This window comes from Triticum urartu, chromosome 2, assembly GCF_003073215.2.
Source record: "Triticum urartu cultivar G1812 chromosome 2, Tu2.1, whole genome shotgun sequence".
Classification (NCBI taxonomy): Eukaryota; Viridiplantae; Streptophyta; class Magnoliopsida; order Poales; family Poaceae; genus Triticum; species Triticum urartu.
The window spans coordinates 107,727,205-107,799,293 of record NC_053023.1 but is presented as its reverse complement, the minus strand read 5'-3'; positions in this window follow the sequence as shown (position 1 = coordinate 107,799,293).

Genomic DNA, 72,089 nt, shown 5'->3' with positions numbered 1-72,089 from the left:
TAGGAGATTGATATGATAAAGATAGACCCGGGGGCCATAGGTTTCACTAGTGGATTCTCTCGAGAGCATAAGTATTCTACGGTGGGTGAACAAATTACTGTTGAGCAATTGACAGAATTGAGCATAGTTATGAGAATATCTAGGTATGATCATGTTTATAGGCATCACGTCTGAGACAAGTAGACCGACTCCTGCCTGCATCTACTACTATTACTCCACTCATCGACCGCTATCCAGCATGCATCTTGAGTATTAAGTTAAAAAAAGAGTAACGCCTTAAGCAAGATGACATGATGTAGAGGGATAGACTCATGCAATATGAAGAAAACCCCATCTTGTTATCCTCGATGGCAACAATACAATACGTGCCTTGTTGCCCTTACTGTCACCGGGAAAGGACACCGCAAGATTGAACCCAAAGATAAGCACTTCTCCCATTGCAAGAAAGATCAATCTAGTAGGCCAAACCAAACTGATAATTCGAAGAGACTTGCAAAGATAACCAATCATACATAAAAGAATTCAGAGAAGATTCAAATATTATTCATAGATAGACTTGATCATAAACCCACAATTCATCGGTCTCAACAAACACACCGCAAAAAGAAGATTACATCGAATAGATCTCCACAAGAGAGGGGGAGAACATTGTATTGAGATCCAAAAAGAGAGAAGAAGCCATCTAGCTACTAACTATGGACCCGTAGGTTTGAAGTAAACTACTCACACTTCATCGGAGAAGCTATGGTGTTGATGTAGAAGCCCTCCGTGATCGATGCCCCCTCCGGCGGAGCTCCAGAATAGGCCCCAGGATGGGATCTCATGTATACAGAAAGTTGCGGCGGTGGAATTAGGGTTTTGGATCCGTATATGATCGTTTGGGGGTACGTGGGTATATATAGGAGGAAGAAGTACGTCGGTGGAGCAATAGGGGGCCCACGAGAGTGGAGGGCGCGCCTGGGGGGTAGGCGCGCCCCCTACCTCGTGGCCTCCTATTACGTGGCTTGACGTAGGGTCCAAGTCTCCTGAGTTGTATTCGATGAGAAAATCACGTTCCCGAAGGTTTCATTCCATTTGGACTCCGTTTGATATTCCTTTTCTTCGAAACCCTAAACAGGCAAAAAACAGCAATTCTGGGCTGGGCCTCTGGTTAATAGGTTAGTCCCCAAAATAATATAGAAGTGGATAATAAAGCCCAATAATGTCCAAAACAGTAGATAATATAGCATGGAGCAATCAAAAATTATAGATACGTTGGAGACGTAACAACGCCCACCATCTGCCACGTATCCATCACCAAAACGCTCGTCGACGGCGGCGCCGGCCTCAATGTGCTCTCCATCGAGGCCTTCAGCCTCCTTCACGTACCGCTCAAGCGGCTCCGCCCTAGCAGGCCTTTCTCGGGGGTCGGTGGAGGCTCTGCCCGCTCCCTGGGGCAGATCCGCCTCCCCGTGACCTTCGGCACACGCGACAACTACCGCACCGAGCTCATCGACTTCGACATCGCCCACATCGGCCTCCCGTACAACGCCATCCTCAGGTACCCAGCTCTAGCCCAGTTCATGGCAGTGACCCATCCGACTTACAACCTCATGAAGATGCCGGGGAGCGAGGGTGTCCTCACTATCAAGGGGGATGCCAAGGAAGCCTTGATGACGCTCAAGCTCACCCTCAAGACCGCCGCAGCAGCGCAGCCCTCCGACTGGGACACCTCCAAGGCCAAGGGAGTCGCACCAACCAAGAAGAAGCAGTTTTTCACTCAGGACAACGCAGAAACCAAGCGAGTGCTGGTCGAGGAGGACGGGTCCTCAGGGGCGACCTTTACCATAGGCGCCAACCTCGAGCCTGAACACGAGGAGGCGTTGGTGAGGTTCTTGCGCACAAATAAGGAAGTGTTCACCTGGGAGCCCGATCAGCTGGTGGATGTCCCAGGAGAGGTGATAGAGCACCACCTGAAGGTGTGCCCCAACGTACGCCCCGTGAAGCAGAAGGCGAGGCGGCAGTCCACGGAGAAGCAAGCTTTCATCGCCCAAGAAACCCGCAAGCTAGAGGTTGTGGGTGTCATTCGCGAGGTTCGGTACCCAGAGTGGCTGGCGAACCCCATCGTCGTCCCCAAGAAAGGCGGGAAGCAGCGGATGTGTGTTGACTTCACCAACCTCAACAAGGCCTGCCCCAAGATCCGTTCCCGCTTCCGCGCATCGACCAGATCGTCGACTCCACTGCCGAGTGCGACTTGCTGTGCTTCCTAGATGCATTCTCAGCATATCACCAGATCAAGATGGCGGTAGAAGATGTGGAGAAGACAGCCTTCCTAACCCCGCGTGGGGTGTACTGCTACACTTGCATGCCTTTCGGACTACGCCACACAAGTGCAACCTTCCCAGTGGCTCATGCACATCGCCTTGGGTCGGCAGCTCGGGAGGAACGCTGAAGCCTACGTCGATGACATCGTGGTGAAGTGTCGGGAGGCAAGGACCTTGATCCATGACCTGGAGGAGACCTTTGAAAGCCTCCGCCAGGTGGACTTGCGGCTCAACCCGAAGAAGTGTGTGTTTGGCGTCCCTTCCGGCAAACTACCGGGCTTCCTTGTGTCCCACAGGGGGATCAAGGCCAACCGAGAGAACGTCAAGGCCATTGAAGACATGAGTCCACCACAAACCCTCAAGGAAATACAGAAGCTTGCTGGACAGGTGACTGCATTGGGACGCTTTATTTCCAAGCTGGGAGAGCGAGCCCTACCCTTCTTCAGGTTGATGAAGAAGAAGGGCCCGTTCGAGTGGACCCCGGAGGCAGACTGAGCATTTCAAGACCTCAAGAGATACCTGACTAGCCCCCCAGTGATGGTGGCGCCGCGGCCTCTCGAGCCCCCAGTGATCTATCTTGCCGCCACTCCCTACTCCGCCAGCGTGGCCCTAGTAGCGGTTCAGGAAGAACACCAAGCCAAGGGCGCGTCGTGCCGAGCCACACCCCCCAGCAGAGGCGACGCGAGGCCGGGAGGGCGCCATAAGGGTCGTCGCCGCAGCAGTAGAAGAGCAAGCTCAGCAAGACGACGCTCTCAAACCCCCAAAGGCCTCGGCAAGCGATCAAGCATTGGGGGCTCCACCACCTCAAGAGGCACCCCAGCTTCCGGAAGACGCAAGCCTCATCAGCACGCCTACCCTCGTCGAGCACCCGGTATGCTTCGTCAGCACGGTGTTACGGGACGCAAGAGCATGGTACCCCATGCCTCAGAAGCTCTTGCTCGCGCTCCTGGTGGCCTCACGAAAGTTGTGGCACTACTTTCAAGGCCACCCCATCAAGGTCGTCTCAGCCTACCCATTGGAGAGAGTGCTCAGGATCCCCAACTCTGCTGGAAGGGTCGCTGAGTGGAACATCGAGTTGCAAGCATTCCAGTTGGAGTTCAGCACTACCAGGGTCATCAAGGGAGCCGCGCTCGCTGATTTCGTGGCAGAATGGACAGACGCCCCGGCACTTGAAGTAGGCGAAGACCGGTCCCTCTCGTCGGGAAGCGAGGTGCCCGACGGCTAGGTCATGTATTTTTATGGTGCCTTCACGCGCCAGGGCGCGGGGGCTAGAGCAGTGCTTATCTCGCCCACTCAGGAGAAGCTCTACTACGTCGTGCAGCTCTGCTTCCAGCAGGGCGAGAAGGTCTCCAACAACATTGCAGAATACGAAGGCCTCATAGCCGGCCTGAAGGCTGCAGTGGCACTGGGGATAAAGTGCCTCATCGTCAAGGGTGACTCGCAGCTCCTCGTCAACTTCTCCAACAAGATATACGAGACAAGGGACAAACACATGGAAGCATACCTCGCGGAGGTGCGCAAGATGGAGAAACAATTCCAGGGCCTGGAGTTGCAGCACGTGCCTCGTGGCACCAACAAGGAAGTTGACGACATCGCCAGAAGGGCATCCAAGCGACAGCCCCAGGAGCCTAGCATCTTCGAGGAGCGGATCTTCAAGCCATTAGCAACACTACCGCTTTCAAGAACAGCTCAGCCTCGGGAGGAACTCCCACAGCCGCCTGCCACAGGAGCCCCAGCCTATGGCTCGACCTCGGGAGCGCGCCTACTCTTGGCGCTTGAGCCCCAGGAGGGATGCTGGACCAAGGAATTCAAGGAATACCTGATGCAAGGGATGTTGCCGGAGAAGGAGGAGGACGCGGAGTGCGTGGCCCGACAGGCCACAACATACTGCATCCGGGACGGTGAGTTATACAGGAAGCGACCGAATGACATTTCACTGTGTTGTATCTCCAGGGAGCAGGGGAAAGAGCTGATAGCCGACATACACGGCAGGGACTGTGGGCACCATTCGTCATCGCGAACCCTCGTCGGCAAGGCATTCCGCAGCGGATTCTACTGGCCTACGACACTCAGTGACGCAGCTGAGCTGGTGAAGTCCTGCGAGGCCTGCCAATTCCACGCTAAGCAGATCCATCAGCCAGCTCAGGGCCTCCAGACCATTCCACTCTCGTGGTCGTTTGCAGTGTGGGGGCTAGACATCCTGGGCCCATTCCCTTGGGCACCTGGGGGCTATCGATACCTCTACGTCGCCATCGACAAGTTCACTAAGTGGGCGGAGGTTGAAGTCGTCCACACCATCCTAGCTGGCTCTGCGGTCAAGTTCATCAAGGGCCTCGTGAGCCGTTTTGGGGTCCCCAACCGCATCATCACTGATAATGGCTCGCAGTTCACTAGTAATCTCTTCAAGTCATATTATGCTTACCTTGGAACGCAGATCTGCTACGCTTCGGTAGCGCACCCCAGGAGAAATGGCCAGGCCGAACGTGCCAACACGGAGGTCCTGAAGGGCCTCAAAGACCAGGACCTTCAAGAAGAAGCTCGAGGCTAGTGGCAGGGGCTGGCACGATGAGCTCCAGTCCGTGCTGTGGTCCATCCGCACCACCGCCACCAAGCCAACAGGAGAGACCCTGTTCTTCCTCGTCTACGGAGCGGAAGCAGTCCTCCCTCACGAGGCCAGGCATCGCTCCGCACGGGTCCTGGCATTTGATGAAACACAACAGGACGCCAGGCAGGGGATGGACCTCGTGCTAGAGGAGGAACATCACCGCGAAGCAGCACTATGGACGGCAAGATACCAGCAGGCGCTGCAGCGGTACCACTGTCGCAACGTCCGCTCCAGGATGCTCGAGGTGGGTGACCTCGTCCTGAGGTGGGTCCTCTTCAGGGAAGGGCTGCATAAGCTCTCGCCCATGTGGGAGGGCCCGTTCAAGGTCGTCCATGTCTCCAGGCCTGGCGCCGCACGCTTGGAAACACAGACGGGGTACCCATCCAGAACGCCTAGAACATTCAGCACCTCCGGAAGTTCTACCCCTGAAGGAAGGCCCAACGCCTGTGAAGAAGGCCTATCGCTTGTGAAGAAAGGCCCAGCGCCTGTGAGAAGGCTCGGCGCCTGTGAAGAAAGGCCCAACGCCTGTGAAGAAGGCCCAACGCCTGTGAAGATCACCACCCGTGACACTCTCACGTAATAACGAGTGGGGATGTACACGCCCCGGAGTCTCAGGAGTGCCTCACTTGGGCCTCGAGGGCTCCCTCCCAGGTCTTAGTGGCAGCACTTAGCTCCGCGCTGGTGAGAAGACGTCGAAGACTAGACTAGGTGCCGGACGTGGCTTTTTATTTGCTTTCCGAAGTTGGCTTGCCCCTCTTTAATTGAAATTTTCTTTCTGGTGTCTCTTGTTGGTCTCGCCCTTTCGCTTTCTTCTTTCATTTCTTTGGTCGGCATGTGCTCTCTCTCGCGTTCCTCGCGAGGGGGCTGAACAGGTACCTTCGTGAGCTTCCTTCTTCTGTTTTTCGCGAGGTACCCTCGTTCGAGCCCACAAGCCGGCACACCTCTCTCTCTCAATCCGTGCCCCTCGGGAACCGTGATATGAAGCGCTGGGTCAAGGCCAGCGGCGCCCTCGACCAAGCCTTGGGAGAACGATAAACCTCTTGATGAATTTTTTGCAGTTCCTAAGCGCCTATTAGGTATAGGAAGCTTTGACAGGCACCGAGAAGCAAGCAAGTGCCTCGTGAGGAGGAGGCTACTCCGAACAAGTCAAGCTAAGTTATCCCTACGCAAAACGACAAAGTTGTGACACAGCACAGGAGCAACAAACATAGCATAGTAATTGAGATCATAGTTCGATACACGCCCCTTTGGGCCCATTCTAGTTTCTTTTTGATGCAGGAATGAATGGAAGAACAAAATAAAAGCGGCGTCTGCCCCTATAGCGGTTCACAGGGGCAGGCTCCCAACGTCCTCCTGAGCTCAGCCGGACCCCTCCTCATGCTTCACGGAGGCGCGGTGATGAGACGACCCACTGCCGCACTCAAAGCGGGTGCAGCGGCTGGTCGTAACCGCCGCTGCTGGGGCTGTCGCTGGAGGAAGAGCCGTCGTAGCTAGACTAGACATGGTCGGCCCCAAGGGCGGGTTCGCCCTCGTCCTCTTCGCGACCATCGCCAAGGCCGAGCACCTCCTCACCGTCATTGACCTCGGGGCAGCACCCGGCGCGGCGACCATCTTCCCCAAACACCCTCACGTAGAGGGTCGCGTCACCGTCATACTTGAAGTGGAGGGTGCACCGCCTGCCCAGGCCGCGCGCGCGGGCAAACGTCTTCCAGCCATAGGCAAGGGCTATGTTGCCCGCAATGGAGATCTTGAATGGGGGTGGCAGCTCATCAGCGAAGAAACACGGGAGCTGAACCCAGTTGCCGGCCGGGTTCTCTGACCAGGTGACGAACTCCGGCAGCACCTCCGCTGAGTGGAAGCACGGCCAGGGAGGCCGCGCGACCACGACATGTCTCCCTTCATCGACAGGACCGCCGCGACTGGAACGGCCCCTGCCACGCGAAGCGGCACTGCCACGGCTGCGTGGGGCCGCGGTAGGGGTCGCGGAGTGCTTGCGGGGACGACTGCGTCCACGCTTGGGCGCCGGAGAGCCGGGCCCCTCGTGAGGGGCCTTCCCTTTCTCCGCGGCGGAGAACCTCTTCGACGGTGCCATTGCTGTTGCAACTGGCGATGGAGTAAAGAGCAAGAAGCAAGCGGAATGGGAAGAGATGGGCGACGGGGGCTCCGCCCCCCCATTTATAGCCAAGGGGAGGCCAACCGCCGGCCTCCATGATCTAAGGTAATAATGATGGTTTTTCCTTTCATGCAGCAGGGACTTGTCAAGTCGGGCAGTTGCCGAGGTAGCATGGGGAAGCAGAGACGCCCATGTCCAATCAACCGCCACGCATCGACCAAGGCCGCAGGCTATTGGGACCCGCGGCGCTCCGCACTTGGCCTTTTGCTTCGCCTCGAAGCCAAGCCCGAGCGCGCCTTGGGCCCGGGGGCTACTATCGGCATCCTGGGAATGGGGGTCCCCATACTTGCCTGCCTGCGGCCCATGGCGTGGCTCTGCGAGCGGGCCCGTATGGACCATCTTCGCCAGCAAGGACTCAAGACCCTCGCGAGGCGAACGATAGAAGACCTCCTCAGGAGCGGCCTCACCAGGCTGGCTCGCGAGGGGCGGAGAGATCAGGGCCAGGCAAACCTCACGAGGTTCCGATGACGCGAGCCATGACGATCCAGACCAGGCGGGCGTCAGGCTGGCGCCAGCATGCACAGAGTCCTTGTTTCCTCTTTGGTGCTAAGGAAGCAAGCACAGGCGTGGAGTACCGAGGTGTCAAGCAAAGGTTTCCATATCAGTGCAATGAGACCAAGACCAAAAGGACGACAAGACGGAGGTCGCCGTGGAGCGCAAGACGGCGTCACCACCAGAGCCTTTTGCAGGCGAAGACTGCTTTTGTCAGGATAAGCTATACTCGTTGCCCCCTTTCGAATTGGCCGTTGTTGGCTCCCTTCCCGCTCAATATTTGGGGAGAGGACCAGGGCCTCTATAAATAGGACTAGCCACCACCATAGCCAGGGGGTCAGATCGTCAGGGACCAGAACAACCACAAGTTCACCAAGCACAAGAACACCTCTCCTCAGGAGGCTGTTCTTCCCCTTGTACTATTCATCCTTAGCCCAAGAGGCAATCCACCACACCACACTGGAGTAGGGTATTACACCACAACGGTGGCCTGAACCAGTATAAATCTTGTGTCCTTTGTGTTGTGAGTTCGTCGAGTCAGCCCATAAGATCTTAGTAAAGCTAGGACGTGGATCAGTAGGGGGGAGATCTTCGCGCACACCCCAGTGTTCGAACCTTGAGGGTTTTGCCGGAACCCGTGATCCGACAGTTAGTACATCAAATGTACTATTATTTGAAATCAACATCAAGTGTATTCAAAAAATTGAATTCGAGTTCATATAGTACACATAGTTCATATCTATCTCTATAGTAATCATGTGGTGTGTTGTTAAGGTAATACACGAATGACAGCTGAAGTTGGCAACAATCATGATTGTAGATTCTTATTGAAATAGAGAAATGAATTCAAATTCAGTTCAAATTGCAGCAGTAGTATAGACATTTGGAATGCACTAAAATGTTGGCATGAGTAGGTCACATGCATTATACAGCTAGCAAAAAAATTTAATTGGACATAACATGGATCCATACTCCCTCCTTCCATTTATACAGCCAGCAAAGACTCCCTCCATCTCAACCCGTGCCTTGCTATCCCAAAATTACAACACGCGCGAAAACTCCCACCTCCTGCGAAATCCCGACATGCGAAATGCATGTGATACCCCTGAACCGAAAGAACCACCTAGCTCAAATTGGTGGGGGTACTTTCGTAACTTACCCCACATTTCGGACAAGCGCGTCGCTAAGCCATGGTTGCCCCCTCCCATCGCCTCCTTTTCGCCATTCGAAATCCCAAGCCGTCATAACCTCTCCGCTCTAGTCGGAAACCCCACCCTCCTCCGTCCGCCACCTCATTGCTGCCCAGCCGGAGCCTCTTCCCTGACGACATCGTCCACCGCAATAGGTCGAGGTCCCTCATCTGCCTCCCAGGATGAGGATCCGTCGTCCATCCCGTCGTCCCGCCAGTTCAGCCGCCCCGTCCTCCACCTCCAAGGAGCTGCTCCGACGATCGCCTTGTCTATCGCGGCTGCTCCATCCCCACAGCGCCGCCTTAACCTGCTCCACCGGAACCACAACATCCTCACCGACTCCTCGGACGAAGCCGAGGCCTACTCGGCGCCACCAAAGAGGTTGTACACTCATCGCATAGCACCTTCTCCTTAACTCGACCTACCGGCGCCGACGGTGCTCCATCCCGCACCCCCGTGGAGCGGCTACCTCGAAGCCGGTGTCGCAGGCGACATCTCCACGGCGGCTCTCCCTAGTGTGAGGCCCCTTCGGCGGTGGCAGCCATACCAGTCGGATGTGTTGTTGTTGCTCCGGTTGTCGCTCGGTCGCTCGCGCTGCTGGTGCTGCTGCTACTCGGGCTCTCACTTGCTCCCTGGCCCAGCTGCTGCTGCTCCGGCTCTCACTCGCGCTGCTGCTGCTGCTCTCCCCCTCGCTCATGTTGCTGCTCTGCTCTGATTTAGCTACACTTCAGTCGACTGAATCAACTTTTGGGTCAGTCGATTTTCAGGGGGTGGGTGGTCTCACCGGAGTTAAGGAAGAACCACCCACAGCGGGGAGGGGGCTAGCCGTAGAGGTACCCCACTATCTATCTTAGGATTCTGGGTGGGGTGCTGCTCGCCGGCGGTGGGGGGCGATGGTGGGGCGATGGCGTGGGGATCACGGGAAAAAGGCTTGGCGGGGGGGGGGGAGGGCTAGAGGGCTGGCCAGGGCGGTGGTGGGCCAGCGGTGGGGAGTTATTTTGGGGCGGCAAGGCGGCGGCGGACCGGGGGTGGGGAGTTGTTTTGCGACGGCGAGGCGGCGCGGGGTTCAGCCGGTGGTGGCTGGCGGCTCAGGGAGGTGCAGGTTGAAGATGAACTACAGGCCCTCCCTAAACTATCCCATGTGAAGTGCCTCTCTGCTACCATTGCGTTCAGTTTCGACAATAACATTCAGATTCCACAGTAAATTTCAGTTTCGACAGTTAAGTTCAGAGTCAACAGTTTTTACCACATCTCTTGTAGTCAGTTGGTTTTTGGTGATGTAAATTTTACATCTATCACTTTTTGGTAATGCATTTTACATCATCTATTGGAGATGCTATTAGAATCCCACTTGAGATTAATGATGTCTGTCTTTTGCTGCTTCAGCCTTGACGTCTGACGGCTCACCGGAGCTGCTCCAATGACGGAACGATCCATCACAACAGAGCAGTGGCCTAGACACCGTCTATAGATTCCTCAGATCTTCCTCCACACCTCCGACAGCCACCTCTGCCTAAACTTCTTTAGCGACCAACCCAATGATGCTGAGGTTGACACGGCTACGGCAAAGAGGTTGTACACTTGTCGCATCACTTATTACTCTACATTCATGTCAAGTTCAGAGCCACCCCCGCCTCAACTTCTTCAGCGACCAATCCTATGCATGAAAACAAGACCAAGTGCATTAGTGACAGAATAACATTCTAACTATACACGCTTTCATATGGTTTCACTTTATTTTGGCCATGTTTCTTTGCATTCCTCTACTCCTCCAATTCCCGTGAACCAAACACCCAAGTTGACAGAAATCATGTCTTCACAAATGCTTGGTTTCCCATGTGCATTCATATCCTATTCCGGTGTTTTCCCTCCTATCCCTGCGTTTTTAGAATCATGCAAGCCAAATGAGCCCTTACAAAATTAGTTTAGTTACAAGTAGGTGTCGAAGAAAACTTTGTGTGGTTTGTCCTGCTCCTGCCGCGACATCGTCAACCTCACCTGAGGTGCTCCATCGACAGAAGCATCCACCAAACCAGACATCACGACTCCTGACCGTCTCATTATTTTTGGATCCATCCACTAGTTGTTACCATTACTCTAGATTTCTGCATGCTCTCCTTACATAATCTCACTATATTTTTTTGTATGCATGTCAGATATTGTACACAGTCATGCTGAACATGTAGAGAAAAAGAGAAGAGTTTTGTGTGGAAATACAATTTCATGCAAACATCGCACCATGGTGGGTTCAATGGCAAACCCTCCCCCCTCTCCAGATTGTAATCCAGAGGAAGATATCTGTTCTGAGGCGGATTCAGACGCAGCTGACCACTCCTATTCACCCCCAAGGTGTTTGCTCTAACTTGGCATGATGATGTTAGTCATATCATGCATATGTTGCCTTGCAATGCCTACTTTCGACATTATATATATTATCTGCTTAGTTTAGACATGTTCTGTAATGCCACCTGTTTAGTTTCAATATCATATATGGGAATTATGTAGTCTCATGTCTTTTAGCCAGCCATAATATATGTGAAATGGGCAATGTCATCATATTTAACTAGACATCATATATTTGAATGATATCTAGCCCATCCTTTTCTTCATTAAATTTCCATTTGTCGACAATGTTTCTACATTAAACTACTCTTCCTATGTATCAGCCATTTGAGTGGGTGATGGAAAAATCTGGAGTGAAAGCAAGGCCTTCAGAGAAGACAGTGCTACTTGTCGAAGTAGATCTCTTGCTGGGTCCCGATAGCTCCTCAGAGATGGATTCAGAGACAGATGACCAGTCCTATTCCCCCATCGAGGTGTATGCTCTAACATGGCATGGTTCTACTGCTCATATCATGCATATGGTGTCTTGCATTACATAGTTTAGACATCATATACATAATATTCAACACCATGTTCTTAGTCCAGACATCATATATGTGAATGCCCTCCGCTTAGCATATAAATCACATATGTGAATTAAATCATGCGATCCTGGTTACTTAGATAACATGTATGTGAATTATGTCATGCGATCCTGTTTAGTTAGTCATCATATCTTTGAATTATGTTATGCTATGCTATCCAGTTTAGATAGACATCATATACGTGAAATTATGTCATGCTGTTCATTTTAGTTAAACAATATACATGTCAATTATTTAATGCCCTCTTTTCCCACACTATCTATTGCATCTGTCTCTCATACAATGTCTGTACATTCAGCTATGTTTCCTGTTTATCAGCCCTTTGAATTGGAGTGGGTGATGGCAGTATCTAGCGGAGTAAAAACACAGTCTTCAAATAAAACAGTGCTACCTCTTGGTGGAGATAGCACCCTGGTTATACATGCACGAGAACCAACCCTACCACACATAACCCAGACTCTCCCAGATTTTACCTCTACTGCAATGGACAAAGAACCAGGTTCACCCAATCTAACCCCAAACCTAGCAGATAGTAACCCAGTTCCTATTGACACAACACCATCTCCACCAAGAGCTCCCAAACAAGAGCAGTTAGTAAGGCAGATCCAATGCCCAAAGCGCCAGTACTACCACGGCAAACCCCAACTCCACCAGTTAGTACACCTATTCATGTGGAGGTAGCACAACCAGCCATTCATAGTTTAACATCTATCACATTTGATGTTGTTAAATCCTATGTGTGTATCTTCCCATCATGGAAATATTATACTGAATATGAAGGCAAATGCCAGCTATAGGTGTTTGTCCAGGAGTTATGTGTAAGTAATGTTATTCATGGCAATTACTTTGCTTTGTCCCACACATTCTACTCCATGATGGTTATTATACAAAAAAAATTCCCATTTTCCTCTATAGAGAAGGACCGATTTGGAAACTCAGGATGAGGTAACCTGTGCTAATACCTCTGCTATCTTCAAGAATGTTTGGTGGCAGTATCGGAATTACCTGAAGAAAACGTACTTCACTGGCAAAGAAACTCATCAAATTCCCTTACGTTCTCCTGAGACACATTTACTGGACAATGACTAGGAACGCCTTGTTCTTTACTAGTCCCGAACCAAGAATGTGGTAAGGTCTATGAGCTCATTTTATTTTAAGTACTATATTCTTGTGTCTTGCTGTACTCTGTTCATGTAGAACAAGTGCTTAATCCTGAAGAACAATTGTTCTCATTTAAGATCCAATTGCTATTGTGCATACAGCTTTGCTCTTGTATCACTGTATTTACTCATACAAACTTATTTTTAAATTAAACTATCCAATGGAAACTCCAATGGCACAACAGGTATGTTTACGCATGTTTCTTTAACAGGTTTGCTCTTACAAATAGCTCTGTTGATTTCAATTTCAATTGTGTATACAGTTGACTGATACGTCTCCAACGTATCTATAATTTTTGATTGTTCCATGCTATTATATTATCCATCTAACATGTTTTATATGCATTTATATGGTATTTTATATGATTTTTGGGACTAACCTATTAACCTAGAGCCCAGTGCCAGTTTCTGTTTTTCCTTGTTTTTGAGTTTTACAGAAAAGGAATACCAAACGGAGTCCAATTGATGTGCCAATTTTTTATCAATTTTATGGACCAAAAGAAGCCCCCAGAGTGAAAGAGTTGGGCCAGAAGAGTCCCGGGCCGTCCACGAGGGTGGGTGCGCGCCCTACCCCCCCCCTCCCCCGGCGTGCCGCCCTATCTCGTGGACGACTCGGGGACCCCCTAACTTGTTCCCGATGCCAAAAATTCCTATAAATACAGAAACCTCTAGAAAATAACCTAGATGAGGAGTTCCACCGCCGCAAGCCTCTGTAGCCACTGAAAACCAATCTAGACCCATTCCGGCACCCTGTCGGAGGGGGGAATCCCTCTCTAGTGGCCATCTTCATCATCCCGACACTCTCCATGACAAGGAGGGAGTAGTTCACCCTCGGGGCTGAGGGTATGTACCAGTAGCTATGTGTTTGATCTCTCTCTCGTGTTCTTGATTTGGCACGATCTTGATGTATCGCGAGCTTTGCTATTATAGTTGGATCTTATGATGTTTCTCCCCCTCTACTCTCTTGTAATGGATTGAGTTTTCCCTTTGAAGTTATCTTATCAGATTGAGTCTTTAAGGACTTGAGAACACTTGATGTATGTCTTGCATGTGCTTATATGTGGTGACAATGGGATATTCACGTGATCTACTTGATGTATGTTTTGGTGATCAACTTGCGAGTTCCGTGACCTTGTGAACCTATGCATAGGGGTTGGCACATGTTTTCATCTTGACTCTCCGGTAGAAACTTTGGGGCACTCTTTGAAGTTCTTTGTGTTGGTTGAATAGATGAATCTGAGATTGTGTGATGCATATCATGTAATCATACCCACGGATACTTGAGGTGATATTGGAGTATCTAGGTGAAATCAGGGTTTTGGTTGATTTGTGTCTTAAGGTGTTATTCTAGTAAGAACTCTAGGATAGATTGAACGGAAAGAATAGCTTCGTGTTATTTTACTATGGACTCTTGAATAGATCGATCAGAAAGAATAACTTTGAGGTGGTTTCGTACCCTACAATAATCTCTTCGTTTGTTCTCCTATTAGTAACTTTGGAGTGACTCTTTGTTGCATGTTGAGGGATAACTATATGATCTAGTTATGTTATTATTTTTGAGAGAACTTGCACTAGTGAAAGTATGGACCCTAGGCCTTGTTTCAATGCATTGCAATACCGTCTTTGCTCACTTTTATCATTAGTTACCTTGCTGTTTTTATATTTTCAGATAACAAAAACATATATCTACCATCCATATTGCACTTGCATCACCATCTCTTCGCCGAACTAGTGCACCTATACGATTTACCATTGTATTGGGTGTGTTGGGGACACAAGAGACTCTTTGCTATTTGGTTGCAGGGTTGTTTGAGAGAGACCATCTTCATCCTACGCCTCCCACGGATTGATAAACCTTAGGTCATCCACTTGAGGGAAATTTGCCACTGTCCTACAAACCTCTGCACTTGGAGGCCCAACAACGTCTACAAGAAGAAGGTTGTGTAGTAGACATCATTAACTTCTCATATCATGCACATTACTAGCATCATAGCAGGGCCAATAGTGTTGTTGTACATGTAGACATGTGGTACCCATCTGAAATATTGTTGCGCCGTTTAGTTTCCCACACTTTGTATTCTTTTAGTGCTGCTTTCTCTTGAACTGATATGATTTGAACAGTGTCTCTATTTTGATTTGGCAAGACAATGCAGTGACCATAGGACATAGATATATGTTTGCGTGATGCTTTTATAATGTACTACTTGGCAATAGAAGACTTGGTAGTTTAATCTTGTCCACCTTACTAATGAACTGGTTCACCGAAATGAGTTTCATATACTAGTACATGCTAAACCTGTTATGTGTCTACTTGTTTCTTCTTTTAGAATGCTGACAGAATATTGGGGAAGAGTGCCTTATTAAGCAATGATAACGGAATTAATGCAGATAAGGTTCAGGATTGATACGTCTCCGTTGTATCTATAATTTTGATTGTTCCATGCCAATATTATACAACTTTCATATACTTTTGGCAACTTTTTATACTATTTTTGGGGACTAACATATTGATCCAGTGACCAGTGCCAGTTCCTGTTTGTTGCATGTTTTTTTTCGCAGAAAATCCATATCAAATGGAGTCCAAACGGGATAAAAACTGACAGAGATTTTTTTGGAATATATGTGATTTTTGGGAAGAAGAATCAACGTGAGACGATGCCCGAGGGGGCCATGAGGCAGGGGGGCGCGCCCCAGGGGGTCAGGCGCGCCCTGGGACCTCGTGGCCACCCCGTAAGGCGGTTGGTGCCCTTCTTTCGCCGCAAAAAATCTAATATCCGGATAAAAATCTTGTCCAAATTTCAGCCCAATCGGAGTTACGGATCTCCGGGAATATAAGAAACGGTGAAAGGGCAGAATCTGGGAACGCGGAAACAGAGAGAGACAGAGAGACAGATCCAATCTCGGAGGGGCTCTCGCCCCTCCGCCGCCATGGAGGCCATGGACCAGAGGGGAAACCCATCTCCCATCTAGGGGGAAGGTCAAGGAAGACTAATAAGAAGAAGGGGGGCTCTCTCCCCCTCTCTCCCGGTGGCGCCGGAACGCCGCCGGGGCCATCATCGCGACAACGATCTACACCAACAACTTCACCACCGTCATCACCAACTCTTCCCCCCTCTATGCAACAGTGTAACCCTCTTTTACCCGCTGTAATCTCTACTTAAACATGGTGCTCAATGCTATATATTATTTCCCAATGATGTATGGCTATCCTATGATGTTTGAGTAGATCCGTTTTGTCCTATGGGTTAATTGATGATCGTGATTGGTTTGAGTTGCATGTTTTATTATTGATGCTGTCCTATGGTGCTCTCCGTGTCGCGCAAGCGTGAGGGATCCCTGCTGTAGGGTTTGCAATATGTTCATTATTTGCTTATGGTGGGTGGCGTGAGTGACAGAAGCGCAGGCCCGAGTAAGTAGGTTGTTTGCGTATGGGAGTAAAGAGGACTTGATGCCTTATAATGCTATGGTAGGGTTTTACCTTAATGATCTTTAGTAGTTGCAGATGCTTGCTAGAGTTCCAATCATAAGTGCATATGATCCAAGAAGAGAAAGTATGTTAGCTTATGCATCTCCCTCAAATAAAATTGCAATAATGATTACCGATCTAGTTATCGATTGCCAAGGGACAAATAACTTTCTCGTGACAAAAAGCTCTCTACTAAAACTAACTTAGTTGTGTCTTTATCTAAACAGCCCCTAGCTTTTATTTACATGCTCTTTATTATCTTGCAAACCTATCCTACAACACCTACAAAGTACTTCTAGTTTCATACTTGTTCTAGGTAAGGCGAACGTTAAGCGTGCGTAGAGTTGTATCGGTGGTCAATAGAACTTGAGGGAATATTTGTTCTACCTTTAGCTCCTCGTTGGGTTCGACACTCTTACTTATCAAAAGAGGCTACAATTGATCCCTTATACTTGTGGGTTATCAAGACCTTTTTCTGGCGCCGTTGCCGGGGAGTTATAGCGTGGGGTGAATATTCTCGTGTGTGCTTGTTAGCTTTATCATTAAGTAGTTTTTATTTTGTGCTCTTTTTTTCTATCTTTAGTTATGGGTAGGAAACACAAAATACCAAAAAAAATAGTGGTACCTACTGAACCAATGGTTGAAGAACCACTCAAAATCAATCACACTACTGAAGCTTTTTACTTGGATAATCTTCGATCCCTATGTGCTCGGGCTGAAACCCCAACTAGCTTAGTTGAGGGCAAATCTTTAGATGAGCATGCTTGTTATGTGCGACACCGCATATCAGAAAAAGGGAAACTTTTACTGGATCAAATTCATCATTTGCAGTGCTATGCTTGGAATTTATGTGAAATATATGATTGTACTTATTGTTCTAAAGACCCTAAGAAACACCTTCCTTACCAATGTGGGTTTAGTGATAATGGAATCATATCTTCGTATACTAAGGGTGTTTATAATTACTATGATGTTCAACAAATTGAAGAATTTGTTGTTTTTAGGGGTACTTGTGAAATTGCTTATTTTATTGAAGAGTGTGATACTACTCTCTACAAATCTGAAAATTTGGCCATACTTAAATATTGCTATGATAATTATGCTTCTAATCCTTATATTAAACCATATATTGAGGAATCCTCCGCTGTCCAAGAAGAGACTAATATTTTGCAGGAGTCTATGGAAGAAGAAATTAATGACATTTTGAGCTCATTGGATGAAAAAGATGAGGAGGAGAGCGAAGAACAAAAGGAGGAAGAGCATATTGATCGCCCGTTCCCACCATCTAATGAGAGTAACTCTTTATCCCATACATTGTTTAATTTCCCTTCGAATCTACCGAAGGATGAATGCTATGATGATTGTTATGATCCCGTTGATTCTTTTGAAATATCCCTTTTTGATGATGCTTGCTATGCTTATGGCCAAGATGCCAATATGAATTATGCTTATGGAGATGAACTCGCTATAGTTCCTTATGTTAAACATGAAATTGTTGCTATTGCACCCACGCATGATAGTTATATTATCTTTTTAAATTCTCCCGACTACACTATATCGGAGAAGTTTGCACTTATTAAGGATTATATTGATGGGTTGCCTTTTACCGTTGCAGATGATAATTTTGATGACTATAATATGCATGTGCTTGCTGCTCCTACTTGCAATTATTATGACAGAGGAACTACATCTCCGTCTCTTTATGTTTCCAACACGATAGAATTGCAAGAAACTGCTTATGCTATGTATTGGCATTTACTTGATGTGCATGAATTGTTCTTGTATGACATGCCAATGCCTAGGAAGAGAGTTAGAATTCGTCATTGCTTGATATATATTACTTTGTTCTCACTACTAAATTACAAATCATTGTTGATTCAAATTGTCTTTGATATACCTTGGGATCCAGGTGGATTCATTACTTGAGCACTATATGCCTAGCTTAATGGCTTTGAAGAAAGCGCTGCCAGGGAGACAACCCAGAAGTTTTAGAGAGTCATTTATTTCTGTTGTGTGCTTTTATAAAGTTAAAAAACAAAAATAATGTGCCAAGATTTGCCTTTAGGACGTTTACATTGCTTGTTGGTTTGTGCGGTGCAGAACAGAAACTTTGTCTGTAGTGCGTGATTTTACATTTTTTACTGGAACGTCAAACGGATCTGAAACTTTTTACACTGTCTTTCTATACAAATTTTTTGTTTTTCCTAATTATTTCAGAATTTTTGGAGTATCATAAGTATGGTGAATGTTCAGATTACTACAGAATGTCCTGTTTAAGACAGATTCTGTTTTTGATGCATAGTTTGCTTGTTTTGATGAAACTATAAATTTCTATCAGTGGATTAAGCCATGGAAAAGTTATATTACAGTAGCTACAATGCAAAAATAAAGTATGAATTGGTTTGCAACAGTACTTAGAGTAGTGATTTTCTTTATTATACTAACGGATCTTACCGAGTTTTCTGTTGAGTTTTGTGTGGATGAAGTGTTCGAAGATCGAGGAGGCCTCGATGTGAGTAGAAGGAGGAGAGGCAAGAGCTCAAGATTGGGGATGCCCAAGGCACCCCAAGTAAATATTCAAGGAGACTCAAGCATCTAAGCTTGGGGATGCCCCGGAAGGCATCCCATCTTTCTTCAACAAGTATCGGTATGTTTTCGGATTCATTTCGTTCATGCGATATGTGCAAATCTTGGAGCATCTTTTGCATTTAGTTTTCACTTTTCTTTTATGAACAATGCTGGTATGAGATAGTCCATGTTTGATTTATAGAATGATCTTTGCACTTCACTTATATCTTTTGAGTATGGTTTTATAGAATGCTTCATGTGCTTCACTTATATCATTTGAAGTTTGGATTGCCTGTTTCTCTTCACATAAGAAACTGCCATTTGTAGAATGCTCTTTTGCTTCACTTATATTTGTTAGAGCGTGGGCATATCTTTTGTAGAAAGAATTAAACTCTCTTGCTTCACTTATATCTATTTAGAGAGATGACAGGAATTGGTCATTCACATGGTTAGTCATAAAATCCTACATAAAACTTGTAGATCACTGAATATGATATGTTTGATTACTTGCAATAGTTTTGCGATATAAAGATGGTGATATTAGAGTCATTCTAGTGGATAGTTGTGGATTGTAGAAATACTTGTGTTGAAGTTTGTGATTCCCGTAGTATGCACGTATGGTGAACCGTTATGTGATGAAGTCGGAGCATGATTTATTTATTGATTGTCTTCCTTATGAGTGGCGGTCGGGGACGAGCGATGGTCTTTTCCTACCAATCTATCCCCCTAGGAGCATGCGCGTAGTACTTTGTTTCGATGGCTAATAGACTTTTACAATAAGTATGTGAGTTCTTTATGACTAATGTTGAGTCCATGGATTATACGCACTCTCACCCTTCCATCATTGCTAGCCTCTTCGGTACCGTGCATTGCCCTTTCTCACCTCGAGAATTGGTGCAAACTTCGCCGGTGCATCAAAACCCCATGATACGATACACTCTATCACACATAAGCCTCCTTATATCTTCCTCAAAACAGCCACCATACCTACCTATCATGGCATTTCCATAACCATTCCGAGATATATTGTCATGCAACTTCCATCATCTTCATATATATGACTTGAGCATTCATTATCATATTGCTTTGCATGATTGTAAGATAGCTAGCATGATATTTTCATGGCTTGTCCATTTTTTATATCTTTTCTACGCTAGATCATTGCACATCCTGGTACACCGCCGGAGGCATTCATATAGAGTCATATCTTTGTTCTAGTATTGAGTTGTAAGTAAATAAAAGTGTGATGATCATCATTATTATAACATTGTCCCATGTGAGGTTATCAAAATAAAAGAGGCCAAAGAAGCCCAAATAATAAAAAAGGCCAAAGAATCCCACCAAAAAAAGGAGAAAAAATGAAAAAATACGAGAGAAAAGAGAGAAGGGACAATGTTACTATCCTTTTACCACACTTGTGCTTCAGAGTATCACCATGTTCTTCATGTAGAGAGTCTCTTGAGTTATCACTTTCATATACTGGTGGGAATTTTCATTATAGAACTTGGCTTGTATATTCCAAGGATGGGCTTCCTCAAATGCCCTAGGTCTTCATGAGCAAGCAAGTTGGATGCACACCCACTTAGTTTCAGTTTGAGCTTTCATACACTTATAGCTCTTAGTGCATCCGTTGCATGGCAATCCCAACTCCTCCCATTGACATCAATTGATGGGCATCTCCATAGCCCGTTGATTAGCCGCGTCAATGTGAGACTTTCTCCTTTTTGTCTTCTCCACACAACCTCCACCATCATATTCTATTCCACCTATAGTGCTATGTCCATGGCTCACGCTCATGTATTGCGTGAAAGTTGAAAAGGTTTGAGAACATCAAAAGTATGAAACAATTGCTTGGCTTTTCATCGGGGTTGTGCATGATTTGAATATTTTGTGTGGTGAAGATGGAGCATAGCCAGATCATATGATTTTGTAGGGATAACTTTCTTTGGCCATGTTATTTTGAAAAGACATGATTGCTATATTAGTATGCTTGAAGTACTATTGTCTTAATGTCAAATGATAAACTATTTCTTTGAATCACTCGTGTCTTAATATTCATGCCATGATTAGATTACGTGATGAAGATTATGCTAGGTAGCATTCCACATCAAAAATTATCTTTTTTATCATTTACCTACTCGAGGACGAGCAGGAATTAAGCTTGGGAATGCTGATACGTCTCCGTCGTATCTATAATTGTTTATTGTTCCATGCGAATATTATACAACTTTCATATACTTTTGGCAACTTTTTATACTATTTTTGGGGACTAACATATTGATCCAGTGCCCAGTGTCAGTTCCTGTTTGTTGCATGTTTTTTGTTTCACAGAAAATCCATATCAAACGGAGTCCAAACGGGATAAAAACAGACGGAGATTTTTTTTGGAATATATGTGATTTTTGGGAAGAAGAATCAACGCGAGCCGATGCCCGAGGGGGCCATGAGGCGAGGGGTGCGCCCTAGGGGGTCAGGCGCACCCTGGGCCCTTGCGGCCACCCCGTAAGGCGGTTGGTGCCCTTCTTTCACCGCAAGAAAGCTAATATACGGATAAAAATCATGTCCAAATTTCAGCCCAATCAGAGTTACGGATCTCCGACAATATAAACGGTGAAAGGGCAGAATCTAGGAACGGAGAAACAGAGAGAGACAGAGAGACAGATCCAATCTCGGGGGGGGGCTCTCGCCCCTCCGCCGCCATGGAGGCCATGGACCAGAGGGGAAACCCTTCTCCCATCTAGGGGGAAGGTCAAGGAAGAAGAAGAAGAAGGGGGGCTCTCTCCCCCTCTCTCCCGGTGGCACCGGAACGCCACCGGGGCCATCATCGCGACAACGATCTACACCAACAACTTCACCACCGTCATCACCAACTCTTCCCCCCTCTATGCAGCGGTGTAACTGATACGTCTCCATCGTATCTACTTTTCCAAACACTTTTGCCCTTGTTTTGGACTCTAACTTGCATGATTTGAATGGAACTAACCTGGACTGACGCTGTTTTCAGCAGAATTGCCATGGTGTTATTTTTGTGCAGAAATAAAATTTCTCGGAATGGCCTGAAAATCAACGGAGCATTATTTTTGAATATATAATAAATATTGGAAGGAAGATCCACGTCAGGGGGGCCTCCACCTTTCCACGAGGGTGGGGGCGCGTCTGCCCCCTTGGGCGCGCCCCCTGCCTCGTGGGCCCCCTGACGCTCCACCGACCTCAACCTGGACTCCATATATTCACTTCCGGGGAGAAAAAACGAGGGAGAAGGATTCATCACGTTTTACGATATGGAGCCGCCGCCAAGCCCTAAACTCTCTCAGGAGGGCTGATCTGGAGTCCGTTCGGGGCTCCGGAGAGGGGAATCCGTCACCATCGTCATCATCAACCATCCTCCATCACCCATTTCATGATGTTCACCGCCGTGTGTGAGTAATTCCATCGTAGGCTTGCTGGACGGTGATGGGTTGGATAATATTTATCATGTAATCGAGTTAGTTTTGTTAGGGTTTGATCCCTAGTATCCACTAAGTTCTGAGATTGATGTTGCTATGACTTTGCTATGCTTAATGCTTGTCACTAGGGCCCGAGTGCCATGATTTCAGATCTGAACCTATTATGTTTTCATCAATATATGAGAGTTCTTGATCCTATATTGCAAGTCTATAGTCACCTATTATGTGTTATGATCCGTTAACCCCGAAGTGACAATAATCGGGATACTTACCGGTGATGACCGTAGTTTGAGGAGTTCATGTATTCACTATGTGTTAATGCTTTGTTCCGGTACTCTATTAAAAGGAGGCCTTAATATCCCTTAGTTTCCATTAGGACCCCGCTGCCACGGGAGGGTAGGACAAAAGATGTCATGCAAGTTCTTTTCCATAAGCATGTATGACTATATTCAGAATACATGCCTACATTACATTGATGAACTGGAGATAGTTTTGTGTCACCCTAGGTTATGACTGTTACATGATGAACCGCGTCCGACATAATTCCCTATCACCGATCCATTGCCTACGAGCTTTCCATATATTGTTCTTCACTTATTTACTTTTTCGTTGCTATTATTATCATCACTACAAAACACCAAAAATATTACTTTTGCTACCATTACCTTTTGCTGTCGTTATCACTAATCACTACTATCATACTACTTTGCTACTAAACACTTTGCTGCAGATATTAAGTTTCCAGGTGTGGTTGAATTGACAACTCAGCTGCTAATACTTGAGAATATTCTTTGGCTCCCCTTGTGTCGAATCAATAAATTTGGGTTGAATACTCTACCCTCGAAAACTGTTACGATCCCCTATACTTGTGGGTTATCAAGACTATTTTCTGGCGCCGTTGCCGGGGAGCATAGCTCTATTCTTTGAGTCACTTGGGATTTATATCTGCTTATCATTATGAAGAACTTCGAAGACGTGAAAACAAAAATGTATCCCTCAACTACGAGGGGAGGTAAGGAGCTGCCATCTAGCTCTACACTTGATTCACCTTCTATTCTGAGTAAGCTTGCGACACCTAAACCTGTTTCTGCTATTAATTCTGATATGTCACATGTTATTGATGATGCCACTTCTGCTATGCATGATACTTATGATGAAACTACTTATATGCTTGATACTACTGTGCCACTTGTGAATTTCTTGATGAACAACTTGCTAGGGCTAGAGAGAATGCAATTATTGAAACTGATAATATTGATGAAAGTGATGATGAAGACTCTCCCCTAGATATGAATTACCTGTTGTGCCTGAGGGCTATGTTATGGATGAAGAAAATGCTAGAGATTTTCTTGCTTGCAATGATAGGAGTGATCTTAAGAAACTATTAGCTAAGATGAAACAAAAAACTCTGAATGCTAGAATGAAATATGATCCTGCTTATGCTACTTTACCTATCTTTGTTACTGATAAGGATTATGATTTCTCTATCGATCCTGAGATAATTACTTTAGTAGAATCTGATCCTTTCTATGGTTATGAATCTGAAACTGTTGTGGCACATCTTACTAAATTAAATGATATAGCTACCCTATTCACTAATGATGAGAAAACTCGCTACTATTATATCCTTAAGATATTTCCGTTCTCATTAAAGGGTGGTGCTAAGATATGCTTTAATTCTCTTGACCCTGGTTCTGTGAGTAGTCCCCAGGATATGATTTATTACTTCTCTGCTAAATATTTCCCCGCTCATAAGAAACAAGCTGCTTTAAGGGAAATATATAATTTTGTGCAAATTGAAGAAGATAGTCTCCCACAAGCTTGGGGGAGACTTCTCTAATTACTTAATGCTTTGCCTGATCATCCTCTTAAGAAAAATGAAATACTTGATGTCTTTTATAATGGATTAACCGATGCTTCCAGAGACCACCTGGATAGTTGTGCTAGTTGTGTTTTCAGGGAAAGAACACCAGATGAAGCTGAAATTCTATTGAATAATATGTTGACTAATGAAAATAATTGGACACTTCCTGATCCAATTCCCGATCCAATTCCTGAACCAACTCCTAAGCCAACTCCGAAGAAAAGGGGTATTATATTTCTCAGTCCTGAAGATATGCAAGAGGCAAATAAATCTATGAAAGAAAAAGGTATTAAAGCTGAAGATGTTAAGAATTTACCTCCTATCGAAGAAATACATGGTCTTAATTTACCGCCTGTTGAAGAAATACATGGTCTTAATCCATCACCTATTGAAGAAGTATATGGTCTTGATAACCCGACATAGGTAGTAAAGGTAAATTCTCTCTATAGATACGATAAAGCTGAAATCCCATTTACTAAGTTTGCTAGCCCATGCTTGGATGAGTTTGATGACTTTATGGTTAAACAAGAAAACTTCAGTGCTTATTTTGGTAGAGAATTAAAACGCAATGCTGATATGCTTGAACACTTGGGGTAATTATATGGCTAATGTTAAAGGTGAACTTAAACTTATTAGTAAACATGCTTCTATGGTTACCACTCAAGTAGAACCGGAAGTTGAAATTTCCACCATGCTTGCTAATTATACTTTTAAAGGTGGAATACCTAAAAAACTAGGAGATCCCGGAGTACCAACTATACCATGCTCAATTAAAAGAAACTATGTTAAAACTGCTTTATGTGATCTTGGAGCCGGTGTTAGTGTTATGCCTCTCTCTTTATACCGTAGACTTGATTTGAATAAGTTGACACCTACTGAAATATCTTTGCAAATGGCTGATAAATCAACTGCTATACCTGTCGGTATTTGTGAGGATGTGCCTGTTGTGGTTGCAAACGTTACTATTTTAACGGACTTTGTTATTCTTGATATTCCCGAGGACGATAGTATGTCTATTATTCTTGGAAGACCCTTTTTGAATACTGCAGGGGCTGTTATTGATTGCACCAAAGGCAATGTCACTTTTCATGTTAATGGCAATGAGCATACAGTACACTTTCCGAGGAAACAACCTCAAGTTCATAGTATAAACTCTATTGGAAAAATTCCATCGATTATTTTTGGAGGTTTTGAATTTCCTCTTCCTACTGTCAAGAAGAAATATGATATTCTTATTGTTGGGGACATGAATATCCCCGTTGAGGTAACCTAGTGTTATTCGAAAATTTTCCGGTTCCATGTTACTCGGAATGAGTTTGTTAACAAGACCTGATCAACCTTGTTGGTGGATTCCTTTTGATGAGCATGAGATGGATGAATTTAGAAAACACAACTCTCTGTACTCTCTTTTTACTTTCTGTTATTTATATTAAATAAAGCAAGAATAGTAATTCCTATCTGTTTCCTGAATTATCAATGCAATAAAAAATACCCCGAAAATAAAAGTTCTCCAAATGCCCTGAAACTTAAATATGATTTTTCCTGGAATATTTGAGAATATCTGGCACTGAGAACACAGCATGGGGAGCAAGCACCTGGCCACGAGGGTGGAGGGCGCGCCCCCTGCCTCGTGGGCCCACAATGGCTCCCCTCCACTCATTCCAGCTACCACACACTCCTTCCTCCTCCCACAAACATCACTAACCAGCTCAAACCCGAGTCCAAGCTCATTTTGCTGCCATTTTCGATCTCCTTGCTCAAAGCTCCAGTCAAAAAACTTCTTTGGGGGACTGTTCCTTGAGGAAGAAATATGTTTAGGAAAATGTACCAAGGTGGTCCTTCACAGAAGCAAGGACCCAGGCTCGCAATACGCGATGCTGATGAAGAACTACCAAGGGAAGCTCAAGTGCGGGCTTGTAAATGGCCTTCAGAGGACTTTATGGATCGAGTAGGAATCAAGGAAGAATTTAACGCATATGTGCGTAATGCCGATCTTGAGAGCTTCGAGGCAGATAAGTGCCGCCAATACCACTATCTCACTGATTCCTTTGTGAGGAGGTTTGAATTTTCATCATCACGCAATTCTCAAACTGTCATGTTTGATCTTTATGAAAATTCTTATACTATGGACTTAGAGGATTTTAACACTGCTTGCAAACTTCCACAATGGGGCAGCACTAGTGAGCCTCGCAAATCTGAGTTTAGAGATTTTCTTGCCCGTATAATTGTGGGGGGGGATCTAGAGATATAACCCAAGCTACCATAGGGAGCATCCATTTTTCCTGCTATACATTATTTTGCTCTCTTCATAGGTAGATGCATTAATGGTAAAGATGAAGCATGTCACATGTGTGTTCCTGATCTTAGCGTTCTTAGAAGTGCTGTTTTAGGAGATAAACAATACAACTTGGGGGCTATTGTTGCACGTAGGTTGCATAATAATAGATTTAATGGAGATTTCTTCGGTGGAATTTATGCAACTCGTCTAGCTAATTTTCTTGATATACCCATACGTGGATATGATATTGAGTTGCCTCCTACTTATCTAGATTATGAGGCCATGGTTCGTCATCAGTTTGTTGAGAGGAACGATCAGTTCCTCCAGTACCGACTAATCTTTGACAGACGACGCACCTATCACGTCGCTCTCCCTGCTCCTGCTTTCTTTGACTCTCGGGAAAAAGGGAGATATGTTATAACCAGGGAGGAGGCGGACGCGTATAAGAGGAGGACGGAGACGGCCCGTCTCCAAGAGGCAGCTCACGAGGCAATAGCTGCCGCATCTCAGTACGACCCCAGCTACAACTTTGGATATCCGCCAGGCCAGCCGTAGCCATAGACCAACTTAGGCCAAAATCCTAAGCTTGGGGGAGTACGTATTTCTCACCGACATTACATTGATGTTCACACACTCATTGCTAGTTGTCGGTGCTCATACTTTTTAATTGTATCATCCATGCTAGTTTATTTTCCTTTTTATGCTTTCTTCTTGTGTGTTTAATAAACCTTAAGAAAAACAAAAAAAATAGTTGTAGCTTTTAATTAGTTTACTTTACACGTTTGTAGTAGTAATTAAAAAGAAAACCCAAAAAGACTTCTCGTTCTTCTTTTGCTTGTTGGGAGCTTTCCCCTGTAAACAGTTTTATTTCTTTTCCTTCCTTTGGGGGTCGATAGGAGAAGACCATAATGAAAATGTTAAGTGGCTCTTATATGCATTATTGTTGATCTGACAAAGAGCCCATACTACCTTGTCTTCTCTCTTGAATCGAATGCTTACAAATTCCAGCTTAGTCCAATGCACGTGCACTATTATTATTATCCACACTATTCGGTCGTGCAAGTGAAAGGCAATTATGATGATTATATGATGAACTTATTGAGATGAGAAAAGCTGGTATGAACTCAACCTCTCATGTTTTTGTAAATATGATTAGTTCATCGTTCCTGATTCAGCCTATTATGAATAAACATGTTTGCAATGACAATTAGAGATTATAGTTTCTTATGCCATGCTTAATTAGCTAGGAGCTTATAATAGTTTGCCTTGCATACCAACATGCTATTAAAATGGTTGTGATTGGTATGATAGGGTGGTATCCTCTTTTGAACGATTCGAGTGGCTTGACTTGGCACATGTTCACGCATGTAGTTGAAACAAAATCAACATAGCCTCTACGATATTTATGTTCATGGTGCATTATATCCTACTCATGCTTGCATTCGGTGTTGATTAATTTTAATGCATGTTCATGACTGTTGTCGCTCTCTAGCTAGTTGCTTCCCAGTCTTTTTCTAGCCTTCACCTGTACTAAGAGGGAATACTTCTTGTGCATCCAATTCCATAAACCCCAAAGTTATTCCATATGAGTCCACCATACCTACCTATATACGGTATCTACCTGCGGTTCCAAGTAAATTTGTATGTGCCAAACTCTAAACCTTCAAATAAATATCATGTTTTGTATGCTCGAATAGCTCATGTATCAACTAGGGCTGTCCGTATATTCCATGTTAAGCGGGTTATTCTCAAGAGGAGTGGACTCCGCTCCTCACTCACGAGAAAATGGCTGGTCATCGGGATGCCCAGTCCCACGCTTTATGCAAATCAAATCAAAATAATTGCAAACAAAACTCCCCCGGGAATCTTGTTAGTTGGAGGCACTCATTGTTTCGAGCAAGCCATGGATTGATGCTTGTTGGTGGAGGGGGGTATAAACTTTGACATTCTGTTTGGGAACCGCCTATAATGTGTGTAGCATGGAAGATATCGCCATCTCTTGGTTATTATGTTGACAATGAAAGTATACCGCTCAAAATATTATTCATATATGTTTCAAAAACCGAGCTCTGGCACCTCTACAAATCCCTGCTTCCCTCTGCGAAGGGCCTATCTATTTACTTTTATGTTGAGTCATCACCCTCTTATTAAAAAGCACCAGTTGGAGAGCACCACTGTCATTTGCATCCATTATTGTTAGTTTACATTGAGTATGACTTGACTGGATCTCTTTTACCATGAATTACAATGTCTAGTCAGTCCTTGATATTTAAAAGTGCTATGCATTTATGTTTTGCGGTCTCAGAAAGGGCTAGCGAGATACCATCTTGTTATATCATATCATGACTGTTTTGAGAAAGTGTTGTCATCTGAGATTTATTATTATTGCTCGCTAGTTGATTATGCCATTGATATGAGTAAACATGAGCCCTAAATGTTATTGTGAATATGGTTAGTTCATAATCTTTGCTGAAAACTTGAATGTTGGCTTTACATATTTACAACAACAAGAGCAAACAGAGTTTGTAAAAGTTTTTCTTTATCACTTTCAGTTTATCTACTGAATTGCTTGAGGACAAGCAAAGGTTTAAGCTTGGGGGAGTTGATACGTCTCCGTCGTATCTAATTTTCCAAACACATTTGCCCTTGTTTTGGACTCTAACTTGCATGATTTGAATGGAACTAACCCGGACTGACGTTGTTTTCAGCAGAATTGCCATGGTGTTATTTTTGTGCAGAAATAAAAGTTCTCGAAATGACCTGAAAATCAACGGAGCATTATTTTGGAATATATAATAAATATTGGAAGGAAGATCCACGTCAGGGGGACCTCCACCTGTCCACGAGGGTGGGGGCACACCCCCTGCCTCGTGGGCCCCCTGATGCTCCACCGACCTCAACCTGGACTCCATATATTCACTTTCAAGGACAAAAAAACGAGGGAGAAGGATTCATCGCGTTTTACTATACAAAGCCGCCGCCAAGCCCTAAACTCTCTCGGGAGGGCTGGTCTGGAGTCCGTTCGAGGCTCCGGAGAGGGGAATCCGTCGCCATCATCACCATCAACCATCCTCCATCACCAATTACATGATGCTCACCGCCGTGTGTGAGTAATTCCATCGTAGGCTTGCTGGACGGTGATGGGTTAGATGTTTATCATGTAATCGAGTTATTTTTGGTAGGGTTTGATCCCTAGTATCCACTATGTTCTGAGATTAATGTTGCTATGACTTTGCTATGCTTAATGCTTGTCACTAGGGCCCGATTGCCATGATTTCAGATCTGAACCTATTATGTTTTCATCAATATATGAGAGTTCTTCATCCTATCTTGCAAGTCTATAGTCACCTATTATGTGTTATGATCCGTTCACCCCGAAGTGACAATAATCGGGATACTTACCAGTGATGACCGTTGTTTGAGGAGTTCATGTATTCACTATGTGTTAATGCTTTGTTCCGGTACTCTATTAAAAGGAGGCCTTAATATCCCTTAGTTTCCATTAGGACCCCGCAGCCACGGGAGGGTAGGACAAAAGATGTCATGCAAGTTCTTTTCCATAAGCACGTATGACTATATTCAGAATGCATGCCTACATTACATTGATGGACTGGAGCTAGTTTTGTGTCACCCTAGGTTATGACTGTTACATGATGAACCGCATCCGGCATAATTCTCTATCACCGATCCATTGCCAACGAGCTTTCCATATATTGTTCTTCGCTTATTTACTTTTCCGTTGCTATTGTTATCATCACTACAAAACACCAAAAATATTACTTTTGCTACCGTTACCTTTTGCTATCGTTATCACTACTATCATAGTACTTTGCTACTAAACACTTTGCTGCAGATATTAAGTTTCTAGGTGTGGTTGAATTGACAACTCAGCTGCTAATACTTGAGAATATTCTTTGGCTCCCCTTGTGTCGAATCAATAAATTTGGGTTGAATACTCTACCCTCGAAAACTGTTGCGATCCCCTATACTTGTGGGTTATCAGTAACCCCTCTTTTACCCGTTGTAATCTCTACTTAAACATGGTGCTCAACGCTATATATTATTTCCCAATGATGTATGGCTATCCTATGATGTTTGAGTAGATTCGTTTTGTCCTATGGGTTAATTGATGATCGTGATTGGTTTGAGTTGCATGTTTTATTATTGGTGCTTTCCTATGGTGCTCTCCATGTCGCGCAAGCGTGAGGGATCCCCGCTATAGGGTTTGCAATATGTTCATGATTTGCTTATGGTGGGTGGCGTGAGTGATAGAAGCACAGGCCCGAGTAAGTAGGTTGTTTGCGTATGGGAGTAAAGATGACTTGATGCCTTATAATTCTATGGTTGGGTTTTACCTTAATGACCTTTAGTAGTTGTGTATGCTTGCTAGAGTTCCAATCATAAGTGCATATGATCCAAGAATAGAAAGTATGTTAGCTTATGCCTCTCCCTCAAATAAAATTGCAATAATGATTACCGGTCTAGTTATCGATTGCCTAGGGACAAATAACTTTCTCATGACAAAAAGCTCTCTACTAAAACTAACTTAGTTGTGTCTTTATCCAAACAGCCCCAAGCTTTTATTTACATGTTGTTTATTATCTTGCAAACCTAGCCTACAACACCTACAAAGTACTTCTAGTTTCATACTTGTTCTAGGAAAGGCGAACGTTAAGCATGCATAGAGTTGTATCGGTGGTCGATAGAACTTGTGGGAATATTTGTTCTACCTTTAGCTGCTCGTTGGGTTCGACACTCTTACTTATCGAAAGAGGCTACAATTGATCCCCTATACTTGTGGGTTATCAATGATCATGAGACATCCTTGTTGGTCTCCAACAAAGCTGATAAAACAGCTAAGGAAAACTATCTTGAAGACAGTGAGGCAACCCCAAAGTCCTTTCTTGGTTTACTATTCAAGTTACTGGCCACTACCGCTTGCACAAGCTATTCAAACTCACTGTCTGAATCAGTTCGGTTTCTTGAGTCTGAACTACAAGCTGAAAGATATCGATCAGCTGTGCTGCACAAGAAGTGGAAGGACTACGGAAGTCCCTGGAGCATCCAGATGCATAGTTTCTAGTGCAATAGCAAGCGTTGGAGGATTTTAGCGCCAAACAGGACAAAGCTAATAAGCTTGCTAAGCTTATTGCCAGCATGGTGGATACCTAGGATAACATTTCTTGAGCTCTTCTGAAGTTGTTTCATTTATGGACTTGTTTTGCTTCTGTGTTTATTTGCACTGGTGGCCAATTTTGACGGCCAGTGTATGTAATATGCTGCTTTGTTCCCTATATTTGCACTAGATGTAATATGTGTAATAGCTGTAATAGGCTATCATTAGTTGCTTGCTTATTTATTTCCTTATTGTCTTGTTTAGTTGTTTGCTTGTAGTCACTGCAGTTCTTTTTCTGCGTTTTTCTAGCGGCCACAATAACCTATTTTTGGTAACTAGGCCACAATAATCATGGCAACACACGGACTGTTGTAACCATGGGCCTCCTGCAGGCTGTAGGATCCATGGGCCTTCTACGGGCCGTAGGATCCATGGAATTTCTACGGGCCTTATGATCCATGGGCCTTCTACGGGCCGTAGGGTCCATTGGTCTTCTACGGGCCATAGGATCCATGGGCCTTCTACGGGGCGTATAATCATTTCACCAAACATGGGTCATACTATTCGTGGACCATAACGGGTCGTTAATAGGTGTATTTGATAACGCTATGAAAACAACCCAACGGGTTAACGGGCCACAAACAGGCCCAATGTAAACACGGGCTGAATTTGGCCCACAAACGGAACAAGCCAGTAACGGACCGTAACTAACCAAAATTCTAGAAATGAGCCCAAGAATAAATGGGCCCTTAGAAGATCGAAAGTTAACACGGGATGGAAACGGTCGACGGAATAATGGGTCGTTAATGGGTATAAAGTGATACACTGTTCATTATGGGCCAGTTTCATATTGGGCCTTTATTGGGCCCAGAGTTATGAAGGGCCTCATATGGGCCAAAAGACATCATGGGCTACATGTCCCGGAAGTAACAATGGGCTGGAATCATATTGGACGGCCCAGATGAAGCTACTGGGCTTAATTCCGATAGGCCGTAACGGGTCGGGAGTCTGCGGGCCATAAATGGGCGATATACGAACAAGCTGTTAACAGGCTTTCCCTGGGCCGGCCCGTTACCTTTTGACCAAGTCAAACGGGACGGCCTTCAAACATGGAGGAATAAATTCTTCCTGAGCAGCGCTGATCTATTGAGCAAGTAATGAATCTCCTTCTGAAGATCTTCATAACTCACTCTTAACTGCTCAAGGTCTTGCTTTCTTTGAAGAAATTCATAAGAAAGCTTCTCGTGATCACATAAGAGAGTGTTATGATGACTCTGAAGATTGTCAAACTTAGACTGAAGTCTCTGAAGATTTTCAGTCAAAGTTTTAGTGCGATCCATTTCTTCACCCAACATATCATTGCTCTTGTCTAGCATGTTTTGAACCTTTCCAAGAGCTTTTTGTAGTTTCACAACAATCTTAGCAAGTTTAGAATAGCTAGGCTTGAGGTTTTCATCAGATTCATCCTCACTTGATTCAGAGGAGGGATATTTGAGTACCTTTGAACCTTTTGCCATGAAGCAATAGGTGGGAGCGTAGTCATCCTCACCGTCGTCAGCAGTGTTGGGGATGCCATTTTCCTCAGAGTTGAAGATGGACTTGCTGACGAACGCAGTAGCGAGGGCTAAGCTCGCCACACCAGAGTCTGACTCCTCAAATGCCCCCTCTTCCTCATTTTCCTCAGATTCAGCCTCAGAGTCCATTTCTTTGCCAATGAATGTCCGAGCCTTCTTGGAGCCGCTCTTCTTGTGAGATGAAGACTTTGAGGATTTTGATGATGAAGACTTTGAAGATTTCTTCTTCTTCTTTGAGTCATCAGAACTGTAATCCTTGTATTTCTTCTTCTTTGATTCCTTTTCCCACTGAGGATAATCTTGAATGTAGTGACCAGGTTTCTTGCACTTGTGGCAAAGTCTCTTCTTGTAGTCACGGGATGAGGAATCTGATCTCATGTCATCATTTCTTGAGGATTTACCAAAGCGACCACGTCTTGAGAACTTCTGGAATTTCCTCACGAGCATTGCTAGCTCATGGCTCAGTTCTTCGGGATCACCAAGGCTGCTACCAGAATCTTCACATTCATATTCAGACACTGCCTTGGCCTTCAGAGCTCGTGATCTGCCATAGCTCGGTCCATAGAGATCTCTCTTCTCAGCAAGCTGGAACTCATGAGTGTTTAGCCTCTCGAGGATATCAGTGGGATCAAGTGACTTTTAGTCTCCACGTTCTTGTATCATCACTGCAAGGGTGTCAAATGAGGAATCAAGCGATCGAAGCAATTTCTTCACCACTTCATGGTCGGTGATGTCAGTGGCACCAAGTGATTGAAGCTCATTTGAAATTTCAGTGAGGCGATCGAAGGTTTCCTAAACATTTTCATTGTCGAGTCTTTTGAAGCGGTTGAAGAGATTGCGAAGAATGTCAACTCGAGTCACGCTGTGTCGAGACTCCTTCATTGACCTTGGACACCCTGTCCTAGATAAGCTGTGCTGTCTCCAAAGCACTCACTCTGCCATACTGCCCTTTACTTAGATGACCACATATGATGTTCTTCGCTTGAGAGTCGAGTTGCTTGAATCTCTTCACATCAGCAGTGTTGATGGTAGGAGTGACAGAGGGAACGCTATTTTCCACTACGTACCAGAGATCATTGTCAATTGCCTCAAGATGCATTTGCATCTTATTCTTCCAGTAGGGGTAGTCCATCCCATCGAAGGTAGGACACCCAACAGAGACCTTGATCATACCTGCGGTCGACATAACTAAAACTCCAGGCGGTTAAACCAAAATCACACTGAACAAGGGAGTACCTTGCTCTAATACCAATTGAAAGTGCGTTAAGTCGACTAGAGGGGGGGTGAATAGGCGATTTTTATGAATTCTTCACTAAGGAATTTTAGGGTGAGGAAATTCCTAAGCGAAGAACTACTTGCAGCGGAATAAGTACTCAGATGTAGACATACCATAACATAGGCACAGTCATCATGATGAAAAGAAAACAAGCACAGAGTACAGAGAGCGTAAACACAGGATAAAATAGGATGAAGACAAACAGACTGAAGAAATTGAACTGAGGAAATTGAGAAAGTCTTCAGACAAAGTCTTCAAACATATATGAACAGGTACACAACACAGTAAAGAGGAAATGGAAGGGTTGGGGAAATAGAACCAGTTAGCTCGGTGAAGACAATGATTTGGTAGACTAGTTCCAACTGTTGTGGAAGTCGTACATCTGATTGGAGCGGCTAGGTATTCAAACCAAAGGACACCCAGTCCCGGACACACAGTCCTCGCCGTATTCTCCTTGAGCTAAGGTCACACAGACCTCACTCAATCACTCGTGGTAAGTCTTCAGATGACTTCCAAACCTTCACAAACTCGGTCACCCGGCGATCCACAATTTCCTCTTGCATGCTCTAGACCATGACGCCTAATCGTCTGAAGGATGAACAATCCTCAAAGTTAACAAGCGTCGGTTCCACATAGGAACAATCTCTTCAGTGATGCTCAATCACTTTGGGTTTGTAGGTGTTTGGGTTTGGGTTTTGGGTTTTTCCTCACTTGATGATTTTCGCTCAAAGTCCTCGAAGGATGGGATGCTCTCAATGATAAGTGCCGGTTTCTCACGGAGCAGCCAACCATCTAGTGGTTGTAGGGGGTGGCTATTTATAGCCTAGGGAGCAACCTAACATGATAAGACATAAATTCCCTTCAATGATATGACTGTTAGGTGGATAAGATATTTTGGGACAGCTGGCGCATAGCACAACAACGGTCGGAAATTTGAGGTTCAAATTCCTCAGGGCTATCATGTTCCTCACTTGTAGGCAATCTGCACTGGTGAATTCCTAACTCCTCAGTCAGGACAAATTCCTCAGAGACCAGAAGAACTTCATCTCTTTCACTAAAGAGATTGACTGAACTGTATGAGATTTCCAATGGCTTCACTCGAAGGGATTGGTAGGTGTAGGATTTTGAGTTGAGCAACACTTGGAAACTTTTCCTTAGTTTTACCTCGACCCCCTTTAATAGTACAGTGTTTCCTATGACTCAAGAAAGAGAAAATGAAACTACGAAAGGAAAAGTCTTCATGCTTCATGTTCCTCGCATGAATATCAAGTCTTCATGGTCACACCAATTTCTTCACTTTCAAAGTCTTCAGAAAGTCTTCAGAAATCCAAAGTCTTCAGTTGAAGACATTCATTTTTAGGGGTCGACTTTCTCTGTAAATATCAAACTCCTCATAGACTTATAGACCTGTGTACACTCACAAATGCATTAGTCCCTTAACCTATAAGTCTTTAATACACCAAAATCACTAAGGGGCACTAGATGCACTTACATTACTAGACCATGACGAACCTCCGAACTATGAGGAGGCGATGATGAGCCTAGATTCCGCAAAATGGCTTGAGGCCATGAAATCTGAGATGGGATCCATGTATGAGAACAAAGTATGGACTTTGGTTGACTTGCCCGATGATCGGCAAGCCATAGAGAATATATGGATCTTCAAGAAGAAGACTGACGTTGATGGTAATGTTGTTGTCTACAAAGCTCGAATTGTCGTGAAAGGTTTTCGACAAGTTCAAGGAGTTGACTATGATGAGACTTTCTCACCCGTAGCGATGCTTAAGTCTGTCCATATCATGTTAGCAATTACTGCATTTGATGATTATGAAATCTGGCAAATGGACGTCAAGACTGCATTCCTTAATGGATTTCTTAAAGAAGAGTTGTATATGATGCAACCAGAAGGTTTTGTCGATCCTAAAGGTGCTAACAAAGTGTGCAAGCTCCAGCGATCCATTTTTGTGGACTGGTGCAAGCATCTCGGAGTTGGAATATACGCTTTGATGAGGTGATCAAAGCATATGGTTTATACAGACTTTTGGAGAGTCATGTATTTACAAGAAAGTGAGTGGGAGCTCTGTAGCATTTCTAATATTATATGTGGATGACATATTATTGATTGGAAATGATATAGAATTTCTGGATAGCATAAAAGGATACTTGAATAAGAGTTTTTTCAGTGAAAGACCTCGGTGAAGCTGCTTATATATTGGGCATCAAGATCTATAGAGATAGATCAAGACGCTTAATTGGACTTTCACAAAGCACATACCTTGATAAAGTTTTGAAGAAGTTCAAAATGAATCAGTCAAAGAAAGGGTTCTTGCTTGTGTTACAAGGTGTGAAGTTGAGTCAGACTCAATGCCCGACCACTTCAGAAGATAGAGAGAAAATGAAAGTCATTCCCTATGCCTCAGCCATAGGTTCTATCATGTATGCTATGCTGTGTACCAGACCTCATGTGTGCCTTGCTATAAGTTTAGCAAGGAGGTACCAAAGTAATCCAGGAGTGGACCACTAGACAGCGGTCAAGAACATCCTGAAGTACCTGAAAAGGACTAAGGATATGTTTCTCGTTTATGGAGGTGAAAAAGAGCTCGTCGTAAATGGTTACGTCAATGATAGCTTTGATATTGATCTGGATGACTCTAAGTCATAGAACGAATACGTATTTATATTGAATGGTGGAGCTGTCAGTTGGTGCAGTTCCAAGCAAAGCGCCATGGCGGGATCTACGTGTGAAGTGGAATACATAGCTGCTTCAGAAGCAGCAAATGAAGGAGTCTGGATGAAGGAGTTCATATTTGATCTAGGTGAAATACCTAGTGCATCGGGTCCAATGAAAATCTTTTGTGACAATACTGGAGCTATTGCCTTGGCGAAGGAATGCAGATTTCACAAAAAAACCAAACACATCAACAGACGCTTCAACTCCATCCGTGATCAAGTCAAGGAGGGAGACATAGAGATTTGCAAAATACACACGGATCTAAATGTGGCAGACCCGTTGACTAAGCCTCTTCCACGAGCAAAACATGATCAACACCAAGACTCCATGGGTGTTAGAATCATTACAAAGTAATCTAGATTATTGACTCTTGTGCAAGTGGGAGACTGAAGGAAATATGCCCTAGAGGCAATAATAAAGTTGTTATTTATATTTATTTATATCATGATAAATGTTTATTATTCATGCTAGAATTGTATTAACCGGAAACTTGATACATGTGTGAATACATAGACAAAACACTGTGTCCCTAGTATGCCTCTACTAGACTAGCTCGTTAATCAAAGATGGTTAAGTTTCCTAACCATAGACATGTGTTGTCATTTGATGAATGGGATCACATCATTAGGAGAATGATGTGATGGACAAGACCCATCCGTTAGTTTAGCATGTTGATCGTTCAGTTTTATTGCTATTGCTTTCTTCATGTCATATACATATTCCTTTGACTACGAGATTATGCAACTCCCGGATACTAGAGGAATACCTTGTGTGCTATCAAACATCACAACATAACTGGGTGATTATAAAGATGCTCTACAGGTATCTCCAAAGGTTTTTGTTGGGTTGGCATAGATTGAGATTAGGATTTGTCAATCCGAGTATTGGAGAGGTATCTCTAGGCCCTCTCGGTAATGCACATCATAATAAGCCTTGCAAGCAATGTGACTAATGAGTTAGCTGCGGGATGATGCATTACGGAACGAGTAAAGAGACTTGCTGTAACGAGATTGAACTAGGTATGAAGATACGGACGATCGAATCTCGGGCAAGTAACATACCGATGACAAAGGGAATAGCGTATGTTGTCATTACAGTTTGACCGATAAAGATCTTCGTAGAATATGTAGGAACCAATATGAGAATCCAGGTTCCGCTATTGGTTATTGACCGAAGAGGTGTCCCAGTCATGTCTACATAGTTCTGGAACCTGTAGGGTCCGTACGCTTAATGTTCGATGACGATTTTGTGTTATATGAGTTATGTGATTTGGTGACCGAATGTTGTTCGGAGTCCCGGATGACATCATGTACATGACGAGGAGTCTCGAAATGGTCGAGAGGTAAAGATTCATATGTAGGACGATAGTATTCGGACACCGGAAGTGTTCCGAGGGTACCGGGTACGTATCGGGTCACCGGAAGGGGTTCCGGGCAACCCCCGGTAAACTATATGGGCCTAATGGGCCAAGAGAGGGACAGACCAACCCCTAAGGGGCTGGTGCTCCCCCTATAGGCCGAAATAAGGGGGAAAGGAAAGGAGGTAAGGGAGAAGGAAAGGGGAGGATTCGGCCTCCCCCTCTCTTTCCTTCCTCCTCCGACACTTATGGAAGGGGGGAGGCCGACTTGTAGGAGGCACCCAAGTAGGATTATGCCTACTTGGGGCGCCCCTTGCTGCCTCTCCCTGTCCCACCTATATATATGTGGGGGAGGGGGCATCGCTAGAACACACAACATTGATTCCTAGCCGTGTGCGGCGCCCCCTTCACAGTTTACGCCTCCGGTCATATTGTCGTAGTGCTTAGACGAAGCCCTGCGCGGATCACTTCACCATCACCGTCACCACGCCGTCGTGCTGACGAATCTCTCCCTTGACACTTTACTGGATCAAGAGTTCGAGGAAGGTTATCGAGCTAAACATGTGCAGAACTCGGAGGTGTCGTACGTTCGGTGCTTGATCGGTCGGAATGAGAAGAAGTTCGACTACATCAACCGCGCTGTCAAACGCTTCCGCTTTCGGTCTACGAGGGTACGTGGACACACTCTCCCCCTCTCGTTGCTATGCATCTCCTAGATAGATCTTGTGTGAGCGTAGGAACTTTTTTGAAATTGCATGCTACGTTCCCAACACTAGGGAACTAGATCCCATATTTATAGGTTTTCACAAAGTTTTTTCATGAGAATGGTGCTCCCAAAGTGAACTAACATGTGTTTTCAAATTGAACTAGCTCAAGTTGTGCTTCCCAAAGTAAACTAAGAGTGCTTCCAACGTGCGGGTGAATCACACTTGTGTTCACGCAGAAGCACAACACCTTGATAAACAAAAACAATAAAAAAACCAAAGAAACATACGTTGTTTAAAACCAAAGAACCAGAAAAACCTGGATACCAAGACCCCCCAACCCCCTCCCCCCTGCGCGTGCGGGGGAAAAATAATATAGAAAACCCCTAAAAAGACCACCTCGCAAGGAAGTGTCCAACGTGCGACACGTAGCAGCGCTGGCGCACTAGCACTTTCACAAGTGACTTCAACAAAGCACACCTAAAGGGTACACTATGACTAGCTAGTTGCTCCCAGAGATGATGTTCACAAGAAAATGTTCCTCCTAGAGCCGGAAATCCCCTCAATTTTACCTACGTAATTCGTTTTTGGAAAGATACAACTTTACATGGCTTGTTGGGTCTTCGTGTTTTTGTTGGTCTAGTCCACTGGGCAATGTCGCCCGGAGCAGTAAGAGATGGGTGCCTATCTAAGAGTGTTCCTAGTCACTCCTTAACAATGCGTTTGGTTGGGGGGAGTTGAAGTTAGGGAATGGGAGTTTAAGATGGGTGGGACATAAAATCTCTTGATTGGATCAGGGACTTGAGAATTAACAAGGGAAGGGGAATTAGGAGGCCTAACTCCCATAGATCTCTTCCCTGGGGACCCTGGTAATTAAACAAATGAATGTCAGTTGACGTTTTTCAAAAAGTGTTACAGATTTGTTGGCCCACCTCACGTGGTGAAAGAAAAAAAACTCTAAAAATCCTAAGTAAATACTTCCGACAACATCATTTTACCTCCAAATAAATCGGCGGACTAACTGCTCCCTAATCTATAGATGCAATGCCAAGCACGAATACATCTCAGCCAAGCACGGGCACTCAGCAAGTTGAATCCCATCTATTTTTTTAAAATACAAACCATCTGATTTTGCTACGCAACAGAGCTTGATTATTTATCTTTCCATTCATAAATCGATGCAGATCTATTTTTCTTTTTACTTTTTTTCTGCCTTCACATGTTACATATTTGTTTCATCATTTATGTGTCCCCTTCCTTTTCCTTTGTTCGTGATAATTATTCTCACAAATAATTCCCACCCCACACCAAATATGGGATTGGGAATAGTCCACTTCCCAATTCTAATCCCTCGGACAACTCCCTCTCATAAATTCCCATTCCCTTTCCCTTAAACTACCAATCACGCTGTAAGCGCCAGCTAGCGAACTAGCGCTCACCAGCCCGACGTAGTGGGCCGGCCCAACGGCGTGACCTCCCCTGGCTTGTTTGCTTGATCGTGGCTCAACCGTTTGACTGGATGATCATTGATCAGTTGACTATTGGCCAGTTGACCCATTGACCTTTGACTTTTCAAAAAAATTACAAAAATAAAAAAGTTCCCAGGACAAAAGAAAGTTTAGGAACTGAAAAAAGTTTGCGAATTTGAAAAAAATCACAAAATTTGGGAAAGCAAAATTCTTGAACCAAAAAAGTTTACTTTTTTTAAACGGAGGCAAAAGGTTTTGCCTCATCCATTAATTCAGCAGAAGAGAATTGCCTAGTTAATTAGCAGAAAACCGGGAGTAAACCATAAAAAAGTTTATAAATGTTGAAATATTCATGAATTTGAAATCTGTCATAAATTTCAAGAAAATAAAGGATTTTAAAAAAATTCACAAAATTCAAAAAAAATCTCACATTTTTAAAATAAATATTTTTGAATCATTTGCGAACCTGAAAAGGTTCATAAATGTGGAAAAAGTTCCCGAATTTTAAAAAGTTTTCATGAGCTTTTGATTTTTTGGAAATTTTTAAAAAGTTCATAGAATGAAAAAAATGTAAACATATCTAAGAAAAGTTCACAAATTTTGAGAGTTATTTTGGAAATTTAAAAGTTCATTAATTTTAGGAGTAAAAATATTAATGAAAAAAAGACAAAAAAGGATAAAAAAGGAACAACAACTGGGTGAAAAAACTGAATTCAAACAACACAAATCCAATGAAAATAAAACTACGCCAGAAGCTTGCAAAAACCTCACAAAATTGGAAGAGGATTTGCCATTGGTCGACTCTGTGAGGGCACTAAGATGGGACGGGCCATAAAATTCACATTGCTCGGGGCGCCATGTACGAATTGTACTGTACATGACGCCTTAAGTGCCGAGTAGAAATTAGGGAATTTCCTTTTTTGAGGGAAAATCAGGTAATTTCCTGTATGACGCATTAAGCGTCCAATTGTTGCCAAATACACGGGGGAGGAGCACGCAGACACAGTGATCTAGTGGGACGTCCCATTTTAGGGTAGGCAGAGGGGTTCTAGTTCGGTTTTGGGAACCTTCCAGAATTCTGAGCCAATTTGTACAGGTTTTGAGAAATATCTAGAAGGTTCCTAACGGTTTTTTCTTTATTGTCTATTGTTTTACCTTTTTAAGCTTAAAAAATTTCTAAAAATGTTCATAATTTTGGAAAAGTGTTTGCATTTCCAGAAAATATTTACAAATTTGAAAAAAGTATTCATGTTTAAATAGTTTCATTTTTAGGTAATATTCAAAATTTGGAAAACATTTATATTTTCAAAAAATATTTATACATGAAAACCATTCTCATTTTTCATAAAAAGGTTCTCAAATTTTTCAAAAATTTAAAAATTATTCACAAATTTATATATGTAAAAAACCACATTTTCAAAATCTGGTCAAAAGAAAATTAAACACTCACATTTAAAAAAATGTTCACAAAATTGTTTTTGAGTTCACAAAAAAGGTGCACTTATTGAAAAAACATCACTACAGTTTTTGGTTCACTACAGTGTCGACTGTTCGATACAGGCGCCTTATCCCTGGTTCTGATTCGCTACTATGTGTTAGTTGGCCGGCCCAATCGGGGTGCTCCTCTGTGTGGGAGGGGAACAACCTGCCAATTAGGGCTCATTTGGTTGTTGGTGATGGAAAAGCGTGGGCAATAAACCCCCAAGCGGGGATTTCCCTGCTCGCATGAGATCCCTGTACAAACCATTGAAAATACCATGTTGCTGTTTGGACAGTCACATAGGAGAGGAGGGAGGAGGGGAGCCTACCTTGGTCGAAGGAGATGAGGGAGGAGGGGAGAGGGTGAGCCAAGGCTTTCCTCCCCGACCCCTCGAGACATGGAAAGCGGCCCTGTGGAAGCGACGCGGATCGGGATGCAGAATCCCTGGTCAATGGGCAACCAAATGCATCGACAGTTTTACACGGGTTGACTTGCCCCGCGGGCAGGACGCCCTGGTTTTCGACGGGGATCCCTGAGGAATTCCGTGAAACCAAAAAAGCCCTATTATCGGGTGGCCCTAGCTCTTACACTTGATCTATATGTGGATCGAGTTGTTATAATGTGACTGGAAAACGATTATTTTGAAGATAACAAATGGTATAGATGACATATATGGCACTATTATCAGAGAAGTCAATGCTCGGGCAAGAGAATTCACAAGCTGTGAATTTATTTTTAAAGGTTGAGCCATGAATTGTGAAGCTCATAATTTAGCTAAATTTTCATCTTCTTTAGATGCTGGTCATCGCTTGTGGCTAGGGTACCCCATGACCCAATAGTGATTCCTATAAACCTTTCTATCGATTAATAAAGATAGGTTTACCGCTAGAAAAACCTGACACAGTTGGGTTTACAAGAATATGGAACCTAAAAAAAAGTCTAATGCAATATGAAACCCTAAAAGAAAAATCTAACGCAATATGAGCCGCCTGATGTCCTGCCGGGCTGGAGCGAGGCAACGATGAGGCGCCGATTTGATTTCTGGTATGGCTTTTGTATAGGAGGTCCCAGGCGAGACATAGTTGCGTTGCCCATCCAGCACAATATGGATCGCGTGCTATCCTGCCGGGCTGGACCGAGGCAGCGTTGAGGCTGCAGAACTGATTTATGTTTTGGCTTTCTGTATTTGTTTTGTCATTTTGGCAATCATATATTTGGAGGCACCCTATTCCTTAAAAAAAATCTTTAGAGACACTCGTTTCCAACTTCAACAACTTCACTATGCACATCGGGGAAGATATCCTGTGATACCAAGCATCACATGATACCATGATACCACATCTAGAAACTCAAAGTTTGTGCATCAAAAAAATTCAGAAAAATGTATGGATGTTCAAAAGACATCTGTCTACCATCCCTAAAAAATCAAAATCAAATTCGAAATATACATGAAGAAACAAAAAAAGACATATCATCATGTGAATAGTGCCAACTTTGCTTTTGTCTTTTGTGGCACTATTCATGCAGAATTTGTCTTTTTTATTTCTCAGTGTGTGTTTTGATTTTGGATCTGAATTTTTTAGGGTTAGTAGACATGTGCCTTATGAACACTCGTGATTTTTTTCGAAATTTTTGGAACCACAAAAATTAGAGTTTTCAAACTTGGTATCATGGGATATTTTCCCATGCACATCGTACATATTTTTGTTTTTCTCCACCTAGTAGAACTTCACCTGAAAGTAAAGGCATTCACTTCAGGGCATCTTGCTCAAGAAGTAGCCGCGCCTCTCTCACCGCAGAATATTTCCTTCTTCCCGTTCCCGGTCACCATTTCCCGCCCTGGTTTTTACGGTGGCTCTTTTATCATCTCCTTGACGAAATAGATTATATCATCTGAGATTCTGGGTAGCAATATTGGATCATCATTTTTGGACATAATAATTCAAGACTGAGCGTGGCTCTAGAGCAATTTGAACATGCAGCACTGCCTTTCTCGCTGTCCAGCAGCCGGACGAACCATCTTTACAAGTTCAGTGGATCATACATTATGTGATTCACTGTTCTTTCCTGGCACCTAAGTCCTGATGGTCCATTAATCCAGACTTCTAGCCGCCGGCATTACATTACCGTGGGCGTGGTTGGCCGGCCGGCAGCCGCGTCACCACACATCAGCCAAGCCCCTAGACAACACACATGGATCCGTTTCCAACCTCAACAACTCCGCAAATCGCACATGATTCCACTTCACCCTTTCTGTTTTCTCCATCAAATCGCGCGAAAAAGAAGGGCCTTGAGGGCATCTACGAGAGAAGCAGCCGCACCGCCGAATATTTCCGTGCTCCTGGTCACTGCTCGGCCGTGACATGACTGGCTAGCTAGCCAAGCGACGAGAAAAAGGCAGCACCATAAAATGTTCTGTGCAACTTCTTTACGGTTGCCTGGCCGGGGCCCAGGCACTTTTACCACAAATCCAGCACGTGCAAAATGGCGTGTATAGTATAGTCGACACAGCACTCACAGTCACAGACATCACTAGACCTTCGGGAAAAATAAAGCACTCAGAGACATCCCATCGCATGCATGCATGCATCTACACCATTTTCTTTGTTTCTTCCTCGAAACAATCTGCGGCAGTAGATCAATAACGAGCCAACAGTAACAGAGGCACGCATGATGCCCGGATCATGCATGATGGATCCATTAGAGTCAAAGATCCTCTACCTCCACCTAACTAAAGTTAACTAGGTTCTCTATGGCAGGGCAGGCAGGTTCTACACTGTTCAAATGTGCGAGCGTGCGTGCAACTTTTTCAACTCGTCGATCGTGCTTGTCACTATGTGCCTTCCAAGATTATTCCGCAAGCCTATGGCTTAAGCATCACCTATTATTGCATGCCTTCTAGCAAGTACTACAAGTAACTACTGATGCCATGAGGCATCCTTCATTATTCAGGCGAAATGGTTAGGGATAAAGTGATGTGCATACTCTGCCGGCCTAGCTTGCTAAGCACATTCCGATATGATTAGTTTGCCTTTTTCTGGACTTCCAGGCGCGTAAATCAGGAATTAGAACGACCGAAGAATCAAGGCCTAACGATCGATGCGATTTGGTTTGCTTTAAAGATGCCATAATTTGTGAGGTCCAGGGATGTTTCAATCAATTAGGTTGATTGCCTGTAGGTACTGGGTGGTCAATTGATTCTGGAGGTGCGTGCTTAATTTGTAACCTAAAGAACATGGAGATCTCTTGATCCTGATTGATTTGCACATGTGGGAGGGAGACAGATGCTAGAGAATCACCGGTAAAAAGCACTACCAATTCTTCACACATGACAGTATATGGAACTCTTTAATATTAAGAGTATAGCAGTATATATTAGTATACATTCCCACTAATACCCAGGCCACAGGGGAAAATATTGACTGAGCTGAGCTCTGCGTCTCTATTGCCCTTTCGTTTTTCATCGTCCAGTAGTCGATACGATACATGTTTACAGATGCGGTTAATGTTATATTCTCTCACTTAATTTACTTGGAGACATACACTGATTTTATAACATGTTGATTGGATGCAAATGAATATATTTGTGGCCAGGCAGCTTTACCTCTCCAAAGGTTAGACCAGAATTGGGTGGCATCCTAGAGAACGTACATCCTCCCTGGTGATAAATATTCTTGCAAGGCTTATGGTACTTTTGAATACATTTTCTTGTTGTTTTTCGACTGAAGAAGCTCAAAGCTCCCAATTTCATTGCCTGAAACTGATAAACAGACAGTAGTATTTTTTGTCCAGCATTTCAAGCGCACGCGTGAACATGACCATTTCTCGTCAAAGCACTACATATGCAACCATAACTCTACCAGTATAACCAAAGACTAAGGACAGAAACCACCAATAACACAGGGTATCAAGACAACACTATTACAGCATCTAGAGACATAATCCATCAACCACGCCATATTCACTCTGCATAGTGAGAAAGAACTCCAGAAAACCTTCAACCACTTTTGATCCGAGGCACACTGTAAATCCATTTTTTTTTCTGTAATCCAATTTTAATCCTAAAAACATTTCTTTCGTAGGGCATCATCTTTTTCTGGCAGAAGCAAATTTGTTTTCTCCGCTCCAAGTAAAAAGGAAATCATAAAAATGAACATTTATGTATCGCAATTTGTTTGCTGATCATACATGTTTTTATCACAATTCCAGGCACTCAGGACATGCCGTGCCAACCGATCGTGTCGTGTCTTAAACATGCGTACTACGCAACTAGACCGATATAATACTAAAGGGGATGCAAAACCTAACCAGAAGTTGCTACGATAAATTAAGAGAGTGCCAAACCGTGCGTGCATAATTTGACTTAATAAGCAGAAAATTGTACGTTTTACTCTTACTATTATTTTTGAGAATTTCAATATTAGTTAAAAATGGGTGGTCTACATAGCAAATTAAAAAAAATAGTAACCCTACTAAGCGAAGTAAGTTGACAAGCAAATCTGGAGGTTAGGTCAGTAGTTTTTTGCGTGAATGCCTACTTGATGCACGCGAGTTGATGGTTCTACTTCCTCCGTGTTTCTAAATACATATCTTTTTAGAGATACCTATATAGGACGACAGTTTGGGACACCTAGGTGCCCAAGCTCCTTGCCTAGATGCCGTTGGATCACACTAGTTTTTGTTGATAAGATGTGTTTAAATTTTGCATGCATACCTGCATTACTATTTTCCTATTTGTTTGCATGACATTATTGTTGCGGGAAGTAATAATGATTGTCTAATTAATAATTGTCATTATTTATCCCTTCTTGATAGGAAATTGTAATTATTTATTTATTATGATTTTTGGCATGCATGGTAGATGCAAGATAAATTAATTAGAAAAATACTACGCAATATTTTTACCACGTACACCAACACGTACACATTTTCATCGAGTATAACACCAACACGTATATTTATTCTCGTTGGGTATAACACCAATATGTATATTTATTCTCGTTGGGTATAACACCAACACGTACATATTTTTATTGGGTATAACAGCAACATGTGCATATTTTTATTAGGTAGATACTCGCTAACTGGTATCGCGGTCTAATAAAATGTATATATGGGTTTCTCGGGTACATTTACCACTTATTAAAATGTGTGAAATTTATGGTTATATACAAATAAAATTTACATCGAGTTATATATATTTATGTGAATATTTTCATTGGGTATAACACCAACACGTACATATTCATGTGTATATTAACATCGAGGTATGTATATTCATGTGTGTATTCACATTAAGGTATGTATATGTATGTGTATATTTCTATTGAATATAACACCAACACGTACTTATTAAAAAATCTATGACATTTATGTGTATATTTTTATTGAGTATAAAACAACACATACATATTTTCATTTATGTACACGTGGTTTTCTCTTTGTTACATGTATGTATATACGCATCCAAGTGTGAGTGTTCAGATTATTTTTGTTTTAGAAAGAAATCATTGACTATTTAGGTTACTAGTGCATGCAAACAAAATATGAAAAACCATTAATTGTCAATTGTACATCACAGGCCTAGGTGCCCAAGCACCTAGGTGTCCCATATATATATATATATATATATATATATATATATATATATATACTAGCACATATGCCCGTGCGTTGCAATGGGAAAAATTGATGTTTTGCACAAGTATAATATTCCACAGCATCGGATTCATTATGAAGAACATGTTGCAACGCATCATCGTCCTTCTACAAAATGAACATCAAAAAAATACGTCGCAATTTAGTCGTGTTCATATTTTCTTTGCGGGGCGTAATGTCCCACTGATTTCATTTAAATACAATCCTTTTTAATGACATTTAAGTATAATCCTTTCATTAATTACCATGAAGTCCTCACTCGTTTTAGTCGGGAATCAAATCCTTCCTTTTCTAATTTAGTAGCCCCAACACATTAAGGCCTATAGATCCTTTCTTTTAATTATCCTACCTTTTTATCTCAAATCATTCATGTAGAATTTATTAAGACAACAATCTTTCTAATAGTTATTCTACCGATTTACCCATAGTCATTTCTTTAATTAGCCACATTCGTTCAAATATTATATTTAAGCCCACAGTCCTTTATTAGCTCATTCGCTTAATTAGCTCTCCCTAAACATGAGCCTTGGACCTCACCCTTCCCCATCTACAGGAAAGAAGGGCGATTTGTGCGAACCCCGGGCTCTCCACCTCGCCGTTGCCGAATCGGTGGCTCCCTCGCCCTCCTCCGGATGCTCCGGCGGCGGGAGGACGGGGGAGGCCCGATTTGCAGCGTGTACATAGTGTAGGAGTGCCTAGGTAGCCAGCCGGTGGCGTCGTCGAGGCGGCAGTGCGACGGATTGGCTTTTTGCAGGTTTTGGTCTCCCCTTCGACGACGAAGTTCTGGTGGAGCTCCGCGGTGGACCAGCTCCTTTCTTCGTGCTCGCTGCTCGGTGGAGAGGCCGTGCACGGTTCCCCCGTGCCGGAGATCGAGGGATGGCGATTCCGGCGGTTGAAGATCTGGAGAAGGAAGGCGATGTTAAGCGGTGCGACGACGACGACGGCCATGGGTGTAGGTCCTCAGGGACGTTGATCGGAGACTTCCCGTTACGCCTGGGGGCTGCTTTGATCCAAGGCATTAGCGAGCAGCGGCGAACAGCGCGTCACCGGCTCATCCACGGCGCCGGCGTAGTCGGGTCGCAGAGGGGCTTGGTTGTAATTTCCTTTTCTGTGTGGACCTTTCAGTAATTTGGCCGTTTTAATATCAACTCTTTTTCTCGCAAAAAAATAAACATGATGACTGCCATTCGTATATTTAGAGTGAGTTGGGATTAGTAAATATTAAAGGTGCATAAGTCTTTGGTTGTTACATCTAAGAGATAGACATGAGGTCTTGTGTTCAATCCCCACAATGTTGATTTATTTTGACCCACGCGGTCTCTCTATGAAAGCCCATAAAAGACCCGTCAACATACAAGTAACTGGCCCAGATAGCTTAACGTGTGTAAACCAAACATAAAGTACTAAACCAAACCAAGAATACCTATTCCCTTTAATACTATATTTTACATAATGCGTTACTGTATTTTTTATGTACCGTTACTGGGGTGTAGAATAAGTTATTCTACACTCACGCTTAGTTTAGCGTTACTATATTTTTTATGTACCGTTACTGGGGTGTAGAATAAGTTATAATGGTACATAAAAAATACAGTAACGCATTATGTAAAATGTAGTAATTTTCGTAAAAATGTAGTAATTTACAAACTTAGATGATAGAAAAATATTTTTCGAATTACTACATTTTATACACCGTTTTACTAGATTTTGTATATATCGTCACTAGGGGGTGTAGAATAAGCTATTCTATACTCACGCATAGAATAGCGTTACCTATATATATATATAGGGTCGCGCTATTCGTCACTCAAGGTGAGGAATAGTTATTCCTCACCCCACCCCGCTGCAGGGACAATCTCAGCCGAACGAATCAGTTTGGCAATCACCAGCGCTATGGACGTCAGATTCTTCTCAGTGAAAGTAAGTTTACGGAGGCTTCCATCCTAGCCCAGACGTCATTTTTTTGGGGGGGACAGCCCACACGTCTTGGGTTTTTTTTTTTTGATAAGGCAGCCCACATGTCTTGGTACTACTACTTAGATGAAAGTAAGATTTGTTCCATAACAATGTAATTTTACGAGATGCCCAAAATGCCCAGCCATTGTACAGGTACCTTCCCAGAGTCATTTTGAAAGGAAAAAAAGACTATAATGGAGCCAACGTAAATTAGACTAAAATCTCTCACTGAAGTTGGAATATTGGAGCGACTTCAAAGCAGAAAAGTCAGCCGAGGTAAATATGAGGATTTTGCAAACAACAAACCTAAACTAAAAAGTCAGACATAAAGATGTGTGCGGCGAACGGTTGACAAATGTAAGAATTCTCAGTGGCAATGTGAAATAAACATATGTCGACGTAAGAAATCTCGGTGCCGATATCATTTGTTTTTTTAAGTTGTGCCGATATCATTATATTGATCACTGAAAAATCACACAACATAACTGTAACCAAATGATACAAATCGTGGCCTCATGTCCATAGAATAAATATTGTAATTAATCTATGTGGCAAATTACACAATGCAGATAAAATGGTGTTTGACTGCTGTCGTTCAGTTTCATATATGTGCATTTAGGTTGACACCTCCAGTATTAGCAGAATCCAGCTGTTGTAACAAAATTGCTCTTAGGGATTGACCATGTTCATAGAAGCATTAGCGCATTGTTGTGTGCCCATCTCTGCATCCTTCTACATCAGTTTATATGCCTACAAATGTGGCTGCATCCTTGTTAGTTCAACTGACAGATGCTTTAATACAAATTGCAAACATTGCGACACGATATGATTCATAGTAGCATCGCTATGGGACAACCGAGAAAAAGATTATGAATTCGCCATTCAGAACAAAATGGGTTCTTGGGAATTTAATAATTTATACTAACAATGCGCAAGGAGCCAAGGATATAGAAATAAAATGTGGTCAATGAACAATCACGTCAACTCTTGTTTTCATAAAATTGAGAGGTGGCATATTAAAGAAATATCATGGAGGAAAGTTCAACCATTCAACAGCTGTTCTGTTCTAGATAAAGCTCTCGCTAGGCCGTGCTTTCACCCCCACATTATCTCTGACATCTACACATTTTTGGTGAATGTCAACTATGAACATACTCAAATCACATAGGAACAAAGAGGCGATGGAAAAAAAAATCATCCGACACAAGGGATAGGCAAAAAACAGAGCTGAATAACTAAACCAATCGATGAAAGGGGAGACACTGCACATATGAATGTAACGAACAGTTGTAGACAACCTATATCACATGAGAAAATTATCACAAAAGGTGCCATTCTTTGAAAAAAAATGTCAAAAATGTACAATTGTTTGAAAAGATTCCCTTGAACAAATATCTCAAGAAAACCAATGAGCATATCATGGTGAAGATGAAAAATAATAAGAGAAAACACTTACATCCAGAAGACGATGCACAAGTGAGCCATTTTTTTTCTTTTATTTATACATGAAAAGTTGTTTAGCGAGTCATTGATTAGTCAACATCAGTAAATTAATTAATATAGATTAGGCATATTACAAAGCCAACATTGTATCGCAGCATGAGCATCTTTAGAATATCGACCTTTCATGCACAAATGCCTATAAGTGGACCTGACCTCCCAAACAAGCTCACCGTATTTCTGAAGGACATACAAAAGGCTGAATGGAGGAAAATTCCATAAAAAAGTAGGGTCGTAATAACTATGAGATGACCGCACAGAAAGTAAGCCCATAATATTCATCAGCTGGAAGGATGTACCTTGCCGGCCGAAATCTGACACAGAACTTGGATCTCTGAAACAAGCAACTGCAAATGCTTGGTTTGGAGCAATGAAAATTAACACTGGACCATGAAATCCTAAATGAGAAATGTAATAGATTCTAAACTAATGGATTCAGGATCGGGCTCACCTTAGGTGACAGCAGGTTATAACACAAACACAAACAATAATGGTTGAATTATTGTTTGTAAATAACAGAAGCTAGAATAAATTTGTAGGAGTAAAAGTGGACTGAACTATAGAAGTAATACTAGTTACCCTATATGTATTATGAACTGAAATATTAGAAGACAAAAGTTATATCTGCCAATAACTCATTGAAAGCCAATTCAAATGGGAAAATCCATTATAATTCTTCCTGATTCTGCACCTACAGACCTGAGTTGCTTCTCATCTCAGTACAATCTATAATGTCTGCTTGGTCTTCTCTGAGCTAAAATGTTCTCTTGAAGCTAATATAAATCCCAAAACTAGTGCATGAACCCACTTATCTTACACCCAACGTTTTATAGCCTAATTCTATCGGTACGATCAAGAGACCTCTAACCTACATAGATCTAACAATGATTAAACTAATTATCTCTTATTTCTTAATATAATAACTAACATTTACTGAACCATGGAAGACAGAAAATGCAGCATATATATTGGTACACTAAACTAAGGAGTAATGAGACACAAGCCGCTGAACCAAAGGAGTCATTAGACACAAAAGCGTTGGTAGCTCTCCATTTATGGAATATAGGAGATTAGTAGGAGGGCTGGAAGCAGCCTTGCATCAGATCCGGAAAGAAGCTCTTTCTTGATTTGTCCCCAACATCTAATCTTCCACCTCGTGGACCAAATCACCATGGCCATGCAAATTACTGTTCAGTCCTGAATGATATAGGAAGGAGGACATTATCAAATCGGGCAAAGGCCGTACTAAAACTTGCACCGAAACATAAACGAGTAAACCTTCAGGTACCCAGCAGAGGGATGCATAAATAGATGCGCCAGAATCTAGAACCAAGGCAGCAGCTGCAGCTGCAGCCGGCAAGTTCTGGCAAGGACGGGAGAAGAAGTACAGGGGCACAAATCCTGGCAAGGACGAGACAATAATTACAGAGGCACAAACGCAGCAGAGGGATTGCATAAATAATATGCCTAGGTTCCTACATGGATAGGGAAAGTATAATCCTGTATTGGGATAGGACGGGGGAAGAATTACAGGGGCACAAATCCTGGCAAGGGACCAAAGTGTTGAGAGCTCACCGAGTCACTGTGACATCGCCGTACTCGGCGAGATGGAGCAGCACCGGCGTAGGGCACGAAGCGTTCGCAGTCGGTGCAGCCCCGCTACGTTTCCTGGTACTGAGGAACCCGGAGAGCTCACCAAACCGCCCAAGCAACGGACTGCCACTGAGCACCACGCCGTTGAGCCTGCACCGCCACGGTGCCATCACCAACCACGCCGCCGCCCAAGACCTAGGCAGCCGCCGAACCTCACGCCGCCCATTTTCTCAGGGACCAACACGACGTCGAGCTAACCAGCCGAAAACCGTTTGCAGCAGATATTCTTTTTTAAGGGAAGTTCGCAGCAGATAGGCTGGGTTCGAGTCAACGCACGACTCTGATGTAATTTTACGGCGAGGGGCAGTGTGCTTTTTTGCAATCGAACGGAGGCTTGGTTGGATCTCTGGTTCAGTCCATCGACCAGGGTGAAGAATTACTTATTCTTCATCCTAGGTGTTTAATAGACTTTCTATATATATATATATATATATATATATATATATATATATATATAGTGTAGATTTACTCGTTTTACTTTTTATGTAGTTCATATTAGAATCTTTAAAAAAAATTATATTTAGAAACGGAGAGAGTAAGTGACAAAATAAAGCGCTTTAGCTACAGAGCCAGGCCACTTGTTGGATCCTCAAGGACATAAGCATCGATCACTCAATCAAGCATGGAGCACTGCTACATGCACGACATGTACCACACGAAATACAGACGACATACCATATCCACCGTTCAAAGCACAAGGCTAAATATCACCAGCCTGTTAGATTAGCCATCGTCTAAGTGTCGTCCATCAAAGTGTCGTGTGTGAAGTGTTTGGCAATTTTTTGTGTTTTGACCCTTATCTGAAACCTATTCGAGATTTGACCATGCTTGAATTATTATTTTTGAGATCTGACCCATTTGCTATCGCCAGAGTCCATGGCGGTAGGGTCTAACAGCCTACCGTCGGGGACTTTGGCGGTAGGAAACATCGCTACCACCAACCGGGCTGGCGGTAGCCTGCACAACCCTACCGCCAAGATGTTTGGCCGTAGGCACGGGCATGCACTGCGCTCAATACTTTGGAGGTTTTTGGCGATAGGGCATGCAACCCTACCGCCAGGGACCTTGGCGGTAGGCTGTTATACCCTATCGCCATGGTTCCTGGCAGTAGTAAAATGGTTAGATTTCAATTTTTTTTCAAACTAGGATCATATCTCAAATAGGTTTTAGAAAATGGTCAAAACATGAAATTTAGCCGAAGTGTTTTCGTCATGCATGCATGGTTCGGAAGAAAGGGACGCATGAGCCTCACCACTAGGCACTAGCTACTCCGTTTTGTGCTCGCGCCTGCATGCATGCTGTCCTTAAGATTCGCGTATCCGATTGTCTGTCCATTTGCAAGGATACGAAGTAGGAGTAGTTGGGAATATATAGCTAGCTGGGTGCGATGTGTGACGTCTGTGCACTGCATGCACATACAGGCACTGCTTTCATGTGAAACTTTTCGTCGATTGCTCTCTACGTGCAGAAATATCTACATGACGGATGTACGATTTCTCTTTTGGAGAGCAAGCTCGATCAAATATGCTCAAGATTTGGCGAGCTACACACATACGCACAGATGCTCTCGCGTCTGTCTCTTGTGATCTCAAGAAGAATATGCTTAGCAATTGGGTTTATGGCATAGCATCGTATCTTGTAATCTCATCATAGTTTCTCTGGACGCCTCGCAAACCCCTTTTCTAGTGTCACGATCGTGCACTAGCTAGCCATATCTATTTCCACGCGACGTTACGTGTCCTAGTTGCCACCCAATTATATCTCGCCAAAGTGCCCCAACCTTAGTAATCTGAGTACTATCTAGCAAGCTAGCTTTTTCACCACCCTCTAAAACGTGCATGCAATTGGTTGCAAGTCCCACATTGGACACATTGTTCGGTCGAAAGAAATTTTAGCTTCTCGCATACGTCACCTACACAAGGATTTAGGAACCTATACTTATACTGGCTAGCTCTTTAAATCCTAATCATAAGATCCGATTGTGTTAGCGACCCTGACGGTGCGGGCCCACAAGCCAGCAAGCCACATCAGAAGGAGGCGCGGCCCAGCCGCGCCAAGAAGCCCAACACAAGGTACACGGGCCCAGAGTGGGCCACGGCCAAACCACGCTCTACTTAACCTGGAGCGACGAGGAGAACGGCATCCAGTGGATCAGATCATCCATTCGAGCTTCGCTCCTGTAATCGCCTGTAATTGCTACTACTTCAGAGAGCACCATAGATCGATTCCCCTACCTTGATCCTATCATCTGATATCAGAGACACCAACCACCACCCTCTCCGCTCCGCCCTGGCGCATCTCATCGAGACACGTGGTCTCCGCCAAGCCCGTGAAGCCATGGATCCCAGCGTCTCTGCCTTCCTCACCCGCTTCGAGACCAAGATCGAGGCCGCCATCGACGGCCTCACCAAGGCGCAACATACCACGGCGACGAAAATCGATGATCTGCTTAGCTGGCGCCCAGATCTCGAGCGACGCGCCGCTGATCTCAGCGATGCAGTGGCTGCTCTTCAGGCGGCGCCGCAACCACCACTGACGGAGCCGGAGGACCAGCAGCCGCACACAAGTACACCGCAGCCGCCGAGCGACCACATCGGCACCTCGGCAGGCGCGGCCGGCAACACCCAAGGGCCCATGGCCACGGCGTCGCCATCAATCCTCGGGGGTCCTTGGTGGTGCCAATTCCGGCGCCGCCGCCACCCCCGGCATCTGGTCAGTACGACTCCCTAATTCCTTCGTCTGTGGCTCTGTCGCCTTTTGCTCATGCAAGTCAGTTGCTCTCGGGACTGGGTTAGGCACACCCATCGATCACTTTTCCTCAATTCTCGGGCGAAAACCCAAACCTCTGGAAAACATTGTGCGAACAATACTTTCAGATGTTTGGAATTCTGCCATCGTTTTGGGTGCCTATGGCAGCCCTCAATTTTTCCGGGTCAGCTTCGATTTGGCTTCAGTCTATTCAAAAACGGCTCGATGAGCTGGATTGGGAGTCCTTCACATCTCTCTTGTGCACACGCTTCGGGCGAGATCAACATCAGATGTTGATCCGACAGTTTTATACTGTCCGCCAAACCACCACTGTTGCGAATTACATTGAACAATTTGAATTGATTATTAACCATTTAAGCTCATATTCGGATTCTATTCACCCATTTTATTTTCTCACCCGTTTTGTCGAGGGCTTGCGGAAGGATATTCGCGCTGTCGTGCTGGTCCAGCGACCACCTGATCTGGACACGGCATGCGCACTCGCGTTGCTGCAAGAGGAAGTAGCAGAAGGCGCGTTCGGGTCTCTCCCGCGGCCACCAGAGCCGGGAGTGCGTACGGCCCTGCCCCTCCCGCCGCCACCAACACCTCCAACACGCCCTGTACCTGCTGCCCCCGCAGCGGATCGACGGGGGACCGAAGCGGCGCGCGCCGATACGGTGAAACTCAAGACCCTGCGCGACTACCGACGAGCGCGCGGGTTATGTTTCAAGTGCGGCGAGCGCTGGGGACACGATGACGTGTGCCCCACATCCGTGCAGCTCCACGTTGTGGAGGAACTCCTGTAACTCTTCGGCATCGACGACAACATCGAATCCTCTCCTACGGGACCAACAACTGAGGCAGTGATGGCGATCTCTCGCCAGGCCCTTTCCGGCGGTGTCTCCGCGAAGGCATTTCAGCTTCGAGCGTGGATTCAGGGTCAGGAAGTACTCATGCTGGTGGATTCTGGTAGCTCAACCTCTTTCATCAACCACACACTCGCTGCGAAGCTGTCAGGAGCGCGACCTCTACCACGCGCTTGCAAGGTCCGTGTTGCGGACGGGAGCGAGCTGGCATGCGTCTCTGAACTGCCAGCTTGTGCCTGGTACACCCAAGGCAATGAATTCGTCATAGATATGAAGATTCTGGCGCTCGGCACTTACGATGCCATCTTGGGGATGGATTGGCTGGAAGCAAACAGCCCTATGACAGTGGATTGGCGTGCCAAGCTCATTGAGATCAAAACCCCTGAGGGTGTCACCTGTCTGCAAGGTCATGAAGCTCAATCTTCAGAGTGTTCTGTGATCAACGCGTTGCAATTGCAGAATCTGTGCAGAACAGGAGCTATAACACATATGGTGTATGTGTGTGCACCCTCAGCGGAGGAGGACAACTCAGATGCAGTACCAGCCAATATACAACAAGTAGTCGATGATTTCTCTGCAATATTTGGCGAACCAGTGGGATTGCCACCGCGGCGTGACTGTGACCACAAGATACCACTGATTCCAGGCGCTCAACCTGTCAACATACGACCTTACCGCCATAAGCCTGACCATAAAGATGAGATCGACGCGCAGGTTGCAGAATTGCTGCGCCAAGGGATAATACAGAAAAGCTCCAGCCCATTTTCCTCTCCAGTAATCTTGGTGAAAAAGAAGGATGGCACGTGGAGGATGTGCGTCGACTACAAACATTCAAATGCAATCACAACAGTGGCTAAGTTTCCGGTGCCCGTAATTGAAGAACTGTTAGATGGGTTACATGGGGCAGAATGGTTCTCAAAACTAGATTTGCGGTCAGGATACCATCAAATCCGGCTGGCGCCAGGCGAAGAGTACAAGACGGCTTTCCAAACCCATTCAGGTCACTATGAATTTAAGGTGGTCTCCTTTGGGTTGGCTGGGGGCCCGGCCACTTTCAACGGAGGCCTCCATACCACACTCCGACCCTTGCTCCGTGACTGTGTGTTGCTCTTCTTCGACGACATCCTAGTCTTCAGTAAAACTCTTGAAGATCACGCCAGTCATCTGCGCCAAGTGTTCCAACTGCTGCAGCGAGATCAGTGGAAAGTTAAGCTCTCCAAGTGCGAGTTCGGCCAAAAACAGCTGTCCTATCTCGGCCATGTTATCAGTGAAAAAGGCGTGGCCACAGAACCCAGTAAAATTCAAGCGGTCAGCACATGGGCGACTCCAACGAATACAAAAGGGGTACGAAGTTTCTTAGGCCTGGCTGGCTACTACAGACGCTTCGTGAGGAACTTTGGTGTAATCGCACGACCCCTTTTCAACCTGCTAAAAAAGGGGGTCCCCTTTGTCTGGACAAGCAACACAGACACATCATTTCAGTTACTCAAGCAACAGCTAATCTCCGCTCCGGTTCTGGCCTTACCCAACTTTCAGGAGCAGTTCATTGTGGAAACCGATGCTAGTGACAAAGGAATTGGAGCTATTCTGCAACAAAAAGGGCACCCCATTGCTTTCATGAGCAAGGCTTTGTCACCACGTTATCAAGGGCTGTCAACTTATGAAAAGGAGTTCTTGGCAGTCATCGTGGCAGTGGATCAGTGGAGATTGTATCTACAACATGCAGAGTTTGTGATATATACGGACCAGAAGAGTCTGGTTCATCTAGAGCAGCAAAGACTTACCACCCCTTGGCAACAAAAAGCTTTCACTAAGCTCTTGGGCCTTCAGTACAAAATCAGATACAAAAAAGGCTCGGAAAACACGGCCGCAGATGCTCTGTCTCGTGCCAACCCTCATGAGATACTATTTGCAGTGACAATTTGTCAACCTGCCTGGTTGGAAGACATCAGTAGCAGTTATAACAGCAACCCCCAAGCCCAACGTTTGCTCGAGCAGCTCGCAGTACGGCCAGACCCAAAAGGAAGATTTACACTACAACAAGGTATTCTTCGTTTCTGCGGGCGCATATGGCTGGGTGGATCGACAACAATGCAGCAACAGATCATCGGCGCCTTCCATGATAGCTCGCTAGGGGGACACTCGGGCTACCCAGTTACATATCGCAAGATTCGACGCTTGTTCGCTTGGCCAAAAATGAAAGCTCACGTGCAACAATATGTGCAATGCTGCCCGGTCTGCCAACAAGCGAAACCAGACAGAACAGCTTCTCCAGGTCTATTGCAGCCTCTGCCAATTCCGAAAGAACCTTGCGATCTTATCACTATGGACTTTGTGGATGGACTGTCGCAATCTGGGAAGCACAACTGTCTTTGGGTCATTGTGGACAAACGAACTAGATATGCTCATTTCTTGCCCCTGGCTCACCCATATACAACATCCAAAGTAGCCCAGCTCTACATGACTCACATCTACAAGATACGTGGATTACCTGGGGCAATTGTCTCGGACCGGGACCCAGTCTTTACCAGTCACTTTTGGCAGGAGTTGTTCAAGTATGCAGGCACTGAGCTTCGACTGAGCACAGCAAACCACCCTCAAACGGATGGCCAAACGGAACGCGTGAACCAGTGCGTTGAAACCTTCTTGCGCTGCTTCACACATGCGTGTCCGAGGCGCTGGAGTTATTGGATACCACTGGCTCAGTTTTGGTACAATTCTTCCCATCACTCGGCCATCGGCATGTCGCCCTTCAAAGCCATGTTTGGCCACGAACCCAAGTACTAGGGCATCTCGGCGTCCACATCATGCTCAGTCCCGTCCATGTCTGCCTGGTTGGAAGAGCGCGTAGTCATGCAAGACCTGGTGCAACAGCATCTGCATCGAGCCAAGAACTACATGAAGACACATGCTGATCAAAAGCGCTCTTTCCGCGAGTTTGAGGTGGGCGATCAGGTTTATCTGAAACTTCAACCTTACATTCAGACATCAGTTGCTCCTCGGGCAAACCACAAGCTCTCCTTCAAATTCTACTGACCGTTTCCCATCATCTAGAAGATCAACGCGGTGGCCTACAAACTACAGCTGCCACCGCAGGCTACGGTGCACCCAATATTCCACATGTCCCAGCTGCGCCGAGCTTTGTCACCTAGTACGACAGTTCAGCCTGAACTTCCTTACAACACTAATGCTTTGGCTGTTCCTGGTGAGATCCTACAGTCTAAATGGCGCCGCAAGAATGGAGACATGATCGAGCAAGTCAAGGTCCGATGGATTGGCGTGTCCAATTTGGACGACACATGGGAAGATCGGCAAGCTCTGCAGGCCCGCTTTCCCCACGCAGCGGCTTGGGGTCAAGCCGCCACTCAAGGAGGAGGGGATGTTAGCGACCCTGACGGTGCGGACCCACAAGCCAGCAAGCCACATCAGGAGGAGGCGCGGCCCAGCCGCGCCAAGAAGCCCAACACAAGGTACACGGGCCCAGAGTGGGCCACGGCCAAACCACGCTCTACTTAACCTGGAGCGACGAGGAGAACGGCATCCAATGGATCAAGAACGACCTGGTGGCGTCTACCACTTTTCCCCTTTCGAACCCTAGATCATCCATTCGAGCTTTGCTCATGTAATCGCCTGTAATTGCTACTACTTCAGAGAGCACCATAGATCGATTCCCCTACTTTGATCCTATCAGATTGCAAACTGGCCAAAAGTGGATTTTCATTAGTGAGTGCCATGGAAATGCCCCAACATAATTGTTGTCCACGGAAGGATGAAAAGGAAGCAAAAAGGCAAGATTGCAGTTCGATCTAGCATAGCTATCGAACAATGCCGATTTGTTTCTAAATATGCAACGCATGCTGAAGCTATTTGCCTCCCCTCAGGCCCTCCCTCTTTTTTAAAGCCGGCCCAGCAAAAGTTGCAGCTAGCATTTACCAAAAAAAAATGTTGATCAACAGCAGCCTAGGCATGTGAGAAATTAATCATGGAGAAGTCAGTTTTGGGTGGCATTATTTCTTTTGAGCAATCAGATCATATATGCCCACTTTTGGGTGGCTTTTCTTTTCAGCATCACATGTCACTTTGCTAAGGTTTGAAACAGAATAAAAGTTGTTAGAATTTTAGATGGGCCCGTGAGCTTAGCTTTGTCCATACGCACAGACACTGACATACTAGTGATCTTAGTTAGGAGAATTACTAATGTTAGTGTTGCCAAATTAACATGTCACATACAACATCAGTGTATAAGGCTGCATCACAAAGGCGCAAAAAAAAGTGCGTGGTGCGCTATTATATATGCGCACGTCTCGGCATATACATTGCATGGTGCAGCAGGAATCCATGGATTTGCCGGAACCAAACCAAATCTACCTGAATCACTTGGTATTTTAATCAGCGAGAGCGTATGGAACAAAAGAAGCTAGATATCGCAATCCAGATCGACAGAGTTGATTAAGCAAACACTCGCTCGTTACATGTAAGTTAGTACCGTCCCGGAGAAATTTATGCCGAACATCATCCATGTTTTTGGGTGTCTGGCATGTCCATGTTTCATTCGTAAAACCGTATTCAGGTAGCTAGAAAGATGCAGCTAGCTAGCATGAACCGAAATCTGTGTGCTAGCTAGCCGCATCAACTAATCACGATGTTAATTTATTCGTTGGATTTACCCTAGCTACCGGCCAATCAACAAGATCACACATATCTGACCATTAGATTTGCAAGCTAGGCACAAACCCTACAATACCTACTGGCCGGCCGGCCTGTGATACATGCAGTCTGATCTGTGGCGCGATGTGCACGAATGACATTTTATGCAGTAAAATTTAAACCCTAGAGTCGAGAGACGCAATTAATCATGCAGCGACTTTTTTTTCAACAAAGGGTGAATTTTATTGACTTAAAATGGAGCATCAAAAAAATACATAGCACAATGAGCACACACCCGGTCTCTACATAACCAGTATACACATAGTCAACACCAACTCACACACATGAAAATACGCCCAGAAATAGAAAAGTCATATAAGACCAAAGCTATGTGCAGGCGAGGAAAAAAACAAAAGCGACCATATCTGTGATCGGAAAACTACAACAATGACCATATCCGCACCAATAAACTCATGACACCACACGGACGATGAAATTCTTCAACATCAACGCCTTCAGAAAGAGAGCGGCACTCGAATGCCTCCGTCGCCAGATGCAACCATAAGGCTAGAATCTAGGTTTTCACCCTCAAGAATCGGTCTGAGCATATCCGAGCAATACCTTCAACAAGTTAACAACGTAAAAAACATCGCCATTTGCCAGGAATCCTGACCTAGGCTTTCGCCCCGGAGCTCGACACCAGGTGCTCGAGTAGCACCACCATCGAAGTCACGCACGTGCTGTCGCCAGCACTTATCCGCGATCCAGCAGCTACAAGCAATGTGACCGCCGCCACTGTACAACCATCTCTCTGCGTCAAGTCTTTGTTTGAATCTCACCGCTGAAGTCACGTGGAAGGCCAACACTTCGCTGCCATGGTCCACATCCAGCAGAGAGCCCGATGCACACCATGTTCCCAACACCATATCCGATTGGATCAAGCCCGCGCGGGGCTTCCTCTGGCGGCGACGGAGAGAAGGAAGGGAGGAGTGGCAATTACCGGCGACTAGGGTTTATATGTCCTCCAGAGTCGTCTGGACAAGGAACGACGCAAGGGCTGATGTCGGAGAGAGCCGTATCCATCTGGACGTGGGAGCCGCACCAACTACCGAATTCTTTTGTTCCTCACGCAGCGACCTGACTTTGGCCAAACTAATTGCTGGGTAAACGATCCCGTATTTCCGTATCACGTCCAATCATCAAAATCTAATCATCAAATAACGACATGGTTAGAGGAACTGTGGTATCTTCAGCCCATCAAAGTTTAAATTCTAGTGCTCGCATTTATTTCTGAATTTATTTCAGCATTTCCGACGATGCGCATTTAGTGAAAGGAGACGTTTCCTTCAACGACGAGGTGTCTATGGCAGTGGCGGAGCTACAGCCCCAAACCTGGGCGGGCCAGTAGAAAAAAAGCCAACTATTTTTATCAGCTTGGTCTAATTTACCCATCAACCTTCATTAAACTTGCTACATCATGTGCGGGCCATAGCCTATTTCGCTAAGACGTAGCTCCGCCAGTGGTCTATGATGACTTCGTAAATTTCAAAATAATATGCCGGCTCAGTCTTTCAGAGATGCTCATAAGGATATGGTGTGCGTGTGTATGTTCATAGGGATGAGTGTATGCGCGCGTATATGATCGTTTGCGTTTGCACTGTGTCGGGGCCGATGCATGCACCTTTGGCACCTAGCAAATTAATCATCATATATAAATCGCATCATACTGTGTACTTTCAACAGCAACAACCACAGATCAGTTGCAACCAGAAATTCGAAAGCGACATTTCTGAGAGGTACGTACGGCGCTGACGTGTGAAACCGGCAAGTTACGGCGAAGAGGCAAACCAAACTACTTACAAAAGGGACTAATTGATTGATTAAATTGGGCTAAACACAGTCGGTCTTGGCGCTTAGCAAATGTACTGGCTTTGAAGGAGGAAGCTTCCATGCGTCTTACGCCAACAAAACGCCATACATTTAAACGTCTTAACCAAAGCAAATACTGCGAAGCAACCGAGAGATGTCAATCGATCGATGTAACGTAACGACGCGAGGAGGCAGCAGGCAAGTGGCTGGATGTTTTTAAGTAATGGCTGCCACACGTATGATTGACAAATCGACTATGCCCTTTGCGCTCTTTCTCTTTGTCCTTGTCTCCACCGATCCTCTTGAAAAAGCGCTCGCTCGGGAAGAATCAGCTGGCGCACTGACATGTACTTGACGCACACATGGTTTTCCCCTCCTTGGTAGTAGGTCAGTTTTGCACCATTGCATGCATGTGCTTGGACGCTTGGTACTCCGCCAAGGCTAGCTCGTTAATAAACTTAAATGAATCAGCTAACATATGCATACAATTTCGTGGAGCACGTACGTAGGCGTAGTGTGCCTGCACGTTGCCGGAAGCGGCATCCACGCGTGGAGCAACACGCATACACGTGCATACACGAGCACCGTGTGTACCGGAGACCAACGGTGAAAGGTAACAATGAGTCAATGATCCCTTTCATTTTGGAAGAACAATGTCGTTATTTGCGTACGTAGGTGGCCATAGATTAATCTTCACAAGGTAATTAAGCTTCATCACGCCACATCACATACATGGTCGGATAATTTACCAGATCGGATACGTGCATGCTGGACCTAGTTGCACCTTGCTGTTGCTTCCTAACTTGTTTAGAGTAATTAACAATATCAATTGATTTGTCCGTGGCGATTCTAAATTTCTAATTCAAAAGTCCACGTAAGGAACGCTATATTTTACTGTACTGCATGGTCCATCGGACGTATCCTGCTTCGGTTCTTGCGGATGCACGTAAAGCTCCGAGGATGTCGACATGTGGTTGTTTTTCTTCTTCAAGGAAATGTCGTCATGCATGCAGATCAGCCTTTTTACCTTTACCAAAACGCATTGCCCCAACCACAATGTCACATCACAACCAAAATGCATGAGTAGATCAGTACTGTCTCTGCATGTTCCGCGGGCTCTCTATCCTGGTTTGTACTTGCACTCTCTCTCCTGGTTAATTAGGTGGTGTTTGGTTTAGAAATCCTAAAAAAATTTCTAGTCCCAGGGACTAATTAAAAAAGACTCTTTAATAGAGTCTTTTTTTAGTCTCTATAGAAAGCCTCTCATGTTTGGTTTTAGGGACTTTTTCTAGTCTCTGATAGTAAAAAGTCTCATGGGGAGAACGGGCAGCGTGCTGAATGCATGGCGGGGCCGTTTTGGTGGGAGAGATCAACGGAGAAGCCTCCACAGACCAACTCCGCCCCCTTCTTTGTCTCCTTTACCCCCTCTTAAATGCCACGTTTTGGTATCTGCGACACTTAAATGCGACGGTTGAAAGCCGTTGAGATCGTGCTATGGCAGGCAATGGCAGCCCATGGGCATGCAGGGACAGCGCTACAGTCTACAGTCTACAATCTGTGGGCAACGACACTAGCTGCGTCGTCAGGTATGCCCCTAGCCTAGTAGTATAGCTTTTGCCCCACGCGGACCCATCACCGCCGCCCTCACACGTCTCCACGTCGCGATGCCCTCCCTCCTCTTACAGCAGGCCCGCCCAGTATGCATGTGTGAACCTCCACGAGCCAAGTCCAAGTGGGCAGCGTGATGAACAAAAAGCCAGGGAAGCTCACTGCTCCTAGCTGCCTCGTCGCGCCGCGCGTTCGAGCCAGGTAGGTGCCCTTTCCACCCGCCCACCGACCACGACCCTCCACCACACTTAACCCCGATGGAGCGTCTCTGGCCACTCACCAGGGGCATGGGCGCCTGCACTTGGCGTCGCTCCCCGCCGCGCGCGCGCACGAAAGCGTACGCTCTTTCGACGTGTGGCCGTCTCGGCATGGCGCGTCTCGTCGTGCCATGCACAAGCTACCAGTAGCCTACGTAGCGCGCTAGATGCGCACCCACAGGGCACCCTCACCGTCTCGGCATGGCGCGTCTCGTCGTGCCATGCATGGGCGCGCGGCTGCGTGCCGGCTGGCCTGCACGCTTGACTGCAGTCCTAACGACCTAGCATGTGGTTCCCTTCGCCTTCGCTGCAGGGCGAAAGTTCGTCCACGCTCCGGACGGCGGTGCGCCGTGCCCCATGCATGCATCCATGTGCTCACCTGACACACGTAGCCGCGCGGAGACAATGCATGGTAATTATCGATCGGGCCGGTAGTTGCACCCGCCCGCCCATGCATGGACTCGGGTCCTTCTCTGCTCACGGTCTAGGATCCGGGCTACACGAAGGATCGCCTCACATGCATGCGACCGCGCGCGACCCCCGCGGGAGCTCGGCCGGAATGTATTGCTTGGACTCGTGCTGGGACACGAGAATATTCGCATGCTTTCGGATACAGATGGAAGTGCACCAAGTCGTCAATTAACTTGCAAAGGACTTCCTTTTGGGATCCCTAAACAATGGACCCCCGGCTTTCCGTCTTTGCAATGTTCTTCATGCACAAATCGAGATTTTGTTTTTGATAAACACAAATCGAGAATTGGCTGACCCAAATGCCCACGACTAGTGTTCGAGCAATGTCTCCGTGTACTCCCTCCGTTCCGAAATATAAGTTGTTCTAACTTTTCTCTGAATTGTATGTCCATATAAACGTGTTTTAGTATATTTTTTCATCCATTTTTGTCTGTATATAGTTCATATTAAAATATACATATTATAATTTTGAACGGAGAGGGTATATATATACATATATATATATATATATATATATATATATGCTTTTTTTACTTTGAAGAACTGCAAAGATTGATGAGCTTCTTCCTCCTCAAGAAATTCTGCATGTTGCTTTTCTCTCTCTCCTCCTTGGCCAGCTAGCTAGCTACCATGCATGATGTCACGTCTACGTGAGAACACATGGGGAAGGGGCACCTCTCTCACTCTCTCTCCCCGAACGAGACGAGGTTGTTATTGTCGTCATGTTAATTGCATTATGTATCAGTTTTCAAACCTCCGACAGATCAGCAATACATGCATAGAGCAACATTACGACAACAGTTGTTGCTTCGGTGAATATACAAATTAAACTTCAAGATCTGACCGGTGAAGTGTGAATCGAGTACTTTCCTCGTCACCTACCTGGGGGACTCAATGCATGCGCTACGTACCAACACAGCACGTAGTACCAGTTTGTATTCAGTTCCTGTCATGAGTCATCACGTACGTGTGGACGGGGATGGGTAGTTTATTGGTCACCTTAGTATTTTGTGTCAAATTTTGATCATAGATTTAAATAAGAAAATAATAATGCATGTAACTAATGATATTATTGGATTCAAATAATAATGCATGAAAAATTATATCGTTGGATTCGTATTTAAACATAGTTTTCAATGATATTGTTTTTGGTTACATGCATTATTATTTTCTTATTTAAATCTATGATTAAAATTTGACACAAAATATTAAGGGGACCAACAAATCAGGATGAAGGTAGTAGTTAGCTGTATTGGACCGTGCTGCTCCTCGTCGATCTCGAGCTCTCGAGACTCGTTCAGTGTGTGCGTTTTGTCAGCGGGTGTGTTCTCTACGCTTCAGAAAGATATCTTTGTCTTCTTTATATATCTAGCTAAGCTACCTAGCTACATAGTAGAGTAGTATACGTGTGTGAGAAGGAAGGCAGGCAGGAGATTGCCAACTGACTAAAGCTTCATCATCGTGCAAATTAATACTACTCCAACTATATACAATGCGATGCATGGGGGGTTGGGGACAAACAAAACAAACAAATTGTATATGATGTCACGGATTACCTCTCCTGCTGTAAACGTTTCGTTTTCTCTTCTTCTTTCTGATGAGAGAAGTTTTTATATATCATGGAGAACATTTCTAGATGCCCGTTTGAACGAAGAACTAGGCCACTTTCTCCTTTCCGGGCGGCGATTTGCGTATGGCGGACGATGGCTTGTGAGGTTGGCGAACATGCGTACGGCGGCTTTGAGCCTTTGACCGCCCGGCGTAGAACAGTGGGTGACAATAGTTTACGTCCAAAGTACATCCAGGACCATGAAGCGTGCATGCACTGATAGCACGTTCCCTTGCCGCCTAGCCAGAATCTTGAAGGAAACCGAGGCGCGCAAGCCACAAGGAATATACACCCACTATACTTGTTTTCCGTGCTGGTTCACAATAAAAACAGCCAGGCAAACTAGATCGATGCATACAACATACTTCTTGTAGGCCAAGAAAGAAACAATGCGACATTTGCGTGCATGTTGCCACCCAGCGCTGTTCATCCGATCTCTCCAATGCGTGTCGATCGACGACGCATGCATGAATGCATGGACTCGCTCGATCGTGTAGTTCCAGGTGCTGTTCTCACCAATGGGTGGGTGTCAAGGCCTGTACCTGGCACTTTGCTCAAGATCAACGACAAAGATTTTCTGTTCCAGAACTCAAATTCTGCTATGATACGGTTGGCCGGTTTGGGGGTGTTAAAATATAATGCCCGCTTCTCCATCAGTACGGACTTTTAAATGAATTGGCTGGAGCATGAATTCAATAGAAGGCTTGGCAGCTGTACATGTATGCATGTTTGTTTCTCCACGCGTGCTTTCGCTGTCCCAGGGAAAGAACATGTAAGAAGCAAATCAAGAGGTAAAGTTGTTACTACTCCGTAGTACATTTGCAACCAAGCACATGGTCGGAATCATATGGAGTGAGTCAGTAGAGTTGGACGACTTTAGACTTTAGAGAGTCTTCGAGCGCTGCAATACAAAAGGGTACGCGTGGACCTCCCCGGCCGTGTGGCCAACTAGAGGAAATGGCGACATATATGGCAACTTCACATGCGATTTTAATAAAGCACTCCTCCCTGGCCCCAAAGTCTAAAGTTTTGGCTCGATCCCTGGACGTACATGCACATATATGCATTCTGTTGTGTGTGGTGTGTATGGGAGCACGCGACCGTCGACGACCTAATTAACTAGTGCAACTTTGACGAGAGAATCTTCGAAATGTCACTTGAATAATGCCCGCGAAATGCCTGTGAAACTTCTACACGTTTAGAAAATTTGGAGCACCAAATGGAGACGAATGAGGCGTCGTTATTTTATATCAGTAGCCACGAGGTGTGTAGAAGTTTAGCAAGAAATACCTTTTGATTAGTATAAGACATCAAAAACCAAAGAAAAAGAAATACCACTACACAGCAAAGGATTTCATTCTTTCTCTTTTCCTGGAAGTGACATCACATGTTAATGCACGATTTCTTTCCCCTGAAGAAGGCCTGCATCATGAGTGACCCTAGCAATGCATGCATGCTTTGATTGACAATCATGCATGTTATTAGTGGGTAAGTGCCACGCATCAGTGACAGGGCGCATGCAAGCAGCCCACAGATACATACGATGTTTCCAGGGGCGGTAGCTGCAGGTATCCCTAGAAAGTTTGGAGAAGTTGTGTGGCACGGGGAAAGCCAGCGGCACCACTACTAGACTACCCAAAAAGCCGCGGAAACCATGCAGAAAAAGCGAGGCAAAAATGCTCGCCCGCGCTCGCGTCCAGATCTTGGCCCGGTCACAGTACACCCTTTTTTTTTTGAGGAACAGTACACACATTTCTAATTCCTAAAAAAAATGCAATGGGATGAAGGAAAAGAAAGCACGGTTCATGAGAGCATCTCCAGCCGCGCCCCCAACAAGGCCCCTCAGACGAGTTTTCGGCCGCCAAAAAATCGGCCCAGTCGCGCCCCCAAGGGCCCAACTTTCGCCGGCTCGGGCCGAAATTGGCGTCGGCGGACCCAACCTGAACCCGGCGCGCTGGGGGCGCTCGGGGGCGCCGGGCGAATCATTTTTGGCGCGAAATAGCCGCGGGCCCTCCTTGCCAGCGACTCGTCTCGCTTCTCGCCGCTTCGTCGTCCTCATCGCCTCGTTTCCGTGGCAAATCAATGCCAAAGCTTTAAATATGCGCTGGCGGGGTTCCGGTGCCACCACCGTCCACCGGGGCGGCGCGGCGTGCGGAGATCGCGTGTATCCGTGCCTCTCTGCCGCGGGCGGCGAGGGAGGGGCCGCGCTACTTCCGCCGCCGTCACGCCGAGCAGCTCGAGGCCACCAACGGCGTCGTGCCCTCCGATAGGCTCAACTCCGAGGGGCAGCGCTGATGGTGGGGCGTGCCCGGCCGCACGCTAGAGGCCGTCCTCGAGTACATCGAGGGCGGCAACACGCCGAGGTTGGAGTACCCCGAACCGCCGTCCTTCTCTCACCGCCGTGGGAGCTCGTGGACGCCGAGGCGCATGGACCCCGGGGCGTCCTCCTCCTCGTCCGGTCGGTCGACCGGCTCTCCCTGCCTCCGCCCCGTCAAGCCGGAGCCCCAGGACACGCCTGTCAGCCGGCGCACCCGCAGCTCCGGTGTCCGCATCACCGACTCCACCCCCGCCTCGTCCTCGTCGCGCCCAAACCGGAGCCCAGCCTCCCCCCGGAGTACGAGGAGCTAACCCGGCGCGGCTTCTCCGACGAGGACGCCCTACGGTGGGCGCGCGACGAATACCTCCGCGACGAGATGGTCCGGCAGCGCCGGGCCCTGGAGGAGATCGCCGCCCGCTAGCGTGGGCGCGAGGACGAGCACGGCGTCGTGATCCTCGACAGCAACGACGACGAGGACGCTTCCGAACCATCCAACCCGCCGCGCCAACCGGGGGAGGGTTGCAGTAGGGACGGCGGCCGTGGCGGGGGCGACGACGACGACAGCGGCGACTACACACGGTTCTACAGCCTCCTCGGCATGTAGAACGGCGACGAGCGGCGAGGCGAGGGAGACTGGCGGGCCTAGTAGTGTTTTTTTCTTTTTTGTAAAATGTTTTAAATATGTATGAACTCTCGCCGTGTTTGGTTGAATTTGGTTTGAACTTGCCAAAATATGTATGAACTCGCCGAAAATGGTTGAATTTGCGCCATGTTTGTGCCGCATTTTAATTTTCAGAAAATCCGTGAGCGCCACGACTGGGTGGCATCACGCCCCCAACGCGCGTTTTGCGCCGGCTCGCCCCCAGGGGGCGATTTTTTGCGCCTCCTAGGGGGCCAATGGCTGGAGATGCTCTGAGAGGCAGACATTTCAAAGCTGTCTGCTCCTGCAGCAGCACGCAAGCAAACAAGAAGCTCACTGTAGTGGCCGGCCCCCACATGGCGGTCAGGCTCAAGCGATCAAATCACATCAGTTCGACCAGGGCCTAGCAGCACCTGGCCCCGCCGCGCGCCCGCGGCACCAAGGAACACGTGGCCTGTTTTGCGTCGGGCCCCGGGGCATGCCAGCCGCTTTTATTTTTATTTTTATCTTTTTATTGGAAGAGAAATAAAATATATGTATATTCACACGTGACCTTTTAGAGCATCTAAAGCTGTGCGTCCCAAACTGGCCTTAAACGCCGCCCAACCACTGACCGGTCACGAATTTTGGACCCAAACAAACGCCTCAAACGGGCCTCAAATGCTCGGGTTGACCGGCACCCCTCATATCCAGCCCAAATATAAGGCGGATATGGGGTGGCACAGGCACGCCCGGGCGCGTCCGCTTGACAAGGCCGACCCACCACCAACCCCATGGATGTCCCACAAAAAACCCCATCCGGGTCATCGCTCCGAAACTCTAGCTCACTCATTCTCCCCTTTCGCTCTGTCCTCTTCTCTCCCCGTAGCCAATCCGACTGAATCCGGCGCAATGTCGAGCTCCGGTAGCCGCTCCGACTCTAAGCTGGATTCAGACTATGAGCTTGCCCTCAGCATCACCTTGGAGCGGTCCAAGGTGGAGACCGGAGGCAGCTCCGGATCTGCAGTCTCGTCGCGACCGCAACTTAGTCATCGGCGCAACTCGGACGCCGGCGTTGGCCGCTCCCGGCCCGGGCGCAGCTATGACAAGCGGCCTGCGCAATCTGCGCCTCCCCTACGTCGTCCCCTGCCCCCGCCAGCTGCTGCTCCCCCACGTGGACAGCGGTAGGTGCTTGTGCCCGCCCCGCGCGGACAGGATGCACACCCCGAAATCAGAGGCGCGTGCCGCCACGCCGCGAGTGGCAGCAGGAAAGGGAGAGGAGGGAGGCAGAGTAGTATGTGCGCCGCCGCCGCGGGATGCGGGCGGAGCCCGACAAGGACGCGCTGTCGTGGATCTAAGACTGACAGTAGAATGGGGGGTAGGTATTAGGAGGCAAGATCTAGCTATGGAGTAGTTGTACACATGAGTTTACGAGTTCAGGCCCTTCTCGGAGGAAGTAACAACCCTACGACTTGGTGCCCTGAGGCGGTCGACTGGATTATATGCGTGTGTGAGTTTACAAAAGATGCGAACCCCTGTCCTGGAGGAGGGGGTGGCTTATATAGAGTACGCCAGGACCCCAGCTCCCCTTCGTTACGCGGGGTTCAATATACATAAAGAAGGAGCTTATAGGTAACGTCTGTATTAAAGTGCTATAAATGATAGTTAAGTCTATGAGTAAACGCCCGACCGTTGCTGTGTAGAGTCACTTTAGATCTTATGTTTGTCGAGTGATTTCTATGACGGTCGAGTGGCATTGATTCTTTCGAGTGGAATGTCTCTGGTCAAGTGGATGATGGTATCCTTTGAATGCTTCTGGCTTTAGGGTGATGTCCTTGGGGAGGGCGTCTAGGTCAGGCCTATGACCCTACCCTAGGTGCATAGCTTCATCATTAGCCCCCGAATGGTTCGAGGCTTGAGTGGAGAAGGAGTCGAGAATTCCTCTGATTCAATTTTTGTGCTCAGGGAGTGACTTCTGCGACCAAGCGAACAACCATGATGAACTCAACTCCTTTTCAGTCGCCTTGATCCATTCTTGAATCTGCCGAGTGAACTTTACTGTGATGTCTTGAGTACTGATATGGAGGAGATATTCCATCTGACAGATTGCCTGCTGCGTGCGGATATCGTGG